This window comes from Lepidochelys olivacea (genome assembly GCF_965140295.1).
Source record: "Lepidochelys olivacea isolate rLepOli2 genome assembly, chromosome: 3".
Taxonomy (NCBI): Eukaryota; Metazoa; Chordata; order Testudines; family Cheloniidae; genus Lepidochelys; species Lepidochelys olivacea.
This window is the reverse complement of record NC_140413.1, coordinates 67,108,172-67,180,260: the sequence shown is the minus strand read 5'-3', so window position 1 is coordinate 67,180,260 and position 72,089 is coordinate 67,108,172. Positions and strand designations below refer to the sequence as shown.

The window sequence follows — 72,089 nt, the reverse complement described above, 5'->3', positions numbered from 1 at the left end:
GACCTCTAGATAATCGAGACCAGCGTTCTAATCTATTTTTTGGAATATCACAGACCGGTCATCAGATAGAATGTTTGATGGCTTTGAATAGGAACTACACTGACCTGAACTAAGAGACAAAGTCTGTTTCTGTTGGTCATTACTCAGTTTATTGCACGCACTGGAACTGGTGGCGGCATTATCTTCATGTACGTTCTTAACCGAGGAGTCCGAGGTATTTGCACTACTATCAGCACATTCATTATAATTCAGTTTGTCTGCTCCTTTTCTTATCTTAACAACAAACTGATCCATATTTTAAAATTAAAAGGGGGTATCATACGATTGAATTAAAACGTAAAGCCATGGGCTTGTTATGCTATTTCAGTAGAGTACACGTGACAAAGATTACAAACACTGTAGACACTGCGCTGGGCACGCCTGATGCGGCCGCTTATATAGGTCAAAGAATTTTCTAGAATAGTAGTCGGAGGGGGCAGGGAGGACCAATGGTAATGCGGTGCCGCAATAGTGGGGACGCAGGCTGCAATCCATACTTTAAAACTAAAAGAGCGTATCATGCGGTTAAATTAAAATGGAAAGCCACTTTTTTTTTTGAGACATTAGGGCAGGGGTGGGCAAACATTTTGGCCTGAGGGCTACATCGGGGTTCCAAAACTGTATGGAGGGCCAGGTATGTATGTTTGTGCCTCCCCAAGCAGCCTGGCCCCCTCCCCATATCCACCCCCTCCCACTTCCTGCCCCCTGACTGCCCCCCTCAGAACCCCCAACCCATCCAACCCCCCTGCTCCTTGTCCCCTGACCATCCCCTCCTGGGACCCCCTCCCCCTAACCCCCCCGGGGACCCCACCCTCTATCCCTGCTCCCCTGAGGCTGCAGGTGAACCTCCCTCCCTGCTCTCCCCTGCCCCCGCAGTGCAACCCCACCGCAGCGGCCCGTGGGCCGTAGTTTGCCCACCTCTGCATTAGGGTGTGCCTGGGCACACCCAGCACACCCCGTATGCACGCCTACAAGAAGCGGCATGTATGGGGCTCTGACCCGGAGCGACCGTTTGCCTCCTTTGTCTTTTGGTAGGCTTGCCTCAGTTCCTTAACTTTCACACAGCACTGCTGTGTGTCCCTGTTGTAGCCTCTGTCCAACATGCCCTGTGAGATTTTGGCAAATATATTTGCATTTCTTCTTTTTGATCTGAGTTCTGCCTGCACAGATGCTTCTCCCCATACAGCAATCAGATCCAGTGTCTCCCTTTCGGTCCATGCTGGAGCTCGTTTGTGATTCTGGGGGGACTGCATGGTCACCTGTGCTGCTGAGTTCGCCATGCTGACCAAACAGGAAATGAAATTCAAAAGTTCCTGGGGCTTTTCCTGTGTACCTGGCTAGTACATTGGAGTTGAAAGTGCTGTCCAGAGCAGTCACATTGGAGCACTCTGGGATAGTTCCCAGAGGCCAATACCATCGATTTGCGTCCGCACTACCCCAGCAAGGTCAATTTTAGAGCTACTCCCCTTGCCGGGGAGGAGTACAGAAGTCGATTTTAAGAGCCCTTTAAGTCGACAGAATGGGGTTGGTTGTGCGGACGCATTCATTTTAAAATCGACCTAACACGGCTAAATTCGACCTAACCCCATAGTGTAGACCAGGCCTCAGTCTGTACAGCTGCCTCACTTGCTGTTGGAAATAGTTTGTGTCATGGTTTAGACCAGTGATACTCAGACTGGGGTTCCCAAGCCTCAAGCGGCTCTTTAACGTGTCTCCTGCAGCTCTTTGCAGCACATGCTATTAAAAAACTCTGTGATTTAACTATTAACTAATCTAAGCTATTAACCAATCAAGATGCTTTTACTATGTTATTAAGCAATTGTAGCTGATAAAATAATACTACCTTGTCAGTCATTTTGCCGTGAGAATTTATATATATTTATATATATAGTGATACAGCATGGCCAGAGGGCAGCAGGAGAGTGTTTTGTTTGTTTTTTTTTAAAGCAGAAAAGAATTTTATTTGTGTAACACTTACAAGGAATCACCAAAAAGGATAAAGCAAAACTGTGCAACAAAACAAAAGCAAACACAAGGTATAACACAGCAGCCTTCGGGAGGGAGAAGTGTTCAGGCTAGCCTGGGCCCACAGCTGGGGGGCTTCCTCGACACTCGTGGTCTTCCACCCTCCTAAGTTACCTGGTGGCCTAGAGCAGGGGGGCTTCCTCGACACTCATGGTCTTCCTGTTGGATCATATTAAAGAAGTTCTGTATTAAAATCACAAATGAGTTTGATTCCCCATAGTTTAAATTCCAGGGTATTACTAATTAAGAGGTCTCTTGGTTTTTGGTACTGTTTCTCTTCCCCTATGTGTGAAACTTGCAAGCTGCTAACTGTGTTAGTACATTCTAAGACAGAGTCTGTTCTCAAAGCAATTCACAGAGAGAGAGACTCAAAGCAATACTCTAACAACAGAAACAGCACCCAGAGACTCCCTGCCCTTTTGTTGTATTAACAATTGTGATTAAAATAGAGATAGAGGATGTATGTGTATTCTTGTCAGCAAGTTAAGGAAGTATGGGCTGGATGAATGCACTATAAGGTGGGTAGAAAGCTGGCTAAATTGTCGGGCTCAACGGGTAGTGATCAATGGCTCCATGTCTAGTTGGCAGCCGGTATCAAGTGGAGTGCCCCAGGGGTCGGTCCTGGGGCCGGTTTTATTCAATATCTTCATAAACGATCTGGAGGATGGTGTGGATTGCACTCTCAGCAAATTTGCGGATGATACTAAACTGGGAGGAGTGGTAGATACGCTGGAGGGGAGGGATAGGATACAGAAGGACCTAGACAAATTGGAGGATTGGGCCAAAAGGAATCTGATGAGGTTCAATAAGGATAAGTGCAGGGTCCTGCACTTAGGACGGAAGAACCCAATGCACAGCTACAGACTAGGGACCGAATGGCTAGGCAGCATTTCTGCAGAAAAGGACCTAGGGGTGACAGTGGACGAGAAGCTGGATATGAGTCAGCAGTGTGCCCTTGTTGCCAAGAAGGCCAATGGCATTTTGGGATGTATAAGTAGGGGCATAGCGAGCAGATCGAGGGACGTGATCGTTCCCCTCTATTCAACATTGGTGAGGCCTCATCTGGAGTACTGTGTCCAGTTTTGGGCCCCACACTACAAGAAGGATGTGGATAAATTGGAGAGAGTCCAGCGAAGGGCAACAAAAATGATTAGGGGACTGGAACACATGAGTTATGAGGAGAGGCTGAGGGAGCTGGGATTGTTTAGCCTGCAGAAGAGAAGAATGAGGGGGGATTTGATAGCTGCTTTCAACTACCTGAAAGGGGGTTCCAAAGAGGATGGCTCTAGACTGTTCTCAATGGTAGCAGATGACAGAACGAGGAGTAATGGTCTCAAGTTGCAGTGGGGGAGGTTTAGATTGGATATTAGGAAAAACTTTTTCACTAAGAGGGTGGTGAAACACTGGAATGCGTTACCTAGGGAGGTGGTAGAATCTCCTTCCTTAGAGGTTTTTAAGGTCAGGCTTGACAAAGCCCTGGCTGAGATGATTTAACTGGGAATTGGTCCTGCTTTGAGCAGGGGGTTGGACTAGATGACCTTCTGGGGTCCCTTCCAACCCTGATATTCTATGATTCTATGATTCTATGTGGATGGATGCTTGGTGTGGATAATAACTGAATGATCAGGGAGGTGCCAGCCTAAGAATCCAGTGTCCATCGGCTGAAGAAGGCGTCAATTGGAAATAACCAGAGGACCCCCCGCCCCCCCGGAGGGCAGACTGGAATCCACCCAACAGCCTCAAGGATGGGAGAACCAAAGAACAAGATAACATCTTGGAGCCGTCAGGAATGTGCTATCTGCTGATTGATTCAGCAACAGCATGATGAAGCAATTCCCATAGACTGGCATAGGAAGAAATTCCTATAAAAATAGACTCTAAAAAGTGAGAACTTTGAGGTCTGATTCTGCAAACCAACTTCCAGGAGCATCAGATGAGCATCTGACAAGGCCCTGCTCCCTCCTCATGTCCAGGCCACCTGGCCAGTGGCTTGGCATGAGCAACTCTAAGGCTGGTAACTATGATAACAACCTTGCAGAACCTGTGTGTGTGTGTTTGTATGAATGAATGTGTGAATAAATATGAGATTGAATGGAATGTTATAACTATAACTAACTGCTTACTATGATTCTTTCTGTATTCACAATAAATGTGGTATTTTGCCTTTTTCCCTTTAATAAGATCCTGCTGGTTTTTATTTTATTGGTATAACATTCCACCCCCTCGAGTTACCTAGTGTCACGCCCAGTGTCACCGATTATTCCTCTCCTGAGAGTGCCCGACAAGATGGGCACGGCTGCGGGGTGGGCAGTTTGGGGGTGGGGGGGGACGTACACCACGTGTGATAGGACCCCTTCTAGGTGACAGTGATGATGGTATCCACAGTGGCAACGGCCAGGGCTGGGGTCTCTTGCTCTTCCCCTCAATCAAAGGGTCAGACGGAGGGAACCAGACGGGGTCACCGAGCAGAGAACCTTGGACAGCGCCCACCGCTCCTCAAAGGCGTCAAGGGATTCGGTGGACGGCGCCCGGAGGAACTCCGCCCGGATACGTGAATGTACTGAGGATCGAAAAACAGCCCTACAATCGCAGGACGCTTCATTAGCCAACCTCCCCTCTCTGGTTTTATAAATGGCTGTTTTAGCTAGGGCTAGGAGGACGTTAACCAGGAGATCTTGTGACTTCGTGGGGCCACGGATGGGGAGTGTGTAAATAAAAAGGTGAGGGGAAAAGTGTAGCCAAAAGCATAATAAAATATTCGTGAGGAGCCGGAAAAGGGGCTGCAGCCTGGCACACTCTAAATATACGTGCGCCAGGGTTTCCCTCACGTTGCAAAAAGGGCAAGTATCCGGGATGGGGGTGAACCGTGTCAAAAACATACCCGTGCTCACAGCTCCGTGAAGGAGCCGCCAACTAAGGTCCCCGATGGGCCTCGGAACCAAGGTGGAATACAGGCTGGCCCACCGGGGTTGCTCACCCTCCAAAGGTGGCAGGAGGTCCCGCCACTTTGTATTGGGGTGGGACAGCAGGGTGTGGGCGTGAAGGGTGTGAAGTGTGAGTGTGTATAGATATTTCCGTGGCATGATTTGGAAGCTGACCGGCTGCAGTTCATGCAGCCAGCTCGCAGTGAAAGGGTGAGGGGTTTGTTGGGGTCTACGGGGTAGGGACCCAACTGAAAGGTCCGGCGGGCCTGGGGTAGAGAGTGGGCGGGGTGTGCCCTCACGCAGGGCTCGGTTGAGATAAGCCCGAGCAGCGGGCGTCAAGGCGGCCTTCACCTCCTGAAGTACGCGCCGGGGGATACGAGGTCTGGAGAGCCCCATGCACCCAGCGAGCATCAGGGGATCCAGCCAGTCTCCCCGGTCGTAGTCCAGGAGGTCTCCGACTCTCGTGACTTCCGCCAGGACCAAACTCTGGCGCACCGAGCGGGACTCCGCCGCCTGCACATGGAGCTGGGGGTTGTGTAGCAGGGGCTCCACGAGGAGATCTGCTCCCACGGTGGCCGCCACGGACCTGGTCATTGAAAACAGTTTCCAGGTCCGGAGGAGGTCCTGGTAGAAGACCGGCAGCCTGGAGAGGTCTCGCGGAAAACCTCTCGGACAAAGATAAAAGAGCTGCCGGTTGTATCGGAGCCCTTGGAAGCGGTGCAGGAAGGTGTGCGCCAATATGCTCCACGTCGAACTACATGCACTATAAAGGAGCCTCTGCAGGACCTGGAGGCAGAAGACACGGACCTGAGTGTGCAGACACTTCAGGCCCTGCCCTCCTTCCTTCAGGGGTAGATGAAGAACCCCAACAGGGGCCCAGTGCATTCCTGACCAAAAGAACTCTAGAATCGATGTCCGGAGGTTGGTCAGGAAACCTGGGGCCGGGACCAGGGTGTTGAGCCGGTACCAGAGCGTGGACAGGACTAGTTGGTTAAGTACCAGTGCTCTCCCTCGGAGGGAGAGACATTGGAGTAGCCTCGTCCATTTCCGGAGCCGCTCTATCACCCCGCCTTCTAAATTTTGCCAGTTCTCCGGCGGAGAAGGGTAGGTGGCAGAAAGGTAAATGCCTAGGTAGAGCAGTGGACCCGCGCTCCACCGGATGGTCTGAAGCGCGGGTGGGAGGGAGCTCACCTGCCGCCAGTCCCCCACCGCCAAGCCACAGCTCTTGACCCAGTTGACTCGGGCGGAGGAGACTGCCGAATAGATGGCCTCGCAAGCCTCCACCCGCGCCAAGTTCCCTGGGTCCTGGACCACGAGGAGCATGTCATCGGCGTACGCCAACAGGACCAGCCGCAGCTCCGGCTCCCGCAGCACCAACCCCGTCAACCTCCTGTGGAGGAGACAGAGGAAGGGCTCGATCACCAGAGCGTACAACTGGCCCGAGAGGGGGCACCCCTGCCGTACTCCTCGCCCGAAGCTGACCACTTCGGTCAGGGTCCAGTTGAGCCTAACCAGACACTCCTCAGAAGCGTACAGCACCTGGAGAAAACTCACAAACTGAGGTCCGAATCCAAAAACCTGCAGAGTGCCCAGGAGGTACCCATGGTCCACTCTGTCGAACGCCTTCTCCTGATCAAGAGACAGGAGGGCGAATGACAGACCATCTCTACGCCCGAGTTCCAAAAGATCTCGGACTAGAAATAGGTTGTCAAAAATGCTGCGACCTGGAACAGTATAGGTCTGGTCTAGGTGGATCACGTCCACCATCACGGACCCTAGCCGCAGTGAGATTGCTTTCGCTACAATTTTGTAGTCCGTGCTAAGGAGTGAGACAGGACGCCAGTTTTGTAAATCACGGAGGTCCCCCTTCTTCGGCAACAAGGCGAGCACCGTTCGCCTGCACAAAAGAGGGAGGACCCCACCCTGCAAAGACTCAGCCCAGACAGTGGCTAGGTCTGGGCCAGGGATGTCCCAGAACGCGCGGTAGAACTCCACGGTCAGCCCGTCCATGCCCGGAGATTTATTGGTGGGCATGCAATGGAGGGCTTCCGAGAACTCGGCCAGGGTGAGAGGCAGCTCTAGTCGGTCTCGGTCGCCCACGCTGACCGTGGGGAGTTCCTCCCAGCACACCCTGCAAGAACCAGGATCGGTCGGATCCAGGGAGAAAAGGCTTGTGTAGAAGTCATGGGCCCTCCCACACATCTCCACCGGATCCGTGAGGGGGGCGCCGTCTTCTGCTAGGAGGCAGGTGACGTGTTTCTTGGCCTCCCTTGTTTTCTCCAGGGTGTAGAAGAAACGGGAGCCGCGATCCATCTCCCGAAGGAGGTGGACACGGGATCGAACAAAGGCACCACAGGCCCGATGGTCCTCGAGGGCCCGGAGCTCTTCCCACCTCCCCCGGCACGCTCCGCAAAGGAACGGGTCCTCGGGGCTGGTGGCCAGACACCTCTCCATCTCTAAGACCTCCCGTTCCAACTGCTCTATCGCTGCATTTCTCCGTCAACTGGTGCCCCGGGTGTAGTCATGGCAGAAGAGCTTGGCGCGCACCTTCCCTAGATCCCACCACCGCCGCACCGAGGGAAAGGCACGCCACTGCTCTCGCCAGGCCAGCCAAAACTCCCGGAAGGACATCACGAAGCCCTCATCCTCCAACAGGCTATTATTAAAGTGCCAATAGGCCGGCCCCGGCCTCTCTGCACGGAGGGAGGCCATGGCTAAATGATGGTCGGAAAATGGGGCCGGCCGAATGTTGGAGGAGTGGGCCTGTGAAAGATGGAAACGGGATAAATAAATACGGTCCAACCGAGAGTGGTGCGACCGATGGGCCTCCACCCGGACAAAGGTGAACATGGAAGTGTCATCTGGGTGGTGGTCATGCCAGACGTCTACTAGGGAGTGATGTTCGACTATTTCTCGGAGAATGTTCGCAGCGGCCGGGCTCAGCTCGGCCCCTGAGCGGTTTTGTTCCTTGAGGGTGGTGTTAAAGTCCCCTCCTAGGACTAAGCACTCGTGAGAATCTAGGGTGCTGAGGAAGTCGGACACCCGCTGATAGAATTGCTGCCACTTCGGGCTCTTTGTCGGGGCATAGATGTTAACGAGGTTGATCACGAGCCCCTCCATACAGACCTGGAGATGCAGCAGGTGGCCCAGCACGGCCTCAGTGACCCCTAGCACCTCGGGCCATAGGTTGGGGGAGAACAGGGTTGCCATTCCAGCTTGTCGAACCGTGAAATGGCTAAAGTAGACCCCGTCCCCCCACTCCAGGCACCAGCTGTCTTTGGCGGTCAGATCTGTATGGGTCTCCTGCAGGAAAACCACACAGTACCCCCCTTCCCAAAGGTAAGAGAGCACCTGGGACCTGCGGAGAGCCATCCTACAGCCCCTGGTGTTCAAAGTTGCAATAATGAGGGGCGTCATGTGGAGGGCTGGGGGGGGGGTTCCTTGTTGGCGGGAGTGTTCGCAGGAAAATGAAGTACGTGCCGGGGGGTGCGAGGTCTGGAGAGCCCCATGCACCCAGCAAACGTCAGGGGATCCAGGCAGTCTCTCCGGTCGTAGTCCAGAAGGTCTCCGATTCTCGTGACTTCCGCCAGGACCAAACTCTGGCGCACCGAACGGGATTCCGCTGCCTGCACACGGAGCTGGGGGTTGTGTAGCAGGGGCTCCGCGAGGAGATCTGCTCCCACAGTGGCCGCCACGGACCTGGTCGTTGAAAACATTTTCCAGGTCCAGAGGAGGTCCTGGTAGAAGACCGGCAGCCCGGAGAGGCCTCGCGGAAAACCTCTCGGACAAAGATAAAAGAGCTGCCTGTTGTATTGGAGCCCTTGGAAGCAGCGCAGGAAGGCGTGCGCCAATATGCTCCACGTCGAACTACCTGCACTATAAAGGAGCCTCTGCAGGGCCTGGAGGTGGAAGACACGGACCTGAGTGTGCAGACACTTCAGGCCCTGCCCTCCTTCCTTCAGGGGTAGATGGAGAACCCCAATAGGGGCCCAGTACATTCCTGACCAAAAGAACTCTAGAATCGATGTCCGGAGGTTGGTCCGGGAACCCTATAAAACCCGGGGGGAAACCCGGGGACCAGGGTGTTGAGCCAGTACCAGAGCGTGGAAAGGACCAGTTGGTTAAGCACCAGTGTTCTCCCTCGGTCTGGGGGCATCCACTCCCCTCCTCTGGGGAGTGGGTTGGCAGTTCTCCCCCCTCCTCTGGGGGTTACAGCTGAAGCAGTAGCAGCGTCCGAGGGCAGGCGTGGGGGAGCTGGCAGGCAAGCTGGCAGCCGACCAGCACTCGAACGGCAGCAAAGAAAAACAGCAAAAAAAAAAAAAAATGAAGAAAAAGCGTCTGGCCCGGTCAGGGGGGGAACTAAAGCAGGGGCAAAAAGCAAGGAAAGCCCACGCCAGAGGGCAGCAGGAGAGTGCCAGAAGGGAGCCTTCTTCTCTGTAGAGGGAAGAAAGTTTGCTATAGATTAATTAAAGTACCTGAAGCCAATTAGAGCACCTGATAACACCCCCCTGCTTCAATCAGACAAGGGAAGGAGTTGAAGCAGAGTGGATTGGTGTTGGAGCAGAGAGCAGTTTGGAGGGAAGCAGAGGAGAGTTTGGAGAAGTGGTGGGCTAAGAAAACCGAGACCCTAGGTAAAGGGACACCTGGTTTGTGCAGAGGGAGGGCAGGAAGCCCCACAAGCTGAAGGGCAGGAGAGGGAAGTAGTCCAGGGGAAGAAACCGCTAGTTCAAGCGGTTTACCGCTATTCCTAGGGCCCCTGGGCTGGGACCCGGAGTAGAGGGCGGGCCCGGGTCCCTCCCTCTCCACTCTCCTCCTCTAGGACACTAGTGGGGCAGTTAATACCCCACTTCAGGGGCAAGAAATGGTGCCCTGAACCCTCCCCAAGAAGAGAAAGCGCGAGACCCATCAAAGTAGTGCCGGCAATTTGCCACAATATATATAGTAAATGAAACAATGAATTCACACTAATGTGGCTCTTTTGGGTAATGTTGATTGACAATTAGGCTCCTGAACCACTGAGGAGTGAGTATCACTGGTTCATATAATTAGATCAGGGCCCATAAAAGGAATGATGTCTTAGTTTACATTCTACTTCATCTGTTATAAGCATTTCATTTACTTTGTTGCGGTTTGTATATGTTTAAAGCAAGCATTTGGTGTTCACTGTAAAGAAAAAACAGTCAAGACTTTGTCTCTAAAGCAGTCATTTCATTGCTGAGACCTTCAGGGTTCCTAATTAATTCTCTTAATCTCTTTATTTCCCCAAGCTCTCTGCTTTAGTTTACAAATCTAAATTATCAGCGCTGCAGGGATGACGAATAAATTGACTCCGAAATCATTGTTGGTTTCCCTTCTCTGAAGTTACAAACACTAAAAGAAAACAAAGATATCACAGCATAATGTGTGACCACACCTTTATGATTATAGATGGTCTATATAAGCAGTTAACCATTATAAATACCCATATTTAGTATTTCAGGCTCTTTATGATGGGTACTCTAGGCTTCCTTTCCCCATATATTAAAGAAAAGTTTCTGTACTAAGTAGGCTTGGCAAGCTGGTCAATGAACGGGTCAAAGAATGGCAGCTGAATATTGTCATTCATCAAATATTCCAATAAGAATGCCCTGATATAGGTGGCAGCCTACTGTTTTGATTGCATCCTGGTTCCATCTGTTAGCAAGCCGACTTCAATGTATTGATTGTTCACTTTACTACATGCTAATGCAACGTGTTGGGAAAATGCTGAACTAATTGAAAGATGCGCATCTCGACTGATTTGAATATTCTAGAGCAAACAGCAGATGTATGTATTTCTTTATTTGTTAATCAGGCCATTAGTGTACATGGTGGTTTCCAAAGCACATTAAATAAGTAAAAAGACAGAGTCCTGCCCCCAAAGAGTTTACTTTCTAAACTGACTAGACAAATACTGAAATTAACACACAAGTGAGTTGAGGAAGAAGAGGAGGATTCACGATCATTAAACTTCCTATACCAGCACAAAGAGTAATGACGTACAGCCATTAAATTGGCCTACTTACCATGAATGCATTTGAAATTGATGACTTCTTTTCTTTTATGGTTGCTATTTTTCATTTCTTTTGTGCCTATTCAGTCTTGAATAACACACATTTAACTGCTAACCTAACATTGCTAAAAAGGAAAAAAAAAATTGAACTTCATTTCATTGTGTTTCACATTTTTCTGAGTTAATATAACTCAGTTAAGTAACTTGTGGGGTTTTTTTGTTGTCGTTGTTGTTTTTTATTAGGCATATGTGTCTAAGGCTAAGCCTACTGGAGACCATAAAGTCTTACTCTTTGTTATGGTTGTTACTTTTCTAACAAATCAGTGCTTTAAAATATTTGACAGTATTTGAACCAGTCAATTGACCAATTATTTTTTGACCTGTCAAAAGCCCAGCCCTACAACTAAGCCTCACTGCACGGCTGGTGCCCCCTTGCAGTTCATACACAGCTCCGTCCTGTTCCATTACAGCCCAAGTTACAGTGTAAATTAGAGTGTAACAACTGAATGAAAGGTGATGAATCCTGTATAAAGTCATGCCACACGCAGGAGTATGGATAAGAGATTGAACTATATTTCCTGGCCTTAGTCACAATGACCGTAACTATTTGGTGTTCTTGTCCTAGTATTCTTTCTGTTCTAGTTTCCTGCAATGTAGTTCTATGAAACTTCTTCAATTAAGAGAGAATTGTCAGTTGCTGGTATAACCCACTGGTCACAGTGTCCCTCTCTGTGCCCAATCCACAGAGGATGTGAATGTGTTATAGCTCCAGATGCAAGCTTTTAGCTCTGAAGGTCCCTGTTCAATCCCCAAATTGGTGACCATCAGTTTGGCATTTAGGATTTTGTCCTTTGTCCATGAGCCTCCGGAACTGATACACCATTTGAAGTGTGTTGTAATATTGTAACAGTGTTAAGTGTAACCCACACACCTCCTGGGTGTGGTGCTCTGTCCCATTGAGTGGCACTGAGACCACTTAGAGAGTCAGAGATTAATGAGTCTGCTCTACAACCTTAACTCATGGGCATATGGCCTTTAGCTCCTGCAGTAGAGGCTCATACACAAAGATCCCAGGTTCGATTCTGACAACCAGGGTCTGTCAGTATTACATCAAGCATGGATCCTTAAATCCACCAAGACTTTCTTAACAAAACAATGCAAACCAACTTTTAAGCTATTCTGTTTTACTGTGTAAATGCCTGAAAAGTATATATCAAATTGCCAGAATGAGACCCCACAATTCATGAGTGAATTATGTTTAAATTAGAGGTGTGAAACGATTATAAAAATTAATCGCAACTAATCGCAGTTTTAATCACACTGTTAAAAAAATAATAGAATACCATTTATTTAAATATTTTTGGATGTTTTCTACATTTTCTAATATATCGATTTCAGTTACAACACAGAATACCAAGTGCACAGTGCTCACTTTATATTATTTTTATTACAAATATTTGCACTGTAAAAAAGATAAACAAAAGAAATAGCATTTTTAAACAAAAGAAATAGCAATACTGTAGTGCAATCTCCTTATCATGTATCAGAGGGGTAGCCATGTTAGTCTGGATCTGTGAAAGCGGCAAAGACTCCCTTTCCCAAAATAAGCAAACAGAAAATAACAAACTGGTAATCTCTTTGACTGATCTCAAGCCACCACACTCAACTTTCACTTTAAATCTGCACCAGTGCATGAAACGCAAATCTCACTCAGAACAATAAGCTGTGCATTTCGCCCTGCTCGATTACACCACTGTGACAGGCTGTCACCCCCGGGGTAAAGTCTGAGCGCTGTGGGGACTGCTTTGCCCCCTAAGCCTACAGCTGAGCTAGCCCTTCTCACATGGCTCTCCTGGTGACTCAACCAGCCTCTCCAGGCCCTGTTATCACCCAACACGACAGCAGGTGGTGCCACACACCAAACTGAGCTACCCGAGTGCTTTGCCTAAGCCACTCAGGACAGTCAGAAGACAACATCCAATTTCCCAGCTCCCCAGCCTTGCACCCCTTCTGGACAGGGCTGTGCAAGGATATTTGGCACCCTAGGCGAAACTTCCCCCTTGCACCCCCCTGCCCTCCCCTCCTCCCCCCTCAGAAAAGTAGTAAACTTACCCATTCTGACAGGCTGTTTATAATGCTAACAGCTGTTGTAATGACAGGTTTCAGAGTAACAGCCGTGTTAGTCTGTATTCGCAAAAAGAAAAGGAGGACTTGTGGCACCTTAGAGACTAACCAATTTATTTACCTTTAAGGCGTTTCAATTGTTTGCCATTGCCTCTGATGGTGTCCCATTCAAAGTCTTACTATTGTGCAAAGCTAAACAATTGAGCCTTGCATTGCATCACCAGCCAGGTTAGGCAGGGTGACAAAATCCCCCTTGCCCCAAAGGGCCATTATCCCCTGGTGACTAATTTCTACTCCAAGTCTGTAAAGCAGACTTTTAAGGTAAATACATTATTCCTTCAATATTACCCATGGACACATCTCAAAAAGATTCTCACTCTTGATAAGTTACCAGCCTTGTGTAGATCCCTTCCACGTTCCTCTTTGTGCGTAAGTGCCCTGTAAGACACGTGTGGGGTGCAGTGAGTTTGTCAGGCCTGCAGTGACAGCTGTTTGTGAAGATCAGGGGGCCCTTTACCACGGGGTGCTGGTGTCACAGTGAGCTCGGGCTGGCTGACAGTATGGGGCAGGGCACTGAGGCTGGTGGGGCAGGTAACACTCACTGGGCTGGGGGGCAGGAGGTGCCTATGCTCCCCGCCTGCACCTGCTACTGTGGAGGCTGCCACCGTCCTGGGCTTGGGCCGCCCGGCTCCCCCCGAGCAGCGCCCGGTTCCTGCTGCTCTCGGCCGGCAGGTGCGGGGTCCCAGCCGAGCCTGGCCCCTTGCGTCTCCTCCGCGGCGGCGCCCTCCACCCATGTCCAGCCACAGTGGCAGCAGCCGGGGAGCCTGAGAGGAGGTGTGGCCCCCGGGCAAGCGTGGGAGATTCTGAGGTGAAAAGGCTGCTGGCCCTGGCACAGCCCAAGCGCTGAAGACTGACAGGTACCTGCCCCTAAGCAATAGTGTGAAAAAAAAATTGGGGGGCACTGCTTTTTGGTGCCCCCAAATCTTGGCGCCCTAGGCAGCCGCCTAGTTCCCCTCATGGTTACACCAGCCCTGCTGCTGGAGCATAAACCCAGAATTCTACCGTCTGACACTGCACAGGGATCTGTACAAGGTAAGCTCATTAATATAGTTCGTTTTGCCCTTGATGTGGAAAAAGGTATGCACAGCAAGCTTGTGTTAACCAAGCTGAGATTTTCCAGACACTTCATTCACAACACACTAGTTAAGATAAAGCATAAAACAAGTGTCTTAACTACAGAAAGATTAAGAGATAGCAAACAGATCAAAGCACATTACCTAACAAATAAACAAAAACTGCAAACTAGGCCTAACATACTAGATAGATAAGGACTACTTTTGGCACCTTAGAGACTAACATTTATTTAAGCATAAGCTTTCGTGAGATACAGCTCACTTCATCGGATGCATTCAGTGGAAAAAACAGTGTGGAGATTTATATACACACAGAACATGAAACAATGGGCGTTACCATACACTAGGAAGAAAAGGAGTACTAGTGGCACCTTAGAGACTAACCAATTTATTTGAGCATAAGCTTATGCTCAAATAAATTGGTTAGTCTCTAAGGTGCCACTAGTACTCCTTTTCTTTTTGCGAATACAGACTAACACGGCTGCTACTCTGAAACCATACACACTGTAACCAGAGTGATCACTTAAGGTGAGCTATTACCAGCAGCAGAGCGGTGGGAGGGGGGGGAACCTTTTGTAGTGATAATCAAGGTGGGCCATTCCCAGCAGTTGACAAGAACGTCTGAGGAACAGTGGAGGGTGAAGGGGGGGGATAAACATGGGGAAATAGTTTTACTTTGTGTAACCCATCCACTCCCAGTCTCTATTCAAGCCTAAATTAATTGTATAATTCCAATTAATTCCAATTCAGCAGTCTCTCATTGGAGTCTGTTTTTGAAGTTTTTTTGTTGAAGAATTGCCACTTTTAGGTCTGTAATCGAGTGACCAGAGAGATAGAAGTGTTCTCCAACTGGTTTTTGAATGTTATAATTCTTGACGTGTGATTTGTCTCCATTTATTCTTTTACGTAGAGACTGTCCAGTTTGACCAATGTACATGGCAGAGGGGCATTGCTGGCACATGATGGCATATATCACATTGGTAGATGTGCAGGTGAACGAGCCTCTGATATTGTGGCTGATGTGATTAGGCCCTATGACAGTGTCCCCTGAATAGATATGTGGACACAGTTGGCAATGGGCTTTGTTGCAAGGATAGGTTCCTGGGTTAGTGTTTTTGTTATGTGGTGTGTGGTTGCTGCTGAGTATTTGCTTCAGGTTGGGGGGCTGTCTGTAAGCAAGGACTGGCCTGTCTCTCAAGATCTGTGAGAGTGATGGGGCATCCTTCAGGATAGGTTGTAGATCCCTGATGATGCGTTGGACAGGTTTTAGTTGGGGGCTGAAGGTGATGGCTAGTGGCATTCTGTTATTTTCTTTGTTGGGCCTGTCCTGTAGCAGGTGAGTTCTGGGAATGAGCAATTTCTCACCCTGACTGATGATACAAGCAGGCCTGCAGATTCTTAAGGCACAGACTGCAACTGCTGTGCAGCCTGGGTTCCCCTCCCCCGTTCCAAGTCCTTTGTCTTTCAGAGCTTCCTTCAGGCGTTGAGTTGTGAGGGGGGGGTAAAGACCAATCATGATGTCACTCCCCACCTTATATAGGCCCTCCCTTTGGTGGGAACCCTTTGTTTTAAGCTAAGTTCCCAGACCAATTTGTGGAAAAATACAGGTACCAAAATGGAATTCAGTGTCATGTGATCTGCTCGCATGCCATGCTGACTCATAGTAGCCATTACGCTCTGGACAGCCTGTGAGTTCCTAGGAAGGCTCACCCATGAGTTCCTAGGAAGATAAGCTTCTCCTAAGGCCTATTGTTTCCCTTAATGGTCCATTACCTTGAATGGGCCCTTTACAACCAGCTGCCTAGTGGGTGTTACCCAGGTGTAACCATGTTTGAAATACAGATACATAGTCAATATTCATAACTTCAGATACAAAAATGATACATGCATACAAATAGGATAGTCAGATTCGGCAAATCATAACTTTTCCATAGACATCTTAAATGACACATTTTGTACTATGTCATAATCATTTCACGATACCACTATGGCAGTGGCTCTCAAACTTTTTTACTGGTGACCCCTTTCACATAGCAAGCCTCTGAGTGCGACCCCACCCCCCCTTATAAATGAAAAACACTTTTTTTATATATTTAACACTATTATAAATGCTGGCAGCAAAGCGGGATTTGGGGTGGAGATTGCAACCTCCCCCCCCCCATGTAATAACCTTGTGACCCTGAGGGGACCTAACTCCCAGTTTGAGAACCCCGGTACTATGATGAATATGGGGGTGCAGTGTCACAACTATTGTCTCTTTTTTACAGTATAAATATTTGTAATAATAATAAAGTGAGCACTATACACTTTGGATTCTGTTTTAATTGAAATCAATATCTGAAAATGTAGAAAAACATCCAAAAATAATTATAAATTTAATTTGGTATTCTATTATTGTTTAACAGTGCAATTAAAACTGTGCAGGCAGGGTGAAATGCCAGAAGCCAGAGCTGGCCAGTGGTAAGAGCCAACCAGGGGGCCCAGTCTGCTGTGGGGAGCCCGGATCCTGCACCTGGCCTGGGCGAGGGGCCAGGTTGCCCGAGAACAGGCCCCAGCCTGTGTCCCTTCACTCCAGGCACGGCGCCGCTGGTGGGATCCAAGGCGGGTGCTCCAGTCTGGCCTCTTACCTCCTCCGCAAGGTCTGCAGACACACTCTATGGGGACGGGAGACCCTGCCCCAGCTGGGAGGTCACAGGCAGGGAGTTGCCAGGCAGGAAGGGCTCCTCTGGCATGGCTCCCACTGCTACTGGCCTGACCTCAAAGGCCGCCTCACTCCACCTGGGCTCACTCAGTGCCTGTGCCTGGCTTCCGCTGCCAGGCTGCCCCTGCAGGGTCCCACTGCTGCTCTGCTGCCCCCACCGGGTCCCTCCAGCTCTTGGTGACAGGCTGTCCACACTGCCGTCTGGGCTTTGTGCCCAAGACAGCAACCATGTACAGCACCATTCCACCTGTCGCCTCTGGCCTGAGGTTTGCAGTTGTGGGGAGGGAACCACACACACACACCCTTCCCAAACTATGCCCAAGCCATCACTGCTCCACACCCTGCCTGAGGCTACTATGCCCATGTTAAAAAGTGGGCAGGCATAGCCCCCTCCGTCCCCCAGTTGATGGGATGTGGAGGGCCCAAATATTCTTTGTGTCCAGGGCCCCAATAAATCTAATCCACTTCTGTCTTTCAGGAAATCCTATCCCTATTACAGTCAAAGGAAAAACACCCATTGACTTCAGATGGGTTTGGATTTCACCTCTTATCTTCGATGGCAGCATTCATGCCTGGTCAGAGTTGGACATCTCAAGTTCTGTTCTTACACTTCTATCTATTTGGGCACTATGGATTGCGTTTACCATTTCCAACTTTGTGCTGCATGGTTGTATAACCTGAAATCCTTGCTGCATCTGATGGGATTATGCATAAATGTCATCGCTCTTGTCCCATCTCTTTCATCCAGACCAGGTGACCCAAATCTAATGTATATGGCATCTTTCTTTCTTGTGGGTCTCAAGATTGTAGTTCATCAACATTTTTCCATAAACATTTTCAGAGAAATTAGAATTTTTTTTCCAAAATTTTCTACAGAATATTTCAGGTTTTCATTTAATTTTTTTTTCCAACAAATCATGAATGCTCTTGTGAACATTTCCATTTAATCATAAGAACATTTTTTGGACTAAAAATTTTAACTGGCTCTATTCAGAGTTAATAAAATTAAATTATACCTAAGAACAATTAAAGCAGCAGCAAATGTATATCTCTACTTTTTAATTCCAGAAATTAACATGCAAATTATTAACAGAAATCTGAATCCCCAGTTAAGGAAAACATTTATAAAATGTTCTAGTTCCATTTTCTCAAAATTATAATTAGTACATAACCAATTAATGTTGATTTCATGAGAAAGCATATACAGTGGCAAAAGTAAAATTACTAGGCCATAATTCTGTTCCCATTGAAGTCAGTGACTTCAATGAGAGCAGGATTAGACGCTATTTTATAAGAAAGACATTACTATCTGACAACTGTTCATTGGCCTAAGTGAACTAAGACGGCAGCTTCCAGGGGATGGATATTCACACCCAAAAATATCACAAGTGACACACTTCGTAACAATGCCAACATCGCAGAATGGACTCTGGACGCTGACCACCCTTCCTAATCCATAAATGAGGTCCTTCCAAGTCAGAATTGAGGCAACTATGTGGCAACATAGTGTGGAGACGTTTGCAGGGATATTACTCATGGGCTCTATCTGTTCTGTGGATAAATAGAGCTAATACTGTAACTCACATCTTTCACAAGTACTATACTTCTTTTTAAAGGAGACAAATCTGGAGTTCATGCTCTTTTTGTCTTTTAGTTTGAACAGTATTCTTAATCTGCCCACCAGTGTCAACTGCTAATGCTAACCTGTCAACATTTCGTTATCAGGGAGATTAATTCTTAATGTACTTTCACCTGGACAAATAGTTATTTTATTGTCACTCTGACTCCTACAATCGTAATCACAACACAAACCACCAGAAAGACAACACATTGTATCCATGTGATATGTAGAGCATTGGTTTTGCAAGTGTTCAATTAAAAATGTCTAATTTCACACATTGTCATTGCAACAGAACCAGGATAACAAAACTATGGGCAATAAACAGCAACTTGGCTGCATCTTTAGATTGAATAAAAAGCAGTGGATAGAGGGAAAAGGGTCAATATAAATATATTTGGGGTTTGCTAAAGTATTTAATAGAGGGTCCCACAAATTTTACATTGCATTTTAATTTCAATCAGTTTGGGTAAGAGTAGTGTCATAGATTGACAACTGACAGAGTTGTCTTCTAAAACTATGTGGTAATTTGATTTTGAGCTCCGCTTGTGGTCTAGCCTGTTATAGTTGCCTCTTTTTTAGAACAGCAGGATAGGATCTGTTGAACACTGAATAATATTTGCCAAGGTCTATAAATGTCTGTAGATACTGACTGACAGTGAGTCAGTTCTGCATTTGGGGTTTTATAAATAGTCAGGGGGAGAAATTTAAATTGGTAGAAAAAGAAAAGAATTTTCTATAATAAACAGACATTATACAAATAACCATTTGTAACCAAATAAACTCATCTCACAAGTGTTTCCAGTACCACCATTTAAAGAGTGCGGGGAAAGAGGAAGAAGAGAAAATGTAAAATCAGTGTTAGAAACAAGCAATGATAAAAGTAATGGAATTTCTGTAATATTATGACATCCTAATAGGTTCCAGTTGCATAGGTTTGTATGTATATACCTGTAAGCACCCTTTATTAGATGGGCCTCTGAACTTAATTTGGAGTGCTCCAGTTGGGAAGATCCTGAGTGCTGCAATTCAGCCTCGGAGACTACAACTCCCATAATGCCTTGGGGAAGGGAGACTTCCTCTTCCAGGAAATGCAGGGAGCGCATGTGGTGGGCTCCATTTTGGAGAGGAGCTGAGGTTGCTTTTGTGGAGCAGTGTCCATACCAGGAAAGGTGGCTAAACTGCTGCTAGGGAGCTAGAAGCTGCTCCTGAGAGCCTGCTGGGGCTTTGATCAAGCAGGGAGCCTCAGAGACTCTTGGTGGCTTCATGGGAGCCAAGGCAGTGACTGTTGCTGTGCCTAGAGCCGACTGAGGTGGGCCTGCAGTGAAGGCTGTGTGAGTCACGACCACGCCTGTATGGGAAAAGTGATTGCCAGGAGAGGGTGACAGCAGAGAGACTAAAAGGGGTTGTCTGAGAAGAGACAAGTGTTTTGTCATCAAACCAGAACCCAGGGTTGCTGATATCTGGTTAAAACAACTCCAATCTTTGTTTCATAGAATATCAGGGTTGGAAGGGACCTCAGGAGGCCATCTAGTCCAACCCCCTGCTCAAAGCAGGGCCAATCCCCAATCTTTGCCCCAGATCCCTAAATGGCCCCCTCAAGGATTAAACTCACAACCCTGGGTTTAGCAGGCCAGTGCTCAAACCACTGAGCTATCCCTCTCCTCAGAGGGTGTGTGCAGTGATCCCAAGTTAGAATTGTTCTGCCCCTTGTTGCCTTGGCTGGACCAATTTACTGGACCAACAGAGTACTGTCTCCAGCTTCAAAATCTTCAAGTGTGCCCATGCAGGGGTTTAGGACTCTGAAATCCAGAGGAGTGTACACTCAGGGGTGGGGCAAATGGTGACACTGTAAACACAAGTTTAGATAAGTTGCATTACTACTGGGTAAACTGCATTTGTTAATTGATTTATCAAACTGCCCCCTGCTGATTTAAATTAGTAGTGACACTTAATACCTGTCTGTTATACCATATTTCTTTAAATTAAGGTGTGCTAATTCTAATCTAACTGTATATTGGGTGTATAGCATTTATAATTGGTATTTTTGAGTTAGACCCATAACACAGATTAGCTTAGGTTTATTCCTGGAGGCTCCCAGGGAATGGCATACATTTATCTACCTTCCCCTACCATTCTCAGCATATTTCTCGTATTAGCTGCAAATTGTTAAGAGTATGGGTTGTGTCTGCCAATGACCCCAGACTTGCAATTGACTTCATGGATGCACTACTGCACACACACAGCTCTATTGACTTCAGGGGACTGTGAGGATGCAGCCAATTGTAGGATTGGGCTTATGTTTGTACAACATCTAGCATAACTGAGCCTTGTTCTTGATCAGGGCCTCTGGGCACTACTGTAATATAAATAATGAGTAAGAGCAATATCTATTTGTCTGTCATTAGCTGATTCTCCTTTGTTTAGCAGTTGACATACACAAGCACTTGACACACATCTGTCTGGTGGTTCTGCTTTCTTAACATTTTCTGGACAGAATGAGATAAAGAGAAGCTGTGCTTTTACAGTCGGTGTACATTTGACATGAGATTCGCTATGTGACCAAAATGCACTGCCCAGATCGACATTCGCTTTCTGTGATGTTTAGAGTAGATAATGAGCTCCAAGGCAGAGACTTCATCAACTTAAACACATTATTCTCAGTGGAACTACCCAGACATACTTGCTAGTTTGTATGTACAGTATGTAATTTACATAGCTAATAACCTTTTGTAGTCTTCCCTGTGAGAAACTGTTTACTGGGGAAAACTTATCCTGACCACAATAAATGGTCTTGTTATAAAAAGAAAAGGAGTACTTGTGGCACCTTAGAGACAGACTAAATAAATAAACTAAATAAATTTGTTAGTCTCTAAGGTGCCACAAGTACTCCTTTTCTTTTTGCGAGTACAGGCTAACACAGCTGCTACTCTGGTCTTGTTATAGATATAGATAATGCAGCTATATATACCTATACCTGTCCCCCCACCACTCTATGACAGTTATCGCACAACGAGGGGGCTTGAGGAAAACATCCATTATCTTCCATTTAGCAGCCCAAAACCTCAGCTGTTGCTTTTATGCTTTGTTCTAAGAAAACTGATGGTATCACTTTGATTTCCTAAGGACACACAGAGACAATTCCAGAGTGCTAATGAGAGGATTGGTTTTCTCTTGCATGCCTCTGAGGGTCTGTCTACACTTAAAACACTACAGCAGCACAGCTGCACCACTCTAGCGCTTCAGTGGAGATAGACACAACCTACGCCGATGGAAGGGGTTCTCCCATCAGCGTTGTTACCAGATTTGCCCGTTACTTTGGGGTATGCTTATGTATTAGGGTTACTCTTCTGGGGGGTTCTGTAATTCTATCAATGTACAGCTTTTGTCACTGGTGTTCTTATACGGAGTTCTACTTCTCCCTTCTCAAGTTCCCTCCCCATGGAGCTATCCTGCAGGACCTAGGTTCCCCAGGGCTGGGTTCTTCCCGCCCCAGAATCAGATGAACACACACACACATTGAGAGCGCATCTGAGAGGAACGGGTTAATCAGCACTCCCAAGCTGACCCCTTAGATGTCCCTGGACTCAGCAGGCTGGGTCAAACAGCACCTCCAGGCTGTCACCATCCTATGCCATGGGCACCGCACCAGAACAGAGCATGCCAGAGCAGGCTGGGTCGAGCAGCACTTTCAGTCTGCCACCCTCATATGTCCCAGGTTCAGCACGTCCCTATCCCCAGTTTCACATTACAATTGTTCGGGTAGTAACCCACTTGATGAGCAAACCCCACTGGATTTTTGAGCGCTGCAGGGATCTTTAGCTTAGGTATGAGGAGTGTTGCTGCAGAGCGAATGGGGAAGCAAAAAAACACCCACCGGTGGGTGGAGGGGGGAGAGAGAGGGGCAAACAGCTTAACCATTAAAGTTATTTATTGCCAGGTAATAACCATACAAGGGAGCCAAACAAACGAAACAGCAATAATATTAAATCTAACTTAAATTTGATTATAAAAGTCAGGTTTAGAAAACGAATAACTGATCATACAAGTCAGGGTCAGAAGGCTGTATCTAGTGAGAGAGAGAGCGGAGTTCTCACCACTTCATGAAGCTTGAATCAATTGGGGTTCCCAGGTGGTGGTAGCTGAGGGTCTGGAGTCCTGGAGACAGGCAGAGCCCCCAGCACAATCAGTCAGGAGAAGATAAAGTCCCTATGGAACTGATACAGATTTTGGATCCAGGCATCAGAGCACTTACTTGAGCATAGGTAGGGGTTTTTTTAGGGAAAGAACAATGGTTCAAGGGAGACCACTAGATTGTTTGTGGGTAAACTGATGGCTCAAGGGAGTATACCAAAGTTGTTTTGTTCATGCTGGACAATAGGAATTGATCATTCTTGGCTATGGTTGGTGTTCCTTCGAGGGAGCACAATGCAATAGGGCAGCTTCCATATTTTGGATACCCATAAAGGCTTTATTACTAGAATTGGTCTGATAACTACTGAGCTTAGTGTGTGCAGGCATGGGTTCATTAACATCTGGAGCAGAGAATCCCCATCATGCAGTACTTCCCTGCTTTTCTGGTCCCATAGTTCCATGCGGTTCTTGCCTTGGAATCTCTGTTCTCCATTCTGTATGCCCATCTCCAATGCAAATGAGGCTAGGGGAGTTTCCTTAATCATGTCACCCTTGTCTGGAGGGGTTTTGGGTGTGTCTCCCACTGCCTTTTTATACGTCTTCCTTCTGATTGGTTTTGGTTCAAGCAGAGGCTGGGGGGGGGAGGGGGGCGGGGGAAGGTCTTTCATGAGTCAGACAGGCTGGATACTGTGCCCTGGTTCCCTAAGAACACAGAGCTGATAGGTAACAGCACAGGTAATCCACCTCCCTGAGAGCCAGTAGCTAGGTTGATGGAAGAATTTTTGTTTTGACCTAGCACTGTCTACACTGGCGGTGTAGATCAGCTTACCAAAACCATTCATGGGGGTGGATTTTTCACATCCATGACCAATGCTGTTACCGGCACACAGTGCTGAGAGGCTGAACAACAGCTTGAGTGGTTTGTTACCCGGTGTGCTACACCCAATAATTACAATGGGGTGGAGAAGCAGAAAAGTTTATTTGCAGCTGCAAAAAGGTACAGGGGAATAAAATTTTAAATCCTGCACACAGAGCAGGAAGTTACACAGGCTTTTATACTTTTTTTAGCATATTTATTTAATAGCTTTAAGTATTTATATAGCCAGCCAATCCAGTTTCCAGCTAGTTCCCTGATTTTTTGTATTATTTATTAAACTATATATAAAGCTGCTTTATTTAGCATTTTTTTTATATTTGTCCTGTTTGGCCTTGCTTAGTTTCAGGCAATTTGACTCTGCAACATATTGTTGCAGATTTTTAGCATAACTGCTGTGTGTGCCTCCAGGCGGGGGGGGCCAAGGACACTTGGGCCTAGTACGCAGAGCTGCTGCGAGTGCCTCCTGGTGGGAGGGGGGGCCAAGGACACCTGGGCCTAGTGCGAGGGGGCTTCATTGACACTCGTGGTCTTCCATCCCCTCGAGTTACCTAGTGGCCATGCCCCAGTGTCCCCAACACTGTTAAACAGACCTAACTTTCTAGTGTAAACCAGGCCTGAATGTTGTTAGCTGAGGGAAAAGTTTAAAGGGGCTGAAAGCCAAAACACACCATGCCTTTCCATGGCCAAGGCAGGGAGAGTAAGAATGTTACATAGCTTACAGTTTAGCCAAGAGCTGGGCAATTATTTTTTAACTACACAGATTTTTTTCACTGTAGAGTGTTTGGGGTTTTGTTTTTTTTTTGGTGGGAGGCACTCAGAATATTCACGAAGTCAGGCCAGGTCAAATTTGATAAATAGTTTCAGCCAAGAAAAAACAAACTCTTCCTTAAGAAGTAGAAATGTTTTCTATCGACCAAGTTGAAGTGTGTTGTTTTAACTTATTTCAAAATGCTGTTTGAAATTTGGCCATTTTTCTTTTTTTTAAAAAAAAGAAAGGCAAACACCACACAAAAATGGCCGAATTGAAATTAATTTTTTTTAATTATTTCAAGTCAGTCTAAACATCAATCAATTGAAAACAATTTAATAGTTTGATTTGATAGAGATTTGAACCAAAACCAATTTTTTAAAAATCTAATCAATATTTTTTCTTCAGATTTTTCAGTTTTGTCCCTGAACTAAAAATCTATTATTTGCCCAGCTCTCTCCACAACCTTTCATTTAGAATTAATCAGCCTGCCAAAAAGCTAGGGCTCATTGGCTTCTGGGGGTTGCACAGCTGAGATGACTACCTATATTTTGTGTTGTGTCAGTGACTGAAAAGATCAGGCAGCGATTCAAAGAAAAGAAATGTTAATACATTGAAATAAGTCAAACAACAGATATCGGGAATCAATGTGGGTCCTAGATTGTTTCAAACACATGGCTTAGAGCAGGGCCGGATTTATACTTTATGCCACCTAGGCACAGCACACACATCCCCGCCTACAGCTCACCATAGTGTATTCCATAAAAAATGAAACTTAACCCACTTTTAACTCTGGGGCAGCCCTAGAATGCCAGCACCCCTATGCACATGCCTATTGTGCCTAATTGGATGGCTGTCTCTGGAGAAACAGTATGTGTATCTAGACAAAAACATCAGGCTGTAACCTAGCGGATAGAGGCCGCATCCTGTGACTGACATAAATAACATGTTCTTTGAACAACAAATTCCCTATGCAGCATTGCCCTTACTGTAAGCATGGCCAAGGAGCTCCAGCCAGGGAGAAAGGTGAGTAGGGTCAGCTGCAGCCATGACTCCTCCACTGCCCTTGCATACCACCTTCCTGCCCCCTATGCCAGGCACTGGCTGCAGGGGCACAGCAAAGCCTTCATGGCAGCTCTACACCAGATATGGAGGCCCCCTGAGCAGCGGCTATTGAATAGGTTTAATTTTGTCTCTGTGTGTGTATTTCTTTGTACTAACGTACCACAGTCTTTGGAGAGCAAAGAAGTCACACATCTTTAATCAAAAATTTTTGTTGTTGATCATTTTTGTTGTCTGAAATTTGTAGGCAAGAACTCTGGGCAGTGACTGCATCTGATTGCCACATAATAAGCTGCATTTGCAGCAACCTCCTGTATCTCCTTAACATCAAAGACAGCACAAAACTAGAGCCATGTTAATTCTCAGCTACTTACATATATGGATCAGTGTGATGGGGTGCACTCACCTCTCATGAGCACCTCCTGGCAGCTGTTGCCCTTGTCAGGCAGGTCTTCAGTGGCTCAGCCCTCCAGTTGAGTCACACAGGTCTAAAATGAATGAACCCTTTCTGGGGTAACAAAGGTCCAACATGGTCTTTCACTGTGCCCTTGTCGGTTCTGCAGCCCTGTCTCTGGGCTCAATTCTCAGCCCCTTCTGGGTTAGCTTTAAGTCTGTCCTTGCCCTGTTATGGAGCACTACTCCCCGGGCTTTCTCCCTGGAGAGTTCATCATTAGCCATTCTGTGGTTTCCCAGCCACCTAACCAGGTCACTTCTTAACTTTGGTCCCCTTCCAGGGTAGGGTGACCAGATAGCAAGTGTGAAAAATCAGGGGGCAGGGTTGCCTGTATAAGACAAAGCCCCTAATAGCAGGACATTAGGTCACCCTACTCCAGGGTAATAAAGGGTCAACAAATGGTTGACCCTCTTCAGGGTCTTCAGCCCCATCCCTGAGCCTGTTTAAACTCCCAGCCCCTTTCTTGGGCTTTTATTACAAAGACTTATCCCCTCCTTGAGCCTAGGCCACTTCTCCAGTGGCCAGTGCGGGGACCCACCCACCCACTACTCCGGGTCCCAACCCAGGGACCCTATACGCAGCAACCACATACTACTTCCTCTAATAGTTGCTGCTGCTATTTCCTGGGCCACCTCCCAAGTAGCCCCTACCTCAGGGCTGAAGTTCTCAACTCCTCACCAAATGCCAGTGTCCCCAGAACCCTTCTTCTGGTTCTCCCTTGAGCTCCACCAAGAAGCATCCTTCCTTACTCCTCTGGTCCAAGCCATGATCTGATCTGCTCAGACCCTGCAGCTCCTTTTAACTGAGCCTGCTGGGCTCTGATTGGCTACTTCCCTGCAGCCTTTCTAGGCAGGCCTGAAGGACCCACCTTCTCTGCCTCTTCTCTTGAACGGGGTGTGGTAGGACTGAGGCCCCCTGCTGCATGCTTCGCAAATGACCCAATATGCCCTGTCACAATGACCTCCTGAGGTCCCTTCCAACCCTGAGATTCTATTATTCTAATATATCAATGTGCAATCTTCCCGTTCTCCCATTGTGCACCAGCCCCTGCAAATCAATCCAGAATCATGCAGCTCTGTGCTGTAAAGCTTTTTGTGAAAGATTATACTGTTTTGTTCAACCTGCTGCATGAATCCTGGCACTAACCCAGAAATGGATTTACCACTAAGTTTGAGTCTGACGTGCTTGGATAATATGATGGTGCCTGTACACAGAGGGCACTTACTAAACCTCCTGACTCAGGAGACCTTGGTGTTGAAAGCAGCACTGAAACAGAGTGCTAATTACAGTTTTGACAGAAGACTCCACCTGAAGCTCTTTGTAAATTCATTTTCTAAAACAGAGTCTGCCACAGTTACAGTGAATAGCAATTAAATTGCAAATATCAAAATGGAGAAATTTACCAGCCAGCACTTAATTGTTGCCTTTCTAATTCTTGCAAGCTTTGGTATTAGTATAACAATGCATCTAGCTCTAGGTGATCCTTGTGATTGTAGTGCTTTATTAATCTGTGAAATCATCACCAGAATAAGTCCAAGCATTAACACAATGACGTATTCTTCTTTCCCCCTCCCAGACATTTCATTCAAAAATTTTGATCAAGAACATAAAAACACCATAATGTCTTACTGGGAAATCTATTTTTATATGAAATCATGCAACCTAATGCATTTTAGATGTTCTTTGTTGTGGATGAGGACACTGGGACTGGGATGAGAAGCCTGAGAAGTGGAGAAAGGGGCTGGGTAGGCAGGAAGAGACAGAACTAGGACAGAGACAGGTTGGAGGCAGATGGGGTCTATCTTGAAGGGAACAGAAAGAGTCTGTGAATGGAACCTCAGATTCCTGAGTCTCGCCATTCCTCTGCTGTCAGCAAATATCAGTGAAACCCACTGGCAAAGTGAATTAAGCACCCTCAATTCACCACCACCACCTCTTTTGTGCATACCCCTTGTGACACAATCTTTAATTATATGATCGCATACTATATTTTCCATAGGACCCCGGCCACATTCAGTGCATATGTAAGCAGAGTCAGGATGAGCTCCACCCTGACATCTGGTGGTGAGGTGTGGCAAGTTGTGGAAAAGAACTTCAGGGGCTGATCTCATTTGCATAGGCACACCCACCCCGCCTGGAATGAGGCCATAGCTGCCCAAAGGTCACTTTGGCTGCTGTGGGATCCCCAGTATCTCTGTTATTGGGGCAGGAAGAATAAATTGTTATTACCCTGATTATGGAAATCAAGGACAGTGGAACTGTACTTGGCCTTTTGTTATGATGGAGGGACTCGCCATCAACTAAGTAGCACTTGCTAGGCAAGGGACATGGGTTCCAAAACTCTGAATGGAGAGAGGTTGGGGATAGGTATTAATACTTGGTGGCATGGGCCCCCTGGTGAGGGCCTTACATGCTAATTGCACTTCCTCCTCTCTCCACTGTGGAATATCAGAGCTAATTTTGATTCCATTAGGAGTTTAAGTTGCAGGCTGCTGAGCTGAATTCACTTTGGGCTAATGGGGCATCAATACTAGGGCTCCCCTACTACAAGCTGAAATCACAAAAGAGCTGAACTTGCTAAGAGCTGAAATCACTGAGTGTTGTATTAAGTAGAGGGGGAGCCTGAAGCTATATGGTGGAGCTAGAGCAATTTGTCGGGTGCCTAGAGCAGCTCACGGGGCAGCTGGCACAGCGGAGCCCCATGGAAAGGTAAGGCCATCCGTTTTGGACCACGTAAGGTGCCCCTTAAACCCCACCACCCCCAATCTCCACCCAGGTTGGGAGGTAAAACTCTGCAGATAAACTTTTGAACTCTGGGGCTGCCTTGACCAAGGACAGAGACTTTTGGGTCATTGGACTTTGGGTGATTTTGGGTTGCTGGACTCAAGAACCAAAGGGAAAGGACATGCCCCAATTTGCTTGGGGTGGGTTTTTTGCTCATGGGTTGTGTTATGAATCCTTTTGGTGGTGTTCCCCAACATAATGCCACATTGTTTCTCTCTGTTATTGAAAGGCTTTTTGCTACACTCAGACTCTGTGCTTGCGAGAGGGGAAGTATTGCCTCTTGGAGGCACCCAGCAGGGGTGGTATATATTTGTCCCAGGTCACTGGGTGGGCATTCGAGCCGGTTTGCATTGTGTTATTGGAATGGAACCCCTAGATACTGAACCCGGCCCTTGTTGCTGCCAACTCTGACCGGCAGAAGGGTTACACATAAAAATGGATCAGCTCTGGGAATGAATCAGGGTTGGGTAGTAAAAGAGGCCTTGATTTTTGCAGAAGTTAGAAGAAGTATAATGAATAAAGCAGAGTTTTGTAGAGAGAAAAAGGATTTTCTTACGTTTAAGGCATAACATAACACCCTGGACAATAGACTCCTATTCCTGTGTTTGCCACAGAGTGCCTGTGTAATGCTAGTCAAGTCATTTAAAAATGATACTTTTTACAAGTGGTAATTAATTGTATGTTCTTCATCCTCTGGGCCTTTGGGGCTGGGTGTGAGTTGCTGAAGTGTTGAGCACACACAGCTGAAATTGAAGTCAAGGGGAGCTGTGCTTTATAGTTCCATATAAAGCTGAGTACTCTGAAAAACTGGGCCCTAGGACCATCAAAGAACAGCTGGTGATTGGGCACCCAAAATTAACTTTAAATTTCTCTGTTCTTTAGTTGCCTATATCTAAAATGGGGATAATACCATCCATCCCGTCACCCCAGGGATGTTGTGAAAATATATTGTTTTCAAAGCACTTTGCTACTGTCGTGATGAGTGCCATCAAATTATTAATTTCCTCATGGGCATTTCTGTCTCCACAGGAGGAATAGAGCACAGGAACTAAGACATGGGATGACATATTGAACAATGGGGAGAAAACAAAGTATTGGATAGTTGCTCATTTAATGACCATCATCCATCCTGTGCACAGGCTCCTTTGGAAATTTATGTTCTCACCCAATAAAGACAGTATAATAATGCATATGTACAAACAGGCCAAATTAAGCTTTCACAAGCAACTATAATTCTGGCTCTACCTAACTTATTAGTGCTTGACATTACAACCTTAGTGTTCTTTTGGTGTCACTTTGGTCTGTAGTATACTGTATACCTGTGACAGGCGTCGGTTGGTCCTCCAAGCCCCTAGGGGCAACGGAGAGCAATGGTCTCCGTGGCAGGCCTCAGTCCCACCTCCCGGGCGTTGGGGAATTAGCGGGAAGGTGTGCCAGCCAGAGAGTCAGTCGCGTGCCCCTCAGGCAGGGGAGCGCCAGGGTAGGGGAACACAGGCCTACCCAACTCCACTGCATTCCAGCCTAGGGTCCTGACAGTGGCGGGAGGCGAAGGTCCCACCGCTGGGTCAGCGGGGCAATCCGCACCCGCTGACCAAACACACTCACCCCACGGTGTAGTTGGGCCCCTGGGCTACTTCCTACCCGGTCTCTCTCAGGCGGGTCGCTCCATCTCCTCCAGGTATTCCGCTGCGGGCAGCTCCGGATCCTCCATCTCCTCCGGGTAATCCGCTGCGGGCAGCTCCGGTTATTCTGCTGCGGGCCACCCCCGCTCCCCCTCGGTATCGGACTCACGCTGGCCCGGGCTGCAGAGAGGCCCCTCCAGGTCCTCTGGGTATTCAGCGGCCGGCAGCCCTGGTTGCCACAGGCCTTCCCCCGGTCAGGCTCCTCCTTGCCCAGGGCTTCACCTGGGTCAGCAGCAGGATCACGAGGGAGCAGCCTGTGTCTGTCTCCCTCACTGGGCAGAGGGCCCCGCCCTTTGTACTTCCTGTCCCACCCTTCCCCTTCCGGGGATTGGTGGAAGCTTGGCCTGGCCCCGCCCACTCAGGCTCAGAGGGTGGCTCTTTACCCTCTGGTTCGGAGGGGAGCCACCCTGGCTCCCTACAATACCATATTTTGTTTTATAGCTCGGTTAAATTATAAGCAGGGGTATGGCTCATTAAACTAAATACATCCTGATAATCCTCTACCTTTACTGTAATGTTTAAGGCCTTTTCCCAGCTGGATGCTGCACTGTCAATTTTAGGTTTATTCAAACAATGCAAAGCTCTACAGATTTCTCCTCTTGTGCCTTTCTGTTGTTGTCTGATAAACAAAGTTTCCAAAATAATTGGGTCCCTTGGTAGCATTATTTTATTATCTGTCTGAAGTGCAAAGCTTCTTCACTAGAAAAATATATGTAACTGAAATGTTGTAAGCTCTGCATACCTTCTAATGCTTTGCTATGAAGGCAGTAGGTAAAGCTTATTTATTGTTTCCGGTTAAAGTTCCCATTTCACTAAAACTTCTGGGCAAATTTAGTTGGGTTCCCTACTTGATTATATGGTGATAATTTGATGTATCACAAGCACCAGTCCTACTTTTCCACATTTGAAGTATATTATATACACTATATAATATATAGAGAGAGAATGTGCTTGAATCTTAAGAACATGGGGATTTGCCCACGACAATGTTCTAAGAAATTTTGTTTTTCATTCTCCTTCCTTTTCAATCCATACCAATCTGTAACATCTAAAATATTTTAAATTCAATTTTCATTGATTAAACTGTTATACCAATAAAATAAAAACAAGCAGGATCTTATTAAAGGGGGAAAGGCAAAATGCCACATTTATTGTGAATACGGAAAGAATCATAGTAAGCAGATAGTTATAGCTATAACATTCCATTCCTATCATATTTATTCACACATTCATTCATACACACACACACAGGTTCTGCAAGGTTGTTATCATAGTTACCAGCCTAAGAATTGCTCATGCTAAGCCACTGGCCAGGTGGCCTGGACATGAGGAGGGAGCAGGGCCTTGTCAGATGCTTGTCTGATGCTCCTGGAAGTTGGTTTGCAGAATCAGACCCCAAAGTTCTCACTTTCTAGAGTCCATTTTTATAGGAATTTCTTCCTATGCCAGTCTATGGGAATTGCTTCATCATGCTGTTGCTGAATCAATCAGCAGATGGCACATTCCTGACGGCTCCATGCTGCCAGATGTTATCTTGTTCTTTGGTTCTCCCATCCTTGAGGCTGTTGGGTGGATTCCAGTCTGCCCTCCGGGGGTCCTCTGGATATTTCCACTTGACGCCTTCTTCAGCCGATGAACACTGGATTCTTAGGCTGGCACCTCCCTGATCATTCAGTTATTATCCACCCCAAGCATCCATCCACATACAATTGTTAACAAAGCGAGATGAATACAACAAAAGGGTGGGGAGTCTCTGGGTGCTGTTTCTGTTGTTACAGAGTATTGCTTTGAGTCTCTCTCTGTGTGAGTAGTTGTTACAAAGAATTGCTTTGAGAACAGACTCTGTCTTAGAATGTACTAACACAATTAGCAGCTTGCAAGTTTCACACAGACAGGGAGAGAAACAGTACCAAAAACTGAGGCCTCTTAATTAGTAATATCCTGGAATTTAAACTATGGGGAATCAAACTCATTTGTGATTTTAATACAGAACTTCTTTAACATGATCCAACAAAACTTTCTAGCACAGGACAAAGGATATAAGTATTTGTCTGTTTCAACTCCGAGTTATAAAAGCATATATAGTTTTGGTTTCAAGTAAGCATGTCACATAATGTATAGGGTTGCATTTTGGTTTTTTAAATGTTGTATGTGACAGAATTCTTCAAGGTCAACAATAAAAATGACTTTGTTGCTATTGTCCCCCCTGGGATTTGTAGCTATAGTGTTTCAGACATGCAGAGGTCTTAAAGCTCAAAATCCTGGTGGTAGAAACAGATGTTTGCAATAAGGAGGTCCAAAATATTAGAACGGCAATCATCTACTTCCAACACTTTTGGGTAAAATCATGGTGCTATTGACCTCAGTGGGAATTTTGCTACTGACTTCAACCGGACAGGATTTCACTCCTTGTGTATGGAAAAATAGTTTCTGTGTTGCATTCTATATGTGATATTTTTGATTAGGTAAAACAAAAAGGAAAAGAACATAAAAAGTCACCAATAGAGAAGAGTATGCATGACTTTCTAACAGCAACCATCTTGAACACGCTCATAGCAGGATAAGGAATCCACTTTAACGCCTAAAGATGGAGTGCATGGAAACCTGGATAACAGTTACAAAGTGACATCACACAAAAGAAATATTATTTTAACAAATTCAGTCAAAGCTGTTTTCAAAGTTGCATACTTCAGAAATGTTTTTGAAATGCCTTTTGTTCAACAGATCAGAAGATGGAATGAAAATTTAGCAACAGTATTTTTCATTAAATATGAATTAGCTACAGCAGCTTCCTAATTAAGTTACAGATTATCAATGTACAGTCACTGTTCCCACTGATGTCAAAAGCACACTCATAATTCTAAGAGTTATAAATAACAGTTTCAAGAGGGTTGGAAGGAGAAGTTCTTACTTGAAAATAGAACTCATTCAAATAAGGATTTAACTCAATTTATTTTAGTTTTAATAGAAATGTTTATGAATTTCTCTCAGACATAGTGGTAAAGTTCTTTTTCTGCCATCCACTGGAACCTCATGGGTGAGATTCTGACCCCACCGAAGTCAATGGCAAAACTCTCATTGACTTCAGTGGAGCCAGGATTTCACTCCATGTTTTTCTTTCTAAAAATTAAAGTCGTTGTCACAAAGACAACAGTATCACGCTTTCACTCTCTTTGCTCAGCAAACTATATACATTTCCTGCTCAAAATTTACAAAGCATCTTTCAGTTAAGAGTAGGTAACATATCACAAGATGGTTGATGAAAAGTATCAAATGATGTCATGCAAAGCACTACTTTCAATAGATGAATTGTTTTCCATGTCAGATGCTATCTCCTCTGGACCTAATCCCATGCATGGGGCAACCCTAAACCTCTGACTGCTGAAGCTGGGAAGGGATGATGGGTGGATCTCACAAAATTGCCCTGTTCTGTACACTCCCCCTGAAGCTCTGGTACTGGCCACTGTCAGACACAGGATACTCAGCTAGATGGATCATTGGTCTGACCCAGTATGTCCATTCTTATGTTCTTAGTCTCACTTCAGTTTGCAAAATTAATTCAAGGAAAGAAGTTGTGTGTAAAAATCATTTCAAACTATAGAAATAATTACAGTGGTAAAAGTATTGCAACCTGCCACAGCATATATTTTCAATGGCATCAAGTTAATTCTGTATTAATCCAAAAGGGACAAAAAGTATTACTGAACAGCACTCTGATTTGCTAATTTCTTGCAAAAAATGCAGGATTCTTAAAAAGCATGCCTTTTCCTTAATGTCCAGAGTGCAGCCAGGTTGACAGAATGCATTCCTTTATGTTCCCTGTGTGACTGTGAGTTGGGTGTGATTGTCTATTTTACAACATGAGACCCGCTGCTCTGTACCATCCTGCTAAATGTCTCATTCTCCTATCAATACAACTACAATCCACATCTCAGGACCTGGGCTGAATGACCACGGCAAGAGAAAAAAAGAGTTTTTTAACCGCAGCTCTTCTTTTCACAATTAGATAACGAGAACCAGCTTTGGAGTGTCCCCAGTATTTTGCAACTCTGTTTTCACAAAGGTTTGATTTCTCAGCTGTTCTCCACCTGTCACTTTTGTAGTATGTTCTTGGGACCAGGGGTGAAAGTAGGCCAGTACGGCGCACCGGTAAGAAGTGGCTGGTTAAAGTGCTGCCGCAGCAGTGCTTTAACGTCGCTGCCCCTTTTGCCCCCCACCATCAGCGGCCCTGCCGATAGGGACCCTACCAGCAGGGCCGCCGACAGGGGGGTGTTAAAAGGGACAGCTGCCCCAGGGCTCCGGCTGTGATTTAAACAGGCCTTGGGCTCCTGGCCGCCGCTGCTACTACCGTGGCAGCAGCTGGAGCCCCCGGGCCCTTTTAAATTGCCGTGGGAGCCCCGTGTGGTGCAGGCAAGGCAGCGCGGATGGGCTGGCTGGGGGAAGCTGACCCCCCAGCCACACCCCTTCCGCCCAAGGCCCCGCCCCTTCCGGGAGCAGGGAGCCAGGCCCCTGTACCAGTAACTCTTTTGCCTTACTTTCACCCCTGTTTGGGACTAAGGCTAATCATCTGGGGCTAAACTCATAGGTTCTAGAGCTAGGGATTCTGGGGTGTTGCTGCCACCCCTCTGGCTTCAAGTGGTTTCCATTATATACAGGGTTTACAGTTTGGGTCAATGGCTCTCAGCACGTCCCTACAAATTGTTCCAGCACCCCTGGGTAAGGTGCACAAAATTGCAGGACCAAGAAGCTGAAAAGCATGTTACCCTATAGCGTCCTCTTGGGCAAGCTAGGAGAGGAACTGATGGGCTCCAAGAGGAGTTCCATCACCAATATCCCTTTGATCAGGGAAGGTCATCAGCAACACAGGGCTGTTAGAGACTAGGTATCATATTAGAAGGGAAATATCTATCCTCTACTGAGAGCCAAAGCAAAACAAAATACCAACCAACATCTACCTGTCATGATGCCCTCACTATCAGCATCACCTAACGATGATGACATGCATATGTGGCCATGTTCAGTTTTTGTTCATTAGTTCTCATAAGTAATTCATGATATAGACCTTTAACCTATCTTTGTGTATAACTGCTGTCATGGAAACCCTTACTCCAACTAATACTTTAGTCAGCACCAGCCTATAGATAAGCCAGTAGGGGGTATTTGGAAAACACAGGGTGACTCATGTTACTCTTAGGAAGCTGGTTAGTTTTATAGATCCGAAAGCTGTTCCTGGAATAAATTAACCCCCACCGGTCACATTTTAGCAAATATTTCTGCTCTTAAACAATGTATTGGAGCTATTTAACTGAAAACTATGGACCAGAAGCTTGAAGTACATATTTAGTTTTCTGGGTTTTTTTTACTGTGCCCTTATCCAGTGGGAATTTGCCTTAGTAAGGATTTCTGACTTTTGCTCCAATAACTGACCATTTCTGAAGATAGTTCTCAATTTTAGGTTTTACTTGTACTATGTATCTATGGCATTTTTGCCTTTGGACTCTTCTAAACGTATATAGGAATTCTGGTTAAAATCATGAATAAATAAACCCAGGTGTATCACATGTGCACTACATCTTATTCTCCATTGAGAGGTAGTAGAAAGTCATTTACCTCAAAACCCTGATCTCCTGGATAATGTGCTGCTCTTTCTCCATCAGACTACAAAAAAATTTTCATGAATGGCTTTTACTGATCATGTGCCAGGCGTTCTCTTGCTTCTGAAGTGAAGTGTATTTCACCTTTATCTGCTGTGTTTAACATGAGCTGCCGGAACTCTGATTTGTATGAGGCCAGTGAGGTTTCTCATTCCATGGGCCAAACATAAACCCCAATCCAGCAAAACTCTTAAACACATGAATAGTCCCATGAAATCAATGGAACTACTCATGCTTAAATTATGCAAATGTTTAAGTGCTTTGCTTATCGGGGCCCCAGTCTGGTGAACCTCAGTTAACTTAGTTGCTCATGTTACGACCAGATCTGAATTCGGATTCATGTGCCCATGGAACTTAGAGAACTAAATAGGGGCCTGAATCTCTGTGTCACGTTTTTGCTCTGGAATTCTCATGAATTAACATCATGAGTTTATTATATTTGGAAATTAGAACGTACAGAAACATACATAGTGTTTAACAGAAATTCTAGTAAAACAGTCTGAAAAGCCCAATACTAGGTTTATTGTAACTCTTTCTTAAAAGTCCTTCCAAAATCATGTTAAAATGATAACTTTGGAAGCAAACTCTTTCTACCTTGTAATATGGGAGATTTTCCAAAATATTTTATTTTAAATTTATATGAATAAATATCACACTTCCCCCCCCCCCCCCGAATGATATCTGGGCTTATTTGCAGAATTTAAGAACAGCCATTTAAGTGTTGCTAGCTACTGGCAACAAACAAATTCATCCCTTCCCCTCTCCCTCATCATCCACACCCACTCAGAATAATTCTTCCATACTTCCCACCCCAAACCAGCTGCGGGCAAACATTAAAGAAAAGCTAGATGAACAAATGTGACTTGTTCTTTATAATTAGTGTTCTAAACAAACTTGATATTACTTTTAGTTTATTAAGGTATTCATGATACAATGTTACTTTTAAGGGTAGGAGCTGTGTAGAGAGGATGCTCCAGATTGTAGATTCCCAGTCATCTGGCCTGGGCAGAGCAGGATGACACTGGGATGGCCAGAAGGGATACACTGAGTGGTACATCTTATAGCTGCTCCACAAATCATTAGATGTGCCCCTGCTCATGCATGTGTAAGTGTGGGAATAGTCCCACTATTGTGGGGAACTTTCCGGGCTTCTGCACTATCCCGGTGAAGTGGGCTACCAAAAGGATCTGAGTCCTCGCTCCCACTTCCTTTACCCAGTGGCCTCCCTGTCCTTGAGAACTCCCCTTCCACTCTCCTGTCTGGCAGAGTCCTCGTAACCCCAACAAGGCTGGGCCCAGGATTCCTGGGGGGCTCGACCCCCAACCCTGCTATGGTCACCTAAGACAGGGGCTAGGGTGTCCCCACTCCGAGGTACTCTCTCTGCACTGGGCACTTCTCTGACCCACTGACCATTATATACAATTTAAAGCAAATGCAAGTTATTTAATCAACAATTTATTTTAAAAAGAATAAGGAAAAATGGGAAAGGTTAAAGGAAACACATCAACCTGCTCTGTGGCAGGGAACTTCACAAACAGTGTCTCTGGAATGTCCGGGCAGTTCACAGTCTGCTCCGTGTAAGTCCCAGGCCTTCTTCTCAGGCCCTGGCTGTGCTGCAGGGATGCTGTGGGTTGGACATTTGCTCTGGTGGTGGCCACACGCTCTCAGGCTCTAAGTGGTAGGACCCTTCTTCCCAGTGTCGCCCCTGCCCTCTTGGGGTTACGATCCAAGCCTGGCCTGCAGAGCCCCTTGGCTGAGGCGTCTCCCTGTGCTGGGCCTGCTGCCCAGGGTCCCCCTCGCTCTCCCCAGCTGCTCACCGCACCCAGCTCCAGACTGCTCCAGCCCCAGCTGCACCACTCGGTCTCTGCACTGCTGCTGCTGCTCTGCCTCCAGCTCCCTGGGCTGCTTCTTTGGCCCCTCTGCCTCTGGTTGCTGCAGCTCCTCCCAGGGCAAGTCTGCTCTCTCTGGGCTGTGCCTCTGGCTTTGGGGCTGCAGCTCTGCTCCCAGGACAGGGTCTGCTCTCTCTGGGCTGCTTTTCTGGTCCCTCTGGATCTGGCCCAGCTCTGCTCCCCAGCTTAGCTTGGGCCTCTGCTGTCTCCTTAGCTCGGCCCCACTCTGTCTGACCCAGGCAAATCCAGCTCATACAGAGGACGGGGCCTCCTGACTCCCTGATTAGCCTGCCCGCCCTGTCATTCAGGCTGACTTGGAGCATTGGCCTCTCCCCATTGTTCCTGGGGGCTGTTATTCTCAGGGTCCTGATTCCCCATCGACCCTTCCCCCTTTTAGTACTGGGAGCTAGCAACTAAAACACCCCCACTGAATGTTAGTAAGGGGGCAACAGTCCCCTTTACACATGGGGCTAGTCACAGCATGCTGGTAGCTAGCTCAGGACCTGGACACTCCCCCAAGCCAGTAGACCACGACCCTTTGACCCATGGAGTGCCAGGAAATTCAGAACCCACATTCCCTTCCTTGTGCACTCAAGCACCAAGTAGGAAAGTTTCTCTGTTGCTATGGAGAGCAAGTAGCTACCGACATCCTCTTCCCCATAACTCTTTAAACCATGTTAATATGTACATCCACATGGTGATAGATCAGTGTGTTCTAAAGGTTTTCATACAGGGCTGGAGGTTAGGGATACCTCGTTCCCAATCCCATTTATGCCCTTGGCTTGCTGTGTGACTTGGGCAAATCATGTAGCCTCTGTCATCTGCTTCCCAACCTGTAAAATGGGAATAAGCATATTCAGAGGATTAATCAAGAGCTAAGTATTCTTATATATATACACACTATACTTTGAGAAAAGAACTATCTCAAAATGGAATTAAAGTTGAGATCACATATTAGTGATCTAGGGTAAACACAGCGATATTGTAACTATCCCCCAAACGATGAATAATTCTAATAATTTGAAGATCGGCGAGATCTACCTTAAACAATATTTTTTAAACTTTTAATGGTTAGGAACAGATTTCCTGGGATGTTCTGGATGTTCTGTGCCACTCTGGAATAGTACAAAGCAGCCAGAGTGCACTGGCCAGTTAAGTTGGGTTTACATTTGCTTTATATTGCTGGAGCAAGAGCTGACTAATTTTGAAAATTTCACTAAGAAAATGTGTTCCCAGAATTTTAAAGAAACCAAAACAGGGCCCTCCAATGCCTAAGAGATCTCTGCCTTGCTGTGGCCCTCCACGTGTGGATCTTTGGCTTCTGGCATGGAAAGGTGGGGGGCAGGGATGACACTCGCCACAGTGGCAACATTTCTCCCTTGCCCTAAACTTTTCACTGCATTCTCTTCAAGTCTGGAGTTCCATGAGGAGGCCGGGAGTGACCAGACCTCCAATAATATACTCACCAACAGCATGCTCCCCGTCCAAGGTTCTGAGTCTTGGTTGGTGAGTGGTTAGGACTTCCCTTTAAAAGTAGCCATCACTGCAACTGTCAGCCCTAGTGGGGACCAGGAGGGACAGGACAGCTCCCACTCTGCAGGATTCTGTGTGTTTCTGAGTCTGTAGTGTACTGAAAGATATTACAGCATTCTAACCGTTGAAATTGAATTAATACAGGAAAGGCAAACTTTCTAAATTCCTCCTGACACTATTCATAATTTTAAAATTACATGTTTTAGACATAAACCATTTTTAGTTAAATTAGTATTTGATTGAATACACAAGTAGTGATTGTCACATCCTTATTGTAACAATGTAGTTCATCAATCCATGATTCATATCTGAGCTAGAGTAGAATTTATTTTAAGAATTATAACAGTCCTGTGTTTTGAAAAACAGATTGAATTTGACTCAGGTTAATACCTCCAGCCAGGTCAATTAACATATGAAAGTGCAGTAGCTAGAACAAAGGATAGACAGCTCTTGGAGCGGGGTAAGATATATATAGAAAGATTCAATTTTTATCAATAAAAGTTGGTAAACAGATTTCACCATACACCCAAGTCAACAAAAATATTTCCATCAATAATAATAAAAATTTACAAATAAGCAAAGTAAGAAAAATGCTTCTTGGGAACTTAAAGTAAAAATCCAGTGGTTCAGACTTTTGAATTAGGCTTGTTACAAATGGACTAGCAAATGAATGTAAAAACAGGTATGATTTGTTGCTTCTGAACCTTTGTTGGTTCTCAACTTTTCCAGATGACTGTACCCCTTTCAGGAGTCTGATTTGTCTTACATACCCTAAAGTTTCATCTCACTTAAAAAGCTACTTGCTTACAAAATCAGACATAAAAATACAAAAGTGTCACAGCACACTATTACTGCAAAATTGCTGATTTTCTCATTTTTACCTTATAATTATAAAATAAATCAATTGGAATATAAATATTGTACTTGTATTTCAGTGTATAGAGCAGAAGAAACAAGTCATTGTCTGTTTGAAATTTTAGTTTGTACTGACTTCATTAGTGATTTTTATGTAGCCTGTTGTAAAACTAGGCAAATATCTAGATGAGTTGATGAACCCCGATGGCATCTGCGTAGTCCCAGGGGTATGCATGCCCCTGGTTGAGAGCCCACTGGATTAAAGGATATTTACTTTGTATATTTTGACATGTGATGTTGACAATTTGTTTTAATGGTTTACAAAGCTTTAACTTTTCGCATCTCAATATCTACTGTCCTTAAATAATTGTCTGATCCCCCCATAATTTCCCTTAACTTGGAAATTTTAAATAGATGCAAATCTAAAAAAAATGCTTACAAATAAACAGATATTAATTGGTCAAACTTATAAAAAATTAAAATTGAATTATGCCAATCCTAGATATATATTTGGGGTAATAAGATATGAAGATGAAACAGGAAAAATGGTAACTGAAACTGTTAATCTTAATCAATTAAATCAGTCCTGAATGGGTTTGGGATCCAGATAACAGCCATGGCATGAGACCCCACCTTTTGGAAGTCAGAAAAGAGGGGTTGTGACAGGATCCCTGGGGTATAATCTAGAACTGGGGTACTTCTGTGCCCCTTAACTCTCCAGCCTGGGCTGTCTCTGACAATGCTTTGCTAGTGATAAGCAGCAAACCTCTCCCAGCATTGTTATCACTCAGCACAACCACATGTGGAGCCCCACACCCAGCTAGATTGCATGAATGCTCCCAGAGCCACTCACGAATCGTGCAGAGAAAGACACCAGCCAGATCCCCCCAGCTTTCCAGCCTTACACCCCAGAATTGTACCACCTTGCCCTTGGCAGAAGCCTGACCACTGTAAGTTCATTACCCCGTCCACCCCTCCCTCAATGTGGAGAGGACACTCACTAGCCTTTGTAACCTTTCTATACCTTCCCAGTTATATAGGTTTCTCTACACACAAACTAGCACTTGTTAATCAAACTGCTCCGATCCCTGTGTTGATACACTTGTCTTCGTTTTAAACTAGTTGTAGCAGTTTAGCTTGTCCTAAATCAATAAGAGTATTCACAGCCAAAGTTGTACTGATTTAACTAAGGCTATGTCTACACTACCACTTACATTGCTTGGGGGGGGGTGGAATATTCCACACACACACACACACACCCTGAGCAACATAAATTACACCAGCATAAATGCTAATGTGCACAGCACTATGTCAGCGAAAGAGCTTCTCCTGCTGACATAACTACTGCCAGTTGTTGGGGGTGGATTAATTAGGTTCTGGCAGAGCTCTCTCCCATTAGCATAGAGTGGCTACATGAGAGATCTTACAGCGACACAGCTGCATTCGTACAGTTGTGCCGTTGTAAGTTCTCTAGTGTAGACATAGCCTAAATTGCTTCAGAATAAAAACCTTTTAGATAAACTGGTGCATTTGGGGCTATATGGGACTTAAATCTTGATTATACAGACCCCTTATGTTTTAATTTGATTAGAGGAAAAATAATCTTAATACATCTTGGCTTTAATTAGACCACTTGAGTCTGATTGTTTAGGAATGTCACATAGACCACGCAGCGACATAAAAAAATCTTCAACCTCTAACATGAGAGAGTGAAGGAAAGTTGCCTGGAGCCAAGCCGCACTCAAGATTCTCAGTCAAAAGGGCACAGACTAAGGCTATGGCTACACTGCCAAATTTTTTGGCCAGAAGTTATGCCACTTTTATTAAAGCACTTTAATTAAACCACTGTTGCATGTCCACACTGTGCTCCTTTTGGCGCTGGAGCGCATCCACACTAGCAGTTCTTGCATCGACACAGAGAGCAGTGCACGGTGCTAGCTATCCCACAGGGTGCTTTGGGAAGGGTTTGCAATGCCTCATGGGGCAGGTACAGCATCACATGATGCAGGTTTCTCAATCCCATTGTTCCATGGGCATCCTAGTAGATTGCCAGCCGCTTTTCAACTGAAGTTGAGGGGAGGGGAAGAGCGTGTGACAGGGAGCATGTACGTATGGGGGAAGAGAGGGAGAGACAGACTGTGTGGTGGGGGAGTGTGAGCGTGTCAGGATGCTGTTTTCTAAGTTCAGACAGCAGCCAAAAGCAACCTGTGCTGAGGCAGGGGGAGGGAGAAACCCCAACATCAGCCCCCGCCTCCCTCCCTGGGCTCTCTGCACAGCACAGAATCTCTCTCACACCACATCCACCCCTGCCTGCCTGCCTCCGTGTTCTTAGGGCTTGGCTACACTTGCAAGTGAGAGCGCATTAAAGCAGCCCCAGGCGCCCTAACTCACTGCCCGTCCACACTGGCAAGGCACGTACAGCGCTCTGACTCCATGGCTAGAGCACTCCTGGTACTCCACCTTGGCGAGAAGATTAACGCTTGCTGCGCCTTGGCTGAACTGCCCAGGTGTCAGTGTGAACGAGGTGCTGCATTGCTGCGCTCTGCTCAGCCTCTGGAAACGTCCCATAATCCCCTTAAGTCAAGTGGCCATCCCTTGTCATTGTTTTGAACTCACTGTAAGAATGTGGATATGCCCTTTAAAAGCTCCGTTTTTGACAGCCAGCATGCTTATCTGCTTCGAAACAAAGCAACCATTACTGTGGAATGCTGCTATTGTGAGTGTGTGTGTGTGAGAGAGAGAGGCGGTGGAGGAGAGGAGGGTCTGATGCTCTCTGAACTTACAAAACAGCATGCTGACATACTCTCAGCCCCCCAAAAACCCACTCTCTCTCCCCCCACATACACACAACACACTCCCTGTCACACTTCACCCCACTCCACCCCCATTTGAAAAGCACATTGCAGCCACTTGCATGCTGGGATAGCTACCACAACACGCTGCTCTCTGTGGCCGTTGCAAGAGCTGCTAATGTGGCCACGCCAGTGCACTTGCAGCTGTCAATGTGGACAGATTGCAGCGCTTTCCCTAATGCGCTCTGCGAAGGCTGGTTTAACTCAAAGCACTCTACATCTGCAAGTGTAGCCATGCCCTTAGTGTGGGACAGAGCAGAAGCATTCCACGTTAAAGATTTGCTCTTTGTTTCCCGGAGCAGCCCAGCACCCCAGCTGTCAGAACAGAGCTTTGAAAGGGGAGGGGGTGCATGCCTATGGGGCTGCTGAGTTCACAACAGTGAGCAGAGCGGTCACTGTAGGCATTGTGGGACATCTCCAGAAGCCAATTACAGTGAGAAAAGCAAGCAAGGTGTTCACACTGGCACTTTGGCGATAAAACCTTTGCACAAAAAGCCTTATCACTCTTGTCTTGGTGGTTTTATTACAGAGCTGCAACTGAGGAGTTTCATCACAAAAAGTGGCTTGTAGTGTGTACGCCTCTGCTGTTTCATTGCCAAAAGCTGCCTTTTGGCAAAAAAAATTGGCAGTGTAGACCAGGCCTTAGTCTTCGCCTATCAAATATGTTGCTTGCAAAGCCATGGTCTGTATGAAAACTTCCTAGTGACCCAGGAAGATGGCTGTATGAAAACTTCCTAGTGACACAGACAAGAACAGAGTTTAAGTGGCTTAACAAGACACCTCCATGTTTGGAAGCTGTAGGAATAAATTTATCCTATATCTGTTGTATGTACTTTAAGAACTGTGCTGAATCTTAAAGGTCCATCACTATTTTGCAACACTTTATATTTCTACAGAGAGCTTTACATTGCTGTAGGTAATATGGGTGAAATTCCTTCCTGGTGTAACTCCACTGAAATCAATGAGGCTACAAAACGAAGGAATTCAGCTCACTATCATCAAGATGTTTATAATGTCTCAACACTGCAATTTTCAGCACCTTTTTAAATATCAATAATTTTTGCATTAATGGCAGCATGCTTTCCAGAATTATTGTTTCATTGTTAAGAGCTTAATTTACGTTCTGTGTGAACTGAATAGCTTTATTCATATTTGCTGTTACTAGCATGTAAAATTAGAAACAAGAGAAGGAAACATTTCAAGTTAATGGCTATAGGAAAGTTGCTTTGTTCTGGGGCCTTCTTCAGGAATGGATTGTGTTCTGTGCAAGGGACTATTGTGTAAATTACAGACATTGATACTACATAAGAACTAGCCTACAAGACGAGACCTATGGTTCATCTTGTGAGATGAGGACTGACAGTTCTTCAGTAATCCAGTGGTGCCAATTAAGGGAGGTTCGGGAGGAGGAGGCAACCTCCCCCCAAGGCTTTTGCATCTGTTCAGTGCTCTATAGGCCGCTGAGCTGGGGGGGGTGGGGCGGGGGGGATTTTAGCAGTGGTCTCGTATTAAACAGTATGGCTGCTGCCAGAGCACTCCGGAGCGTGGCTCCAGCTGCCTGCTCACAAGGTCACTGAAATTTGACCCAGCTGCCCCTCTGTACAGAAGCCAAATGCTGTTGAGACTTGGCACATGGAGAATCTGTTCCTGTATCGCAGAGTGCAGGGAAGTCTGCCAAGAGCTTAAGTTCAGGTACCAATGGTTCATGCACTGTGTTGCTGAGAGAGAGGGGAGACTCCCCAGACAAGTGAGACTTGGGGTTCCTGCAGGAGGAGGGATGAGTGGGGACTGGAATGGTGTCCCTGCTGATGGGGGGGCGAGGAGCAGGGACTGGAATTTGCCTCTTCCTAAGAAATACCTGAACTGGTGCCACCTGGTGTTATTTGCATAAATATCATCATCATGTCAAACATAGATTGTATTTGTTTCTGCTGCGTCATTGACAAGGTCCATAAGGGCAAGAGAAGGAAGAAGGGGGAAGATATAGCATAAAAGAGAAAGCATCATTCTCAACTAGTTTGTTCACACAGGTGCCTTTTTTCCTGCCACACACGATAAATATATTTGCACAACTGAAAAGTATCTAATTCAAAGGAGTTCACAACTCTTCATTAGAACCCTTATATTTCTTTTACATTATCACAGAGTATGATGATTATAAGATGGTGTTCCATTATTCCATCTTCAGGATTCTCCTCAATTCCATAGGCGTAATTCTGAATTTTACAAAGGCCTCTTTTCCACCACTACGGCTGTGTAATGGAGCCCTAAAGTGGGAGCAAATTAGCTTTATGTTCAATTTAAGGCCCTTTTACATTGCCAGAGCAATGCAAAAGGCCTTACGGTAAATAAGAATCAGTGCCTATGTGTTTAGCGACTTTCTGGACTTGTATCCATATTTTGAGAACTTGCTTCTCATGAAGAGGTAACCTCACTTACTGATGTGAAGTTTCATAAAAACTGTTTGCCAAGATTCAAGTCAAACAAAGAGCAGGAGCATTTATAATGTTCACTCTGTGTATCACATTTAATTCCAACAACGGTCTTGCCTCTATGCATCAGTACCAGCCAATTCTGTTTATCTCTCTGGGGAGCGGAGGTTTGTTCTCTAGCTTATCACTTTGATAGAGTGCTTTCTATCTTACTACTATCTTTGAGCATTCTTCTTTTTCTTTGGTAGACATTTAGATTCAAAATAAATTCTGATGAGTCTCCTTCCAGCACCCTCTTTCACTTAACTGCAAAATGCTTCATCTCTGTGTAGCAATTTATTCACGCTTCAAATTCCTTTTCTACTATGTTTATAGATAGAATTTACACCTATTTTGGGAGAGAGTAAAAATGAGGTAGAGAATTATTTTCCCCCACCTCTTATGTTCCATGTGTACTTCCCCTTAAATTCCTCCCTCTTCTTTAATGTTTTCTAAAAGATTATTTTCTGAATTCCAGTGTCTGGGTTATCCTCATTCCTGCAGTATTTCTCAAACTTTTGTATTGGTGACCCCTTTCACACAACAAGCCTCTGGTTGCAACCTCCCCAATTAAACACACTTTTAAAATATTTAACACTATTATAAATTCTGGAGGCGAAGTAGAGTTTGGGGGTGGAGGCTGATAGCCCCACGTAATAACCTTGCAACCTCCTGAGGGGTCATGACCCCCAGTTTGAGAATCCCTGCAAGGTGATTGGACTCCCACTGTAAGCACCATCACATTGTATTTTCTATGTGTGATGTGTTAGTTCAAAGTAACATAATGGGCCAGGTTCTCTGCTAGTATAAATGTCAGTGATTGCCACTGAAGACAGTGGAACCCCGCCAATGTACACCAGCAGAGATTTTGACCAGTATGTCTAAACTGTGACCACATTAAAGCTATTTTCAAATATTTTAGAGTTTAAAAATATATTTTAGAAAAAAAAATTCTGCTCATTAACATTGTCTAGGGAAAATAGTAGACTGCAATGTAGGACAAAGAAAACAGGCTATATTGATCCCAGATTATGCTACCAGGCCACAGCCCTTCCCTCCCTCCCCTAAGGTAGAGAGACTGCCTGGTGGGGGATTGTAGCAGTACAAGGTTTCTGTAACCTCTGTCAATGGGGGACCTGCAAATGGCCAGTAGAACCCAAAAAGGAGATATGGTAATACAGGCATCATCTTTTTGTACTTAGATCAGAGATGTATGCATTAATACTCAGAATTTACCTACAGGTGCTTTCCTTTACCACGTATGATGAATTCTCAGAGGTAATACATCTGGAAGTGATGTTTCCGTGTTAGCAAATTAGTATCTGAACAGTTGAAAGGGAATTTTTGTAAGTGCAGTACTAATGCAGGCAGTATTTCAAGAAATAATGATCACCAGGAAGGGCTGTTAGAGAGACAAGGTGGGTGAGTAACAAATTTATTTGAGCATAAGCTTTCGTGAGCTACAGCTTTCATGAAAGCTTATGCTCAAATAAATTTATTAGTCTCTAAGGTGCCACAAGTCCTCCTTTTTTTTTTTTTTTGCGAATACAGACTAACACGGCTGCTACTCTGAAAGGTGGGTGAGGTAACATTTTGTATTAAACCAACTTCTGTTGGTGAGAGAGACTCGCTTATGAGCTACCCAGAGCTCTGTGTAGATTTGAAGAAGAGTTCTGGTTAGCTGATAAGCTTATCTCTCTCACCAACAGAAGTTGGTCCAGTAAAAGATATTACCTCACCCACCTTGTCTCTCTAATATCCTGGGACTGACACAACTACAAATAGGAAAGGCCAAAGCACTGTTTCACTAGTGAACAGCAGAATGTATATCAATTAGGTGCCCTTCCCAAAGGTCAAGTTCCGAGGCCACTAAATTAATCATGTCCCTTTACAGCTCAAATTAAGATCACTCCCTTTTCTAAAATAGCCAGGAAAGCTCTCAAACCACTCTTATGGGCTTGTCTACACCACGCAGCTTTTAGCGACAAGGCTGTGTCGACACAGCCTTGTCGCTAAAAGTCAGCGTGTGTAAATGCTCTTTGTTGGTACTTTGTAGGCACTTTTGCCGACAAAATACTTCCAGCCCTGTGAGCAGCGTTAGCTTTGTTGGCAGGAGAGCGCACTTGCCGACAAAGCCACATTCACACTGCTGCTTGCATCGGCAAAACTTTTGTCTTTTGCAGGGGGGCTTTTTAAAATACCCGTGAAAGACAAAAATTTTGTCGACAACTTCCCAGTGTAGACATATCCTATGTCTAGGGAATATGTGTTATTTGCCCTGCCATTTCTGTGCAAATAAGCAGAGTGCTTTAATATATATAGGCATGGAAATGCTTTATTAATGAGTATATTACAATTACATTATGAACTGTCAAGCTCTGCACAAGCAGCCACACAATTAATCTTGCAATTTTCTCTACCAGTCTTAAGCAAATTCAAGATTTGTGACAACAAAACTCATGGCCCACATGTATCATAAGTAATCTCCCATTTTAAGAGTAATGGCAGGCTATTATTTAGCCAAGGACTCTCTCAAGTATTCACTAATGACACTCTACAGAATGTTCCTTTACATCATTTGTATCATTAAGGAGAAACATTCCAGGGTCACTAATGTCACCTGAGCAAGAAAGATACTCAAAGAATCCTGATACTTATTAAAACTGACAGCTTAATCAACTTCAGTGGCTGAGGAAGGTGATCCACTAGGAATCCATAGCACTCTATTTCATGTTGCCACTATTGATGTTTCAACAACATCAGCTCAAAAATAGATTCTTATTCTTATATTTTGATTCAGAAGCTACCATTGTATTTACAGTATTCAGAGTGACATTTTGGAGACAGTAAAAAAGTGTGTGTGGGAGGAAAGGAGGTGTAAAAGCCAAGAACAAACTCATTAAAAATGTTAAAGTAGTAAGAGAACAAGCTGGGAACTAAAGATTCTAAAAATGCTAAAAAGATCAGTATTTGAATTCAGCCCAACTCTACAAACCTCCAAGCACTGACGCTTGTAGTGAGGTAGATCAGTTAGGAGCGTTATTGATCGTATCTGCTAAGTGAAGCCAGTAGCAACCAGGGCCGGGTTCAATATCTAGGGGTTCCTTTCTATCAGTACAACACAGAACCGGCTCGAGCCTCCACCCAGTAACCTGGGAAAATTACACACCACCCCGGGCACCTCTGAGAGGCTATACTTCCCCACTTGCAAGCACAGAGTCTGTGTGTAGAAAAGAAACTTTTAATAAGAGGAGGGAAGTAACTTGGCATTAATTTGGGAAAACACCGCAAACAGGGTTCATAAACATAAACCATGAGCAGAAGACCCACCCCCAAGTAAGTTGGACAGTATCCTTTTCCCTTCAAGTTCTTAAGTCCAGCAACCCAAAAGTCCCATTCACGTACCCGACCCTTTTCTGCACCCCACTCACAGTTGCTGTCCTTGGTCAGTGCAGACCTAGAGTTCAGATGGGGGAGGGTAAAGTGGCACCTTACTCACTCCGCTACTCAGGCACTCGCTCACCACCCCTCTATGGCAGCCCTGCCAGCCGCCCTCTTGGCCGCTCCTCTCCACCAGCCACCCTGCTTGGCTGCTCATCGCGCCTCTCCAGCCACTCATTCACTAGCCGACTGTCAGTCATCTTCTGCTGCCACCTGCCTCTCTGCTGTGACCTCTGTACATCAGTCTTTTAGTAATTTTCAGCTCTCTGCAGGCTGGTTAGAAACACTGCCTCATCTCAAGTGATTTCAGCTCTGATTTACATTTGAAAAAAAGAGGATCCTAATGAAACTATTTAGTTCTTTCTCTGAACAGCATGAATGTGTGGAGGGGGGAACAGATTAAACCAGTCCAGGGAAGATCCTTGTGGGAGGGTTCACACCTCTTGGCTGGGACACCTATCCTGACTCATTTTACTTTCACAGGCTCTGGCATTCGAGCCCCTGGCTTAAGGAGGTCCTTTCAGCTGAGGGTGACCCATTTATTTGGGACAGGTTAAGCACAGTCCTGCTTCCCTGTATTCATACAATAATGCCAAGAACATTGGTAACAGCATTTCACTACCCCTGCATTCAGTAGTAAAGTGATTTGTAACCCAACACCAGCTAAAGTTGATAATTTTGAGCAACACCACTCTATCTGCTGGATATCTAAGCAAAGTAGATGTGTTCATGTAAATACAGTTGGCTCCGGAAGTCTCTCCCTCTCCCAGCTAGCTGTCAGGGGAGAATTCATTCAGCTCATTTAGACCCTTACATAGCTGTAATAAGTAAGTATTCACACAAAACTAAACTCCCCAAATCCTGTCCCACTGTGCAATGATTTAAGTATAAAGATTTAAGTATAAAATTTAGGATGGATTCTCTGGGGCCAGAGTCTTGGTCAATAATCTGGAGGAGATGTTACCAGAACATTATGGATCCCCACATTCTGTTCCTGGCTCTGCCAATGACTCACTGTATGATCTTATGCAAATTATAGAATTTCTGTGCTTCAGTTTACACATTTGTAAAGTGCTATCCCACTTACGTACTCCAAAGTGTCTCAGTTTGATGGGCACATACAGATCCTCCATTAAAAGCCACTATATACAGTAGATTAAATGTATTCTTGTTATACTATTATAACAGGTTCATCATGTGATACAGTTTAAGATTGTAACTTCTCATTTTAAATTAATTACTTGTAGAAAATACTGCTCACCTGCTTAAAAAGATAGTCACTGGGCTTTTTTTTCTCTCTTTTTGAAGGATGTGCGGGGTGGGGGACATTGTTCATCTGTCACTGACTATTCACAGCCAGAGATAGAAAATGCAGTTCTAATTAAAATATTTGATTGATCTGTTTTTAAATAAAAAAATATTTTTTAGAAGTCCACATTGTCTTACTTTGCATATGAGAATGTTGTGTGGGACTGTGTCAAAAGCCTTACTCAAATCAAGATATCACATCTATTGCTTCCTCCCATCTACTTGGCCAGTAACCTTGTCAAAAAAGGAAATTAGGATGGCTTGGAATTATTTGTATTTGACAAATCCAGGCTGGCTATTATTTATCACCCTATTATCCTTTAGGTGCTTACAAATTTGATTGTTTAATAATTTGTTCTAATATCTGTCCAGGAATCAAAGTTAGACTGACCGGTCTGTAGTTCACTGGGTCCTCTTTGTTCCTCTTTTTAAAGATGGACAAACATAGTACCTTTCTCCTGTCCTCTGGGACATCACTGTCCTCCAGGAAGTCTCAAAGATAATAGCTAATGGTTCTGAGACTGTTTCAGATAGTTCCTTAAATATTGTAGAGTGAATTTCATTAATCTTTGTTTATTTGAATACATCAATTTATCTAAATATTCTTGAATCTGTTTTTTCCCTATTTTGGCTTGTGTTTCCCCCTTGTTATTAATATCCAGTCACAATTTACATTTTTAGTTAATACTGAAGCAAAATAAGCATTACACTCCTCAGCCTTCTTGATGTTGCTCATTATTAGCTTTTCTTCCCTGCTAAAAATGAACCTATGCTTTCCTTCATCTTTCTCTTGCTCCTAATGTATTTATAGAACCTCTTGCATCTTAGGGCAGGTCTACACCACAGCAGGAATTGATGCTCTGAGATCTATCCACCAGTGGTCGATTTAGTGGGTCTAACAAAGCCCCGCCAAATCGACTGCAGATCACTCTCCATCTATCACTATGGCAAAAGAGGCAGGGAGCCCATTTTTAAAGTTTTGGCACCTTAAGAGGACATTCAAATCCAGCATTGGGACACTAATCAGCACTGAGGTACATAATTAGTCTATAAATTCCTTTGAGCATCCAAAAGCAGGATATGAGTGTTCTACGAAGGCTCCATGCTCTGTTACACCTGGTTGGTACATGGCAACAGGAGAAGGGACTTCCTCTCACCCCCACTGGAAGTCCCAGATTGAACTGCAGACAAAGTGCAAGTATCAGCTCCCTTCAACACCCATCTACACTATCCAGTCCAGGCAGTAGCTTTAGCCTATCTTTTCCTTATGGATGGTCTAGGGGAACTTGTTCCCTGGCCCTTTCTTAAGCTAGGTCTCCTCAGGAGCCTCCCTGAAGGTTTCTCCCTCTTCATCCTTGTATCAGCAGTCTCTCTCAGCTCCTCAGCCCCCTCTTAGGTCTTTTCTAGTCCCAAGTGTCCCCCTGCATGAGCAGGTTCCCTTTGATAGAGGGTCAGAAAGTCTTTGGCTACCATCATGTCATGCCTGTCACCTGACCTATCCACCAACCTAAGCCCAAACTCATCACCTGGAAGGCAGATTACTAGGCACAAGTGGGACTGAGACCAAATCCCCTTAAGAAACCAAGCCACTTTGTGACAGTCATATACTCTCTTTGTCAGGTATAGCAGCCATTCTCTGTACTCTCAGAGCAGAGTTTGTTTATATATAACCAAACAAATAAAAAGCTTACAGCCAACGTTTCCAAACTATAGGGAGATCAGACCCATTTAAGGTTCTCTAGTTGCAGGGAGACAGTGATTTGCTTAGTGCTTATTTTCATCTCTCTGCTGCTGCTGCTGCCATTCCCACATCAGGCCCTGGGTTCTTCCCGTTTGCTTTAGATGGCAATACACAGCCTTGTTGCCTGCAGTCTCTATGGCAACAGACAGGGAGCCATGTTGTGTAGCACAGGTGACCACATGAGCATAAGAAGGAAGAGACAGGAAAGGGAGAATGGAGGGAAAGAATTATGACAGAATGAAGAAATTGGGGGTGGGGGAGAGCTAAGAGAAAACCAAGGAAGAAAAGAGGAGGAAAGAGATGGAAGGCGAGAAAAGCAGTTTTGTGAGAAAGGAGATCAGGAGGAAAAACAAAAGTAAAAATAAGGAAAAAAGTAAAAAGGGTTATGAAAGAGGATGCACAGAAAGAGTTCTGAGTTAGTACTGATGGCAGGAGAGGAAACAGAGTTCAGGCAACAATCTCTCCTGGGATGGGGCTGGAAAGCCTCCAAACATGGAAATTTAAGTGTCTGAATTATGAAGTGTTCTGTAATGTTACTAGGTTTTATTTCTTCATACAATTGAAGAACAGGACCAATTTCTTTTCAGGATTATTTTAACTAGGCAGGTTTGGTTCCTAGTGGATAAGATACACATAAGTACCCAGTTGTGGCCCACAGCTGTGGTATCATGCACCAGCAAAAGGGAAAAGCCCCAACCAAAAATGCTCAGCTATCTTTAGAGAACGTGCATTAAATGACTAAGCTGTAATTGCTGTTCTCTGAAGGTAGATGTGCACACAGATGCCTTCCTACCCTGAAATGTTCTCTCAGCAATCAGATTTAATTCAGTCAGAAAAGGTCTGATTCTATAATATGCAATGTACCAAGTGAACTGGCATTTGTGGATTACCAAATGCTATGTAATGCCTTTGGTCATAACTAAGTCTCTCCTGGGAGTTTTACTGAGGATTTTCAGCTTTCTTATGTGGTGTGGTGATTGTGTAGGACTCATACATGCAGATGAATTACAAAAAAAAACAGACGGTGACATATTGAACAAACACAACTTTTCGTGTCTCCCTCACATGTGCAGCTTCTTTAACATGACTGCTTCTCTGAAAATACTGTAGTGATTATTATTGTCAAGAATATGCTAGGCATTTTACAGATAAACAAAAGAGCAAATTCCCTTCCCTGCGTAGTTTACAATCTAAATAGACACTGATGCATAGACAAAGGACGGGACAAAATGCAACAAGACCCAAATGAGTGAACTGCTAAGCACAGCATACAATTCTTGTTAATTTCACAACTTCTTTACTCCACTGAAACCAATGACTTACATTAGTGTAAAACTGGAATAAAGCAGTGGAAAATCAGAGCCATTAGAGCTAAAACACAAGATGTTTTACACATTGGGGTAAATCACAAAGAACAGCATTTTGCTTGTTAACACACTGAGGGCAAAATCCCATATTTCCCATCAAGACTATCAAGCTGTATTTTATCTAGTTACTTACCCTTTAACTCTGCTCAAGTTGCTGCTGCAGATCTCAGTAGATGTTATGGGCCAAATCACAGGTGCTGACTTTCAGCTTTCCCTGGGGGTGCTCCACGCCCGGTCTGTCCAAGGCCCCACCGCACTCCACCCCTTCCTGCCCCCGCTCCGCCCCTCACTTGATGCTCCGCCCCCGCCTCTTCCCGTCCCCACTCCACCTCTCCCCCCGTCCCCACTCCACCCCTCCCCCGAGCACACCCCACCCTTGCTCCACCTCTTCTTGACCCCGCTCCTCCCCCTTCTTCTCCCCCCCCCCCAGGGTCTCCCACCCGCCACCAAAGAGCTGATTGGAAGTGCGCGGGAGACACTGCGGGGAGGGAAAGGAGCTGATTGGTGGGGCCTATTGAACAGCGGATTGGTGGGTGGCTGGTGGATACTGAGCACCCACTATTTTGAAGGTGCTCCAACCTTGGAGCACCCATGGACTCAGTGCCTATGGGCCAAATCCTGTCCTACCTTCACATTGCCGTAAGGGGTGCAGAATCCACTCACAGCCATGTGCTAGGCTGTAGAATGCTGATTCTGATTTACAAAGTTGGGTTCTCTACCTGCTACGTAGCCATGTTCCCATGCCAATGAACTTCCTGCACCTCAAACAGCCAACCATGGATTCTGAGCTCAATGAATTCCTTGAACTATGTATCCCAGCCAAATGTCTTAGATTCCCAGATCTGCATTTTTGGGTGCAATTTTAAGGATTCCTGCACAACTCATCTCTCATTTTTATGTAAAAAGAGGCCTTCTTTTTTTGCTGATAATGATTCCTTGCTGGACTGAACAAAAAGAGCCTTGTTCAGCCTTTAAGTCTTTCTTGAAATCTTCAGAAGCAGCATACTCCTCATATTAAATAAATTTTCCACTTTTGCAGAATACAGTGATCATACAGCCAAAACCTGAAATAATGTTTATGCATCTGAAAGACTATGGTAGTCATCTTTTTTTATTTCACATTATCTTATTTTTACAGCTGTGCATTCTAGAGAATTAATGTTCATTAAAACACACTCTCCTCAGGGAGCCCAAAACCATAAGCCACTATTACCACTCTGCCTTAGCAAGAAAGAGCTTTGCTGGAGCTTAAGCTATGTGCCACACCTGTCTGCCTGACAGACTAGCAAACTCTTTGCCAGTTTAAACCTTGCCTTGCAGGTAACATTCAGTGAACCCCCTTCCAGAGTTCCCAGAAACATCTCTCTATAGTGCCTATTCCCTCTCACTGCACACTGACAGAAATTAGCAAATCTACAGTCTCCAAAGAGACAATATACATGAGCCTATTGGCTCAACTGAGGGTGCATGGCTTACTTTAATATAACAACACTGAGATGAATTTATGATAAAATAATTAGTTTATTAATAACAAAAATTAAGTGATACTAAGCAGAGATAATAGCCATAAAATGGTTACAAACAAACAAAACACAACAATACAAAAACAACGATTTCTATTGTCTAAAATTTAATAGATTATAATCCTGCTCCCAGACAATTTCTTAGCATCTCAACTCACGTGGCTGAAGGATCCATCTTTCACAGATTTCAAGACCTCTGGCCTCTTTTGTTCCTTAAGTGCTGGAGAGCTAAGGGGTTCTCTCCCCTTCTTTTTATAGTCCAGTAAACCTTTGAAGTGTATCCCCAGATAAAGTTTCTCCCCCCTGCTGCTTGTACTCCAGGAAGCTGATGCCAACCTGTCTTCCTCACCCTCCTCTCAGTTTTGTTTTTCCTGTGGACTCGCATGCAAATGAACTTCCATTGTCTCTGGCACCACCAAGCTCAATTTACAGTGGAGATACAAACAAGCAAAACAACTTTCTTTTGTCCAGGCCAAATTTGTTTATCAGCAGCCTCCACAACAATTTTTAAGAACATATTACCAACATACACACACTCTTTATACACATCACACAAAGCGATTCATGACCAGCATGTCACCAGTTTTTAATAAGGTACCTTACAAGATGCTGTTTGGCTAAATACTCTGACAGCAGTGTGTTGGGTGTGCCCTTTGCCCAGAGGCATAAAATGAACTCTTAAGGTCACAATGTTCCATCAAAAATGCATAGAGATTATTCATCAGAGGGTCCTTATTTTCTAAATTCAGGAATAGGCTTCAGACAGCAACATGGCCTTGGGGAAGCTCTAAATATCACTCAGCTGCCATTCCAGCAGGAGAGAATAGCCAGTGTGCAATGGTGCTCTGACCTTGCTGCATCAAATTCAGGAGATGAGGATGGAAACGTAATGGGAAGGGGCAAAACAGTGGTTAATAACCACAGTGTACAGTTGATTAATAACATTCGGTAAGGTAGAAATGAAGACATATATAATAGTTTAAAACTGATAAGAAATTTAAAGGAATGAGTGAGAAGAGCAAATGGTTAATGTGAAAAATCAAAAATGGTTGTATCCTTCCCAGCCCCTTTGCCCCTAACTCCTTTGTTTGGATATTGATTTTTAGATTGCAAGCCATTCCAAGCAGGGACCTGTCTTTCTATATGTTCTGTAAAATGTATACAATTAATAATAAGGTTTCTAGGACCTACATGCCTTGTCTCCTTTGAACAAACTACCTACAAAAATACTTTTAATATTGCCTTACATCTGTCAACGTGATCTCCTTTCCATCTCTCAGTGTAGAAAGAAATGCAATGCAACATGGGCCAGCTTTCCAGATGGCTTCCAACTTCCTTTTCTATAGGTGTAAATGTGTGGGGACATTACACATTATAAATATATACCATTCTGTGCTGACAATGAATAATTTAGATTTTCAAAACTATATCAGTTCTTCCTGCTCTAAAATATATTTTTCGTTACCAAAATCATCCTTAAAGAGCCCAGTAAATAAGTTTTATGCTCAGAAAGTTGCAAGCACATTTTCATTTTTTTGATAATTTCAGTGTTTTCTCTCTCCAAAATATTTTTCATTCTGCTTCCAAAGTGAAACTCCTGATCCCATCCCCATTCTTAGTTTGGCAAAAACTACTCTAGCTCTTAAGCCCTTCCTGGTGACTACAACAAATCTATGTCCACTCATGTAGCTCCCATATTGTAGCCACCTAAGAATTCCTAATTTTAAACAGGAAACAATTTAGGACCTTCTGATCTGAAAATATAAGCCCCTATCTCCTGAGCTAGATCCAGACAAAAGGAGCAGAAATCAGCCATAACTCCTACTTTAATGCAGTTATTGTTGAGATTTAAAATGCAAATAATTCAAGAAAAGTAAAGGTTTTCACTGAACCAGAACTATTCAGGCTACTGCAGAATGACATTAAAACATGGTAAAAAGAGTGTAATTAACAAGCACATTATGGGCTATACTCTGCTTTTTAAACTGGCGTAATCCTACTGGGGGCAAGTTCATCCCTGGTAGAGCTCCAGTGAAGTAAATTGACTTCACTGGGGTAGACCTAGTGTATATTAAAGCAAAAATTGGCTTTATGTAATAGGGGGGGTATTGGCACTGAGCTGTTCGCGTTTGGCTAGCAGGGATCTTCCCTGATACCACGCACGCGGTGGGGTGAGGAGTAAAGCAATCATCCCAGAGAATTGGATGCGGCGGGGTTAGTTTGGTTTCTGCTGCTGCACGTTAACAGGAAAAACGCAGCACTAAATGGCCAACTCAATGTGCTTTGCTTGGTATAGGAGAGGAGGGCGCCGAAAGACTATGGCTTACCATGGCCGCCTGCAAGCCGAATTCTGTTGCCCGGCACTGCGTGTGTGATCTTGAACACCAAAGCCGCAGGCAATCAATATAAGATGCAAAATGCAACCTTGTACCAAAATCACATGTGCTATGTAATGTGAATAGTGTGTTCACCATGAAAGAGTATAGCCATTGTTCTGTAAAATGTATCTTTTTAAATACTTCACTCCCTTTTTTTCCTCCAGCAGCTGCAAATGTTTCAAGCCTCCCTTCTCCATTCCAAAGGCTATCTCAGATAAGGTGGCGAAAAAAAACGCATGTGCGATGAAATGTTCTCTGAGTTCATGCAGTCGTCTGGCACTGACAGAGCTCAGCAGAATGTGTGCAGGGACACAATAGCAGAGTACAGGAAAGTGGCCGATGAAAGTGAGGAGAGGTAGCAGCAGGAAGATCAGAGGAGGCATGATGCAACACTGGGGCTACTGTGGGATGAAACGGACATGCTCCGGCATCTGGTGGAGGTTCATGAATGACAGCAGGATCACAGACTGCTGCTGCAGCCCCTGTTAACCATCCTCCCTCCTCCCCAAGTTCTATAGCCTCCTCACACAGACACCCAAGAACGCGGGGGCGGGGGGAGGCTCCGGTCACCCAACCACTCCACCCCAGTGGACAGCTCAAGCAACAGAAGGCTGTCATTCAACAAGTTTTGAAGTGGCCTTTTCCTTCCCTCCTACCCTCCTCCCACACTCCACCTGGGCTACCTTGTGAGTTATCTCCCTATTTTTATACTCAATTAATAAAGAGTACATGTTTTTAAACGATAGTGACTTTATTTCCTTTGCAAGCAAGCTGTGATCGAAGGGAGGAGGGCGGGTGGCTTACAGGGAATTTAGAGGCAACCAAGGGGGTGGGTTTTCATCAAGGAGAAACAAACAAAAGTGTCACACAGTACCCTGGCCAGTCATGAAACTGGTTTTCAAAGCTTCTCTGATGTGCAGCGCTTCCTGCTGTGCTCTTCTAACCACCCTGGTGTCTGGCTGCGTGTATTCAGTGGCCAGACAATTTGCCTCAACCTCCCACCCCGCCATAAATGTCTCCCCCTTACTCTCACAGAGATTGTGGAGCACACAGCAAGCAGCAATAACAATGGGAATATTGGTTTCGCTGAGGTCTAACTGAGACAGTAAACTGCGCCAGCAACCCTTTAAACATCCAAATGCACACTCTAGCACCATTCTGCACTTGCTCAGCCTATAGTTGAACAGCTCCTGACTACTGTCCAGGGTGCCTGTGTACGGCTTCATGAGCCAGGGCATTAAGGGGTAGGCTGGGTCCCCAAGGATAACTATTGGCATTTCAACATCCCCAACAGTTATTTTCTGGTCTGGGAAGTAAATCCCTTCCTGCAGCCATTTAAACAGACCAGAGTTCCTGAAGACGCGAGCGTCATGAACCTTTCCCAGCCATTCCACGTTGATGTTGGTAAAACATCCCTTGTGATCCACCAGTGCTTGCACCACCATTGAAAAGTACCCCTTGTGGTTTATGTACTGGCTGCCCTGGTGGTCCAGTCCCAAGATAGGGATATGGGTTCCATCTATAGCCCCACCACAGTTAGGGAATCCCATTGCAGAAAAGCCATCCACTATGACCTGCACATTTCCCAGAGTCACTACCTTTGATAGCAGCAGCTCAATGATTGCGTTGGCTACTTGCATCACAGCAACCCCCACAGTAGATTTGCCCACTCCAAATTACTTACCGACTGACCGGTAGCTGTCTGGCGTTGCAAACTTCCACAGGGCTATTGCCACTCACTTGTGAACTGTGAGGGCTGCTCTCATGTTGGTATTCATGCGCTTCAGGGCAGGGGAAGCAAGTCACAAAGTTCCATGAAAGTGCCTTTATGCATGCGAAAGTTTCGGAGCCACTGGGAATCATCCCAAACCTGCAACGTTATGCGGTCCCACCACTCTGTGCTTGTTTCCCAGGCCCAGAATTAGCGTTCCACAGCATGAGCCTGCCCCAGTAACACCATGATCTCCAAATTGCTGGGGACCGCGGTTTTAGAGAAATCTGTCTTCATGCCCTCATCACCACGCTGCCATCGCCTCCTCGTCTGGTTTTTCAGGTGCTGGTTCTGCATAAACTGCACGATAATGCGCAAGGTGTTTACAATGGTCATAACTGCTGCAGTGAGCTGAACGAGCTCCATGCTTGCCGTGCTATGGCATCTGCTCAGGCAATCCAGGGAAAGGGTTGTCTGCTGTTGCTTTCACGGAGGGAGGAAGGGTTGACTGATGACATTTACCCATAATCACCCATGACAAATTTTTGGCCCCATCAGGCATTGGGAGCTCAGCCCAGAATTCCAATGGACTGCGGGAACTGTGGGATAGCTACCCACAGTGCACCACTCAGAATGTCAATGCTTGCCACGGTACTGTGTACGCACACCGCCGAATTAATGTGCTTAGTCTGTACGCGTGCACTCGACTTTACACAATCTGTTCCCAAAAATTGATTTCTGTAAAATCGGAGTACTTTCATAGCGTAGACATGGCCTTAGAGATCAGAATCAGATTAACTGACTGTAACATGAAAAAAAAAATGGGCTCAAACAAATGCAACCCTCCTCCAAGTCATGGTTTAGGATCCGTCTAGGGAGTGCCTGGAATATGGGATGAATTATTTAGCATGATACAATATTAAAGAATTGCATAAAAATAACAACACAAAATCCTTGAACAAGATAAAGCTATATACAGTACCTAAGGCTAATTATCTCAGTTGTGTTGTTTCTCTAAGCTCTACTTATGAAAGATCTTTTGAGCACAAGTTCTATAGACCATAGGTGACAAAATCCTACACAGCAAACCTATGAAAATAAAAAAATGGCAGCCTTAAAATCTCAACAGCTATCAGAGGATATTAAAATGTAAAAGAAAAAGTGGCTAGTATCTCTGGTACTTTTGAAATGGGAAATTGTAAATGAATAAACAGGAATGTAGAAAGTTTCTTCAATAGTGCACAGGATTAATCTTTGGTGTCTGGCTTCTGGGATCACAGTTTCATCCAGAGAAAAGCAAAAATCCACTTGATTAGAAAGAGATTCATGGCTATATGGAACTAATTTAAGCTCTGATCACAAATTTGCTGAAACTCAACACAGCTGGCAGCTTTAGCTTAGAAGGGATTTATGACTGACTAAAACTAAAGAACTTATCATCCCTTATCAGAGAGAGCAGCCCTTCCAAACCACAGAGATGCAATAATTGGGGCTACAGATTAGATCACGTAGCTTTAGTATTTCTTGCCGATCCACCCTATGCATTACATTTATCAGTGTCATTATATGACCTTTAAAACTAAGAGTTCCCACATTAAGACAATAAAGTAAAAGCTTTTTTATCCGGCATGTAGGAGGAATGGGAGGTGCCTGTAAGTGAAAAATTCTGATTAACTAAGAGGGAGGGAGTTTGGGTGCAGCAGGGAGTGCAGGGCTGGGGGGTTGGGGCATGGGAGAGGTTTCAAGGTGCCAGATCTGGGGGATGCTTACCTCAGGCAGCTCTCCACAAGCGGTGACCTGTCCCTGCTGCTCCTAGGTGGAGGTGTGACTCGGCAGCTCTGTGCGCTGTCCCCACCCTGCCACGAGTGCTGGCTCCACAACTCCCATTGGCCAGGAACTGCAGCCAATGAGAGCTGCAGGGACGGTGCCTGCGGGTGGAGGCAGTGTGCAGAGATGCCTAGTCATGCCTCTGCCTAGGAGTAGCAGGTGAGCTGCTTGTGGGGAGCCATGTGGAGCCAGGTAGGAAGCCTGCCAGCCCCATGCCAACTGGATTATAAACAGGACTTTCTATGAAGATTAGAAATGCCGGTTTATAGAGCTTTCTGGTTGGTACAGAGCTGGATATCACAGTTTTTACTGTAACGTGGTCTTAATGGATGTAAGCATCTGTTTGTTTGGGTCTTTTCCTGCCACTGGTTTGGCAGAGATGCACTACTGAATGAAGAGGCATCTGACAGTAGACAGTAAACTAATAGCCAACACCATCCAAGCCAACGCTGTGGAGTACTGTATTTTTAAATGCCTGTTCAACTCCAGCTAGGAACAAATCATAAGCTCAGGTTTTTAACTTTTAATTTTTACAGTCTGGTTGATCTTATATTGTTATTGAATCACAAGGGTGTTGGAAATTTTAGTATAGGATACCACCATAAAACTACAAAATACCTAGCAAACATGTCTAATTTCAAACTTTAATCTCGCCCCCCTCCATGCAAAATTCACCCCTGGTGTAACTACATTGTTTTAGCAGTGTTACATCAGGGATAAATTTAGCCCTCATAATTTAGACATACCTTGGGCCAGTCTAAAGTAGGGCAACCTAGAGAGAAGCTACCCTGTGGGCCACAGCAAAGGATGGAATCTCTGCAGTCCTGCTCACAAGCACAGCTTAAGGGACATTCTTAAGAGGCAGACTTACAGCTGGCTTCCTCAGTCGCTGTACTGAGTGAATCCTTCCCTGGCCTGATATGGGGATCTTAGGGCCCCTTTATGCCACTGTGACCATTTTACACAACATAACATAATGCTACTATATAAATCGATGGTATGCCCACACCTTGAATACTGCATGCAGGTCTGGTCACCCCGTCTCAAAAAAACTTCTTTTTTTTTTTTTTACCACTTCTAAGTGTAGTGCCTTGATTTCAGACCAGTTATCCAATTTGTCTGGATTAGAGCTAATAGGGCCCACCTGATCTGGGGGATATGGTGAATCAGCAGAATATTGACTATATCTGCTTCTACAGACTGGTGAATCCTATTGACTTCTGTTAGGGTGCTAAACATGCATAAAGAGGAAATAAGTCCCCTTACACTGCAGGGTTTATAACGCTTAGAATTTAAAGCCTGTACACAACGTTCAGATGAATAAGAGTCAGGGGCTTGGATATAGAGCCTTTCATCCACTACCATTTTGAATCCAGGCCAAGCAGATAGCTGACAAAAGTTAGGATAGCCTTATGGCAGCGCTGGGGCCTCTGTGAAATGAATTGGTGGCCTTAGTCCTGGCCATTGTGGATACCTGTCCATTTAACAGGACATACCTCTACAGTAGGTGTGAAGTAGCTTGATTGTTGAGTCTCAGCTGCCAGTTCTGGGGTCTTATCCTGGGGACATGAAGCTTGGAGAGGAATCCCTTATGTTATGCCCTGGCAATTCCTGGCTGCTGTAACAGCTGTCATAGATTAAAGCAACCTTTAAAATATTCTAATTTATGCCAGGGACCAGCCTGGTTCCAGGAGAAAGGTGGTGTTAGCCACCCTTGACAGCCCACTACTCGGTGCCACTGAACACTTCTCAGCTGCAGCTCAGGCTATAGGCCTGCAAGTCACTCAGTGGCCTATGTGGACAGAGTTTGGTGATCAGAGCAACTCCAAGCAGATGTATACGGCTTGAGCTTTGGAACTTATTGTAGGTAAAAGAAAGCAGAAGAATCCCCACCTTTAATGACAATACCTTTTTATTCTATTCCATCACTGTAGTAGCTGAGTGCCTATTTAGGGAGGTTAGGTAATATTTTGTCCAGTAAACATTTTTAAAAAGGTGTTGGAAAGTGGTTTTACATTTCTTCATTTTTTCCTGCTCTTTTCCTTATGTCGCCACTACATTATTTTAGGGTTCAGTCCTGCACTTCAAACCACAGCACCACACAGCCTAGAAAAAAACTGGCTATTGTAGTTTCCTTAGCAACAGTAAGCACCTGAAAAAATGTGGTAATTCTGTTCATGCTTGGTGAGATTTTTAGCACGTAGAGCATCTGATGTCAGTGCATTGTGTCAGAAAGATCTGAAATAAATGCTGAATTTTTCTTTGAATCAGCAAAAGGTTGCTCTGGCTCCCCAGATTACTTGGGTGCTTCGGGCACAACTCTGATAACTTTTAGTCTCTATTCCATATTAGTGGTTCAGAGCTACATTTTAGATCAACACTTTCTTTCACTCAGACAAGCAAAGCTAAAAATTGTGCTGGAAATTTAAATGCAGTTTATCTAAAGGTATTTGTACTAATTGAAAGATAGAATAACTGGATCACATTTCACTTCATTGATTGGAAGCTGTTTTATATGCCATTATGCTGTTTTAAATGGCATCATAAGAGAGCCAGTAATGGAATTATATTGACTTTAAAGTGTGTGTGTTTGTGTAGAGTATGCACAGTCTGTGTAAAAACTTCGAAAAAGGTGACTTTTTATTAAATACTCCAGTTAGGTAGGTAAGATCCCATGGGAAGCAAGCCTAAGGGGAAAACCAATACAAGAGAGTTGGCAGTTTTCAAAGAGATGTTATTAAGTGCACAAGAGGAAACTCCTACGCAGTGGGATTAAGATAGGAAGTATGGCAAGAGACCACCCTGGCTTAACCAGATCTTCAATGATCTAAAAAAAATAATAAAAAAAAAGAGTCCTATAAAAAGTGGAAACTAGGTAAATTCAAAGTAAAATTACAGTCAAATTACAAAGTAAAGTCAAATTACAAAGGATGAATATAAACAAAAAAACACAAGTATGTAGGGACAAAATTAGAAAGGCCAAGGCACAAAATGAGATCAAGCTAGCTAAAGACAAAGGGTAATAAGAAAACATTCTACAAATACATTAGAAGCAAGGGGAAGACCAAGGACTAGTAGGCCAGTTACTCAATGGGGGGTGGGGGGGACAACAGAAAATTTGGCAATGGCAGAGGTGCTTAATGACTTGTTTCGGTTTTCACCAAGAAGTTGGGAGGTGATTGGATGTCTAACACAGTGAATGTCAGTGAAAATGAGGTAGGAACAGAAGAGGCTAAAATAGAGAAAGAACAAGTTAAAAATTACTTAGACAAATTAGATGCCTTCAAGTCACCAGGGCCTGATGAAATGCATCCTAGAATACTCAAGAAGCAGACTGAGGAGATATGTGAGCCATTAGCAATTATCTTTGACAAGTCATGGAAGACGAGAGACATTCCAGAAGACTGGAAAAGGGCAAATATAGCGCCCATCTATAAAAAGGAAAATAAGGACAACCCAGGAAATTACAGACCAGTCGGCTTAACTTCTGTAGCCAGAAAGATAATGGAGCAAATAATTAAGCAATCAATTTGCAAACATCTAGAACAACTTATAGGCCAACTTATAGCTCCGGAGCCACATGCGGCTCTTCAGAGGTTAACATGCGGCTGCTTGTAGAGGCACCGACTCCGGGGCTGGAGCTACAGGCGCCAACTTTCCAATGTGTCAGGGGGTGCTCACTGCCACAGGCCCTATCCCCACTCCATCTCTTCCCGCCTCTTCCCAACCCTGTTGTGCCCTCACTCCTCCCCCCCTTTTCCCTAGAGCCTCCTGCATGCCACGAAACAGCTGATCGGGAGGTGCGGGGAGGGAAGGGGAGGTGCTGATTGGTGGGGCTGCCAGTGGGTGGGAGGCCCTGGGAGCAGCGGGGAGCTGATGGGGGGCTGCTGACGTATTACTGTGGCTCTTTGGCAATGTACATAGGTAACTTCTGGCTTCTTCTCAGGCTCACGTTGGCCACCCCGATCTAGAAGATAAGATGATAAGTAACAGTCAGCATGGATTTGTCAAAAACAAATCATAGAATCATAGAATATCAGGGTTGGAAGGGACCTCAGGAGGTCATCTAGTCCAACCCCCTGCTCAAAAGCAGGATCAATCCCCAATTAAATCATCCCAGCCAGGGCTTTGTCAAGCCTGACCTTAAAAACTTCTAAGGAAGGAGATTCCACCACCTCCCTAGGCAACGCATTCCAGTGTTTCACCACCCTCCTAGTGAAAAAGTTTTTCCTAATATCCAACCTAAACCTCCCCCACTGCAACTTGAGACCATTACTCCTTGTCCTGTCCTCTTCCACCACTGAGAATAGTCTAGAACCATCCTCCCTGGAACTACCTCTCAGGTAGTTGAAAGCAGCTATCAAATCCCCCCTCATTCTTCTCTTCTGCAGACTAAACAATCCCAGTTCCCTCAGCCTCTCCTCATAACTCATGTGTTCCAGACCCCTAATCATTTTTGTTGCCCTTCACTGGACTCTCTCCAATTTATCCACATCCTTCTTGTAGTGTGGGGCCCAAAACTGGACACAGTACTCCAGATGAGGCCTCACCAATGTCGAATAGAGGGGGACGATCACGTCCCTCGATCTGCTCGCTATGCCCCTACTTATACATCCCAAAATGCCATTGGCCTTCTTGGCAACAAGGGCACACTGCTGGCTCATATCCAGCTTCTCGTCCACTGTCACCCCTAGGTCCTTTTCCGCAGAACTGCTGCCTAGCCATTCGGTCCCTAGTCTGTAGCTGTGCATTGGGTTCTTCCGTCCTAAGTGCAGGACCCTGCACTTATCCTTATTGAACCTCATCAGATTTCTTTTGGCCCAATCCTCCAATTTGTCTAGGTCCCTCTGTATCCTATCCCTGCCCTCCAGCGTATCTACCACTCCTCCCAGTTTAGTATCATCCGCAAATTTGCTGAGAGTGCAATCTACACCATCCTCCAGATCATTTATGAAGATATTGAACAAAACCGGCCCCAGGCCTCCTGGGGCACTCCACTTGACACCGGCTGCCAACTAGACATGGAGCCATTGATCACTACCCGTTGAGCCCGACAATCTAGCCAACTTTCTACCCACCTTATAGTGCATTCATCCAGCCCATACTTCCTTAACTTGCTGACAAGAATACTGTGGGAGACCGTGTCAAAAGCTTTGCTAAAGTCAAGATACAATACATCCACTGCTTTCCCTTCATCCACAGAACCAGTAATCTCATCATAGAAGGCGATTAGATTAGTCAGGCATGACCTTCCCTTGGTGAATCCATGCTGACTGTTCCTGATCACTTTCCTCTCATGTAAGTGCTTCAGGATTGATTCTTTGAGGACCTGCTCCATGATTTTTCCGGGGACTGAAGTGAGGCTTACTGGCCTGTAGTTCCCAGGATCCTCCTTCTTCCCTTTTTTAAAGATTGGCACTACATTAGCCTTTTTCCAGTCATCCGGGACTTCCCCCGTTCGCCACGAGTTTTCAAAGATAATGGCCAATGGCTCTGCAATCACAGCCGCCAGTTCCTTTAGCACTCTCGGATGCAACTCATCCGGCCCCATGGACTTGTGCACGTCCAGTTTTTCTAAATAGTCCCTAACCACCTCTTTCTCCACAGAGGGCTGGCCATCTATTCCCCATGTTGTGATGCCCAGCACAGCAGTCTGGGATCTGACCTTGTTCGTGAAGACAGAGGCAAAAAAAGCATTGAGTACATTAGCTTTTTCCACATCCTTCGTCACTAGGTTGCCTCCCTCATTCATTAAGGGGCCCACACTTTCCTTGGCTTTCTTCTTGATGCCAACATACCTGAAGAAACCCTTCTTGTTACTCTTAACATCTCTTGCTAGCTGCAGCTCCAGGTGCGATTTGGCCCTCCTAATTTCATTCCTACATTCCTGAACAATATTTTTATACTCTTCCCTGGTCATATGTCCAACCTTCCACTTCTTGTAAGCTTCTTTCTTATGCTTAAGATCTGCTAGGATTTCACCATTAAGCCAAGCTGGTCGCCTGCCATACTTACTATTCTTTCGACACATCGGGACAGTTTGTCCCTGTAACCTCAACAGGGATTCCTTGAAATACAGCCAGCTCTCCTGGACTCCTTTCCCCTTCATGTTAGTCCCCCAGGGGATCCTACCCATCCGTTCCCTGAGGGAACCATGTCAAACCAACCTGATAGCTTTTTTTGACAGGGTAACAAGCCTTGTGGATGGGGTAGGGAAGCAGTAGCTGTGGTATATCTTGACTTTAGTAAAGCTTTAGACACTGTCTCACATGACCTTCTCAAACAAACTACGGAAATGCAACCTGGCTGGAACTACTATAAGGTTGGTGCAAAACTGATTTAAAAACCATTCCCAGAGAATCGTTATCAATGGTTCACAGTCATGCTGGAAGGGCATAACAAGTGGAGTCCCGCAGGGATCAGTTCTGGGTCTGGTTCTGTTCAATATCTTTATCAATGATTTAGATAATGGCATACAGAGTACACTTATAAAGTTTGCTGACGATACCAAGATGGGAGAGGTTGCAAGTGCTTTGGAGGATAGGATTAAAATTCAAAATGATCTGGACAAACTAGAGAAATGGTCTGAAGTAAACAGGATGAAATTCAATAAGGACAAATGCAAAATACTCCATTTAGGAAAGAACAATCAGTTGCACACATACAAAATGGGAAATGACTGCCCGGGAAGGAGTACTGCGGAAAGTGATCTGGGGGTCATAGTGGACCACAAGCTAAATATGAGTCAACAGTGTAATGTTGTTGCAAAAAAAGCAAACATTCTGGGATGTACTAACAGGAGTGTTGTAAGCAAGACACGAGAAGTAATTCTTCTGCTCTACTCTGATTAGGCCTCAACTGGACTATTGTGTCCAGTTTGGGGCACCACATTTCAGGAAAGATGTGGACAAATTGGAGAGAGTCCAGAGAAGAGCAACAAAAATGATTAAAGGTATAGAAAACATGAGTATGAGGGAAGATTGAAAAAATTGGGTTTCTTTAGTTTGGAAAAGAAGATTGAGTGGGGACATAACAGTTTTCAAGTTTGTAAAAGGTTGTTACAATGAGGAGGAAGAAAAATTGTTTTTCTTAACCTTTGAGGATAGGACAAGAAGTAATGGGCTTAAATTGCAGCAAGGGAGGTTTAGGTTGGACATTAGTGAAGGAACAAATATGGACACCATGTAGAATCAAGCACGTAGGTTTATTATGCACAGTGCTGACGGAGCACCACCTCGCTTATTAGGCTCAGAGACACTGCCAAACAATTGATTACAATGGATTATATGGATTTTCCACGGGCGGAAAGAAATGACAGGGTAGGCAATCCCAAACCCCTTGATAGATCTAGCAGCAAGACAAGATAAGCACATTAGCCAATGGTCAAAAGGTTACATAATGTCTCCGCCCATGGTAATTAGTACACAGGTGTTTTCCATTAAACAATATACAGAGTGTGTTAGTATAAAATATATATGTTGAATTCTGTTTTGGGATCCATATGAATGAAGTAGCTCCCCTGATTCTCCAACAGGTACACCTTTAGGAGTTAAAGCAAAAGGACAAATGAAAAGTATATAGCAATAAAGATTGTCTTTTAATTATTCATTTGTGTTTCTAAGGCAGGCACTGGCAATGGCTTGGAGGAGAGGTGCACATTTGTGAGAGGAAGGATATCATATCTCATACTGATATGTTTGAACCTCTTCCATAAACTCAAGGCTGGTGTGTGGGAAGCACCTCTTCTACAGAAGAAACAGGGCCCCTTTCATTTCTTTGGTCTGTTTGCAACTTTGAGATAAACCCCCAATTATAATTTCCACCTGGCTTCTTGCTGACCAAGCTTATCTTAGCAAAAAGCAAGGTTGTCCTTTGTTTGTTCTGCTTCTTAGCTAATATTGTTCACTCTTTTTGCTAGGCCTCTGTCTTCTTGACCAAACTCTGGATTTTGGGTCTGTAAAAAGAGCTGACACAGTCTATATATCAGGTTGTAACATAAACAGCATATGGATTTTAGCCCTTCAATTAGGAAAAACTTCTTAACTGTCAGTGTGGTTAAGCACTGGAATAAATTGCCTAGGGAGTTTGTGGAATCTCCAGCACTGGAGATTTTTAAAAGCAGGTTAAACAAGCACATGTCAGGGATGGTCTAGATCATTAGTGCAGGGGACTGGAATAGATGACCTCGCAAGGCCCCTTCCAGTTCTAGGATATAAAGTCAGAGTCAACAAAATATTTATCCTATTTATCTGCACCATTAGTATTGCAACTGTGGGAGCCAGATAAAAACACTGATCAAAATGGATGCCAAACATATTTCTTCAAAACTAATTTTAGTAAAGTTAATTAGGACCATCTTCTGTACAGAAGGGAATAATTTAACATTTTGGATAAAGCAGGAAATTATATGGCAGAACAGAGATACTGTCATTGCAATGAAACTCATCCACTGCCAGTTTAAGTTGGTTCATTTCTAGCAACTATTTGTCTGTCCATTCAGAATCTAGGTGAAAAATGTTATGCTTTTATGAATACAGCTCTGCATAAAGCCTATTGTATAGATAAAGTGTATTTCCTTTCACTTGGATTTTGTTGTATTCCCTCCCTCAGGCACCTCTGAGGCAATACTTCCCCACTCGCAAGTGCGGAGTCTGTATAACAAGAGAAAACTTAAGAGTAGAAGGAATTCAGCATTAATTCGGAAAAACATCACAACAATGATTTCAAAAGCATGGATACACAAAGTAAACACTCACCCCAAAATATCTTGGGCAGTGTCCTCAGGTTCCCAGCTCTTGGTATGAAAGTTCAGACGTGCCCCTTCCCTTTCCCTCCACTGGATTGCCCTCGGTTTGTTGTTAGGTCAACAAAGCCAGAATTCGGGGGTGCATTCTTATTAGTTCACTTCCCACTTCTGGAGTGGATATGTGTCGAGCAATGCCACTGTTACCGCTTGCTGATCACCTCTGCCTGTTGATGTGATGTTGTGTTCTGAGGGTTCTGTGCCCCAGCTTTTAGTGATTTTTGTGTGTAGTAGGAAACTTCGCTGCTGCTGCATTCTGTCTCTCACCATACTACTGTCTCCATACCAGGTTTAAGATTCAGCCCCCTAGAAGAAAAGGGCTCTAACTTGAGTCTGATCACCTGTCTTTAAATATTGGAAGGGAGAGCCAAGGGATATCTAACAGAGTCTGTGCCACAACTAGGTAGGAACAGCTATTCCCACCACCTCGGACTTTCACTTGGCATCACTACCCCCTGCTTAGCAAATGAGGTTCAAGTTAGAGTGACCCCTCTTCAGTTAGGACATGTTAAGTACAGTTTTTCTGCCCTTTAGTCATACATAAAGATAAAAACAATTTCATTACCCTTGCAGCCAAAACTAAAAGTGAAGTTTAACCCAAAACAGCCAAAATTGATAACTTTAGCAAAGCAGGTTTGTCAGATGATCAACTAGACCAGGGGTTCTCACAACACATTTTTGGTGGCTGCACTCTGATAATTTTTCCTAAAATACATAATTAACTTTATGTGCATTTTATTTTTGTTTTTTTCCGAGACACATCCAAGTGCTGACCCACCTCTGTCCCTGCCTCCGACGGCCGTTCAGCAAGAGTCTGCCCCAGGGAAGCTGGGTCAGAACTCAGCTGCTGGCTGCAGAGCCCCAGGCATCTCACGCCCTGGCTGGGCAGAAGCAGGGGAACTGCCCAGGGGAGATCCCTGGTGACTGAACACCGCAGCTGCCTCCACAGACAAGAGCTGCCTCCGGTGCCAAGCACACCGGCCCCACATGTTTCCAGAGGCACTACCCAGAGCCCCCAAAGCGTCTGTGCAGTGCAAGGCACCAATCCCTGCTGGCAGCACCAGTGCAAACACCAAGATGGTGCATCTCACTGCCCTTGGCAACAGCTATTCAGGAGCAACAGCTGGGTGCTGCTGGGAAGGAGTGCTGGTTTCGGGGAGGGTAGAGTGGGGCTGTGAGTCGAGCCATTCCAGGGGCAGCTGAAACTTTAACTTGTGCCCCTCCGCTATCAACATATACAGTTTGGGGAAGCAAGGCCCTCTATACCCCTCACCCCACCCCAGTCGCTGCCCATGCTTTGGAGGCTGCTGTGGTAGTGCAAAAAAAAAAAAAAGCCTCTGGTGGCCACATTTGAGAAATGCTGACCTAGACACAGCAACCTACTTCACCTAAGTGAATACAGTTGGCTCCTGAAATTTCTTCCCCCAGTTCATCAATAGATGGCAGGCAAGAGCTTTCAGACCTTGGCTTACAATAAAGGGTTTATCATGGCACCGCTGTGCTTGTCAGTAGGATACGATATGGGGCACCCTTGCTAGTGCCAGGGGAGCTGCACCTTTGGTGGCAGTTGCTGTAATATGGGTACACATTTCTAATGTTTCTAATGCACAGAGGGCCTCACGGAGCTAATTCCTGCACGCTATTCTGACAGCAAGGGAAACAAAGTTCTAGCCACTGGAATGAGGTGTAAGAAAAAAGGCACTTGACCTGGAGAGTAGGTCACAAGCTTTGGCAGAAGGATGGCTGTGAACAGTGCTGCCAAGATACAAGCAGCAATCATGAGGAAAGACTAATGAAAATAGTAGGCACAGCAGGCAAATGGTTACAGGATGAAAGACTTGAGAGGTTGAGAACTAATAATTTCCCTGATACTAAGAACCCCATTTGAAGAGACAATTGGGAAGAAAGCCTTTCCCCAACCATTTTAGAGCAATGTGCAGCTGAGCAAGCCATATCTCCTGAAATGCCTGCCTTTCATTTTAAGTTGGAATCAGCTGGTGAAATATATACTTCATGACAGACCAAACTGAAAGAATTAGAACAAGTCTAATAGTAATTACCTTTCTCAATTCGTGTGTGTCTAATATTGCAGAGACAAGTACTCAAAAGTTAAGAAATGCAGAATTAAAGCTTCCTGCACAACCTTGATTTGGCCCCTTTGTGCATATATATTATGATGTGGTCTTTAATTAAATGATCACAGAGTTTTTCACAGGACCCCTGACATTCAGTGCACAGGATGGACAGTTCTCACCTAGTGAGGAGCTATTTAGTATTTTGTTCAATATATTGTTCAATAAATAGCATCACGCCTTATTTACTGAACACTAAGCACGCCCTGCCCTGAAAACAGTATTATTGATTTCCTTGTGAGCTTTTCTCTGGTGTTCATCACCATAT

At 45.0% G+C, this 72,089-nt stretch overlaps 1 long non-coding RNA gene across 1 annotated transcript; it reads right to left on the bottom strand.

The window, feature by feature from the left end:
• Positions 1-37,478: 37,478 nt before the first annotated feature.
• On the bottom strand, positions 37,479-60,886 carry LOC311518557. The gene is made up of 4 exons (XR_014711020.1): positions 60,830-60,886; positions 59,033-59,941; positions 39,346-39,509; positions 37,479-38,712 (listed from the first exon to the last, which is right to left on the bottom strand). It is a non-coding gene; the product is annotated as an uncharacterized lncRNA (long non-coding RNA).
• Positions 60,887-72,089: the final 11,203 nt, after the last annotated feature.